This window comes from Triturus cristatus, chromosome 5_1, assembly GCF_964204655.1.
Source record: "Triturus cristatus chromosome 5_1, aTriCri1.1, whole genome shotgun sequence".
Taxonomy (NCBI): Eukaryota; Metazoa; Chordata; class Amphibia; order Caudata; family Salamandridae; genus Triturus; species Triturus cristatus.
The window spans coordinates 219,542,198-219,614,286 of NC_140587.1; the positions used below are offsets into that span (position 1 = coordinate 219,542,198).

The 72,089-nt window shown below is 43.6% G+C and overlaps 1 long non-coding RNA gene across 1 annotated transcript; it reads left to right on the forward strand.

The window, feature by feature from the left end:
• The first annotated feature begins 41,319 nt into the window (after positions 1-41,319).
• LOC146830665 (uncharacterized) lies at positions 41,320-48,563 on the forward strand. Its single transcript, XR_014961470.1, has 2 exons — positions 41,320-42,102; positions 45,086-48,563. It is a non-coding gene; the product is annotated as an uncharacterized LOC146830665 (long non-coding RNA).
• Positions 48,564-72,089: the final 23,526 nt, after the last annotated feature.

The window sequence follows — 72,089 nt, forward strand, 5'->3', positions numbered from 1 at the left end:
GGAAAACACCGAAGCTAGTCCTGCTGACCACAAGAACAGCCGTGAAAGTGGAGGGCCGCAAAGGATGGATACATTCCAGCCATGTTAAGAAATTTCATGGACTATCCTCGGATATAGACACTGTGCCCTGCACTCCCTCACAGACTGATTCAAAACTTCCCTTTGTTGAAAGGAATGACTCTCAGAACTATAAATTAAAACTTAGGCCCAAACAGTCGAGCAATTTGATTGTTTAAGTCCTCTCCAAGGTGAAGCGGTTGAATTGTCTCTGACATGTATCCCTTGGACCTGAGTAGAGAAAATACCAGAGAAATGTTGAAACGACAGGCGTATTGTAAATCACTGCGTAGCTACTGTGTGAGGACATTATTAATTCTGTTTTTTTTGAGTGTTTTAATAATCATTACGAGTGTGATTTTGCACATATATCATCCTATTTCTAGACATGTTTATAATATTACTGCTGAACATTCTTTTAGTGACCTACCGCCACATGAATTATCTTATAGACTTGCGCTGCGCAATAACACCTTCATTAGTATGTTACATCATTCCCATCAGACTAGTAATGCCACCAATTGTTGGGTGTGTGGCCGACTCCCTCCCTATCAGAATAACAAAGGAGTTCTGCCTTTCTTTCCACATCCGTTCACACACAATGGCTCCTGTGGAGCATGGTTTAGTTTACTAAATTCCATAGACCCAGACACAGCAGTTTATCAACAACATTGGATATGGGGAAATCTGAATCTAGTTTTATTCAAAGTCTGTCACCCTAATAAGGAGGGTCACCCCAGTAGAACAGGAACTGATTTAGAAAATGAAGTGTATAAATTAGGTAATTTTACGCCTAATCTCATGATTTTGAACGTCAAATCCGAAGTTGAATTAATTCTGCCCACTATGTCAGTATTTCTAGTTAAGGGTGAATTATGTGTGAGAAAAGTTGGTTCCATACACATGGGCCATAGCAAATGCGTTACTACAGTAGAATATAGTGATCAAGGGAAATCTTCATTTAGAGCTTCTCGCCATTCTTACTTTATATGTGGTCAGACGGCATATATGCGTCTGCCTCTAGATTGGGATGGTACCTGTTACATAGCATTCCTTTTGCCACCTGTTTTCCTAGCTCCCCCTGATTATTATCGAAATGTTCATTTAGTACACAAAAGAGAGCGTAGAGATCTCCCAGTTGTCGATTATACTGAGACGGCATGGGACAAGTATGTAGATTTCAATAAAGGTATCTTTCCCTATATAGGTACAATATCAAATAGTAAGCTGATACGCAGACTCACCAAGACTCTTGAAGCTGTAGTAAACGAGACTATAGCCGCCCTAGGCAATCTGACAGAGGAACAATCAGTGATGAGAATTGTTGTTCTCCAGAATCGTCTTGTCCTTGACGTCATCCTGGCCGATAGGGGCGGAGCTTGCAGGGTCATCGGATCCAGCTGCTGCATATTCATACCAGAAAATTCGCCATCTGTATATAAAGCTATAACACGCCTTCATAAGATTGTAAGCCAGATACACGAGAATCCAGGCACTTGGACGTGGTCCGGGTGGTTTTGGAGTGTGATATCAGCCTGGGGATGGAGAGTTCTATCTTTCCTAGGTATTGGCCTTTTTATGCTCTTCAGTTGTTGTTTATGCCTACAATGTGGACCAGCTATTTGTGGTCTGTGTGCCACATCATGCATTCCATATCAAAGTTCTCGTTCAAAATGCCGGAAAAAGAAGGAAGAAGAAATGATGCTCCATGAGCAAATCGATGGAATGATGAAGATTGATATCTCTTGAAGGGCAAGTAGGGGACAAGGAGGGAATGTGGAAATGTGGATTTTCCTGATCAGTTATGTCCCCTATCTTGGACCCCAACGATTCTATGTGCATGTCACAAGTACATGTATGTTCCCTCCAGTTCCAGTTTCCAAGACGCAAACATATGTGTGTCTACCGTCGACATGTTCTCTGTCAGATCCGCCATCAATGGGCTGGATATTCAATTCCTAAGTATGAAAAGCCACCGACTTTATATGGCTAAGGTACTCCATTTTTACAGTTCAGGCAAGTAGGCCCGATTCTTTCCTCAAAGCCTTTCCCTGCTCTCTGTCTCTGACAGTTTCAGCTTGAGCTCGCATCTGTATCCATGAACTTTGTCCTACTCCCTGTGCAGCTAACGGTGCCTGCCTCGGCCAGTTTTCGCCTGCCTGCCAAGAAGCTGTATTTCACCTTCGAATTATCTATTTTGCTCTTCAGCCGATGCATTCCTGTCTAGTGATTTAGGTAAACATTTCCTTTAGCTCACAGGCAAAGGACTCAGCCTTTCCGTCCTCCTGCAAGTGATTCATAGCCCTGTTGCCATGGAAAGTTTTCTGCCCCTCGCTTCTCATATAGACACTTAGACGCTTGTACACGCACATACAGTTAGTATAGAATAGATTCTGTCCGAGAGTCCTTCCTTGTGGATAACATAGTTCTCTAAACATAGGATGTTAGATATGATTTGGGATTAGGTTGACATGACCCCCTAGACTTCTCGTCTCCACATGTAGAGCTAAATGTCCAGTCCCCTTCACCCCCTAGTTGCACGTCAATCACACGTCATGCTGCTGCGCACGTATCTATGTTAAGTATTATCGTATAGATCCACCTATGTAAGATAATCAGAGCCAATCACGTTTCTTTTTGCTCCTTATTACGCCTAGTTTCAATTACGTATCACTATGTTAATTTATCTTATCAATTGTTACGCCTTTTTGCACTTGTTTCATTGTAAATGTATGACCTATAAAAGTTACTTCTTGTCAATAAAGTATTGTACTTCACTTCCTGAACCCTCGTGGTGACGGAACCTGAAGGCCGCGACTCGAGTCGGCCATTTTGGATGGAATAAAGCCCATTTAGAAAACCTCTTATACCACGGATTCTGCCTCTTGTTATTCTGAGCTATTTTACTTTATTTTAAAGATTCCGTATGAAATTCAGTTTCGGTAAAAAGAATATTTACCACACTTCAAAGAATTACGAGACGCCCTCTGCTCAGCCCCAGTCCTAGGAACCCCAGACTACACTAAACCTTTTTCCCTCTACACCCACGAAAGGGAGGGATGCGCGTTGTCTGTCCTAACCCAGTCCATAGGTCCTAAACAACGCCCTTGTGCCTACTTCTCTGCCACTCTTGACCCCGTAGCCAGAGCTTTGCCTGCCTGACTTCGAGCAGTGGCCGCCGCTGCTGTCTCTATCCGGCAAAGCGAGGGGATTGTGCTCTCGAACCCCCTCACTGTATTGGTACCCCATGCCGTTGACACCCTCCTGAACCAAACCAAGACTCAACACCTGACTAGCGCACGACTGACCGGTTACGAACTGACTCTGCTTGCACCCCACATCACATTGAAACGATGCACCACTCTGAATCCAGCTACTCTACTACCTCTCCCTGACACTGATCCCAATGCGTCCCCTATACACGACTGTGTGACCCTCACCGACGAACAGACCAAGAGTAGGGTCGACCTCCGAGATACTGCCTTCCCGGACCCTGACGGAGAACTGTGGGTGGATGGCTCATGTATCAAGCTCCCCGATGGCACCACCTCAGCTGCCTATGCAGTCACCACGGCCCGAACAGTTGTTGAGACAGCCCGCATCACACAGCGATCCGCACAGGCGGCGGAACTAATTGCTCTCACACGAGCATGCATTCTGGCAGCAGGGACAACCGCAAACATTTACACAGTATGCCTTCGGGGTAGTTCACCACTTTGGGCTCTTATGGAAAGAGAGGGGATTCCTGACCTCTCATGGCACACCCATCCTGCATGGAGATCTAGTCTCTGCCCTGACCGAAGCGGTCCTCCTCCCCACACGGCTGGCTGTGATCAAATGCCAAGCACACAAGAAGGTGACAGACATTATAGGACAGGGAAATGCACTAGCTGACATTACTGCCCGAACCACAGCCGAGAATAGGTCCACGACCCGTATGTACGTGACCAGGTCACAAGCTGAGAAATGGAAGGATGCTAGGGAAACGATTAGGGACATCCAATTAGCCAGTACACCACACGAGTTAGCTGAATGGGCACGGGTGGGATTGATAGACGATGATGGTTGCTGGCGGACTAAAGACTCGAACAAATGGTTGCTACCAGACTCATACTTGATCCCCATGCTGACCATGGCACGCTCCCCCGCACACATAGGGTCTGCCCCCATGATCGAACTCATCTCCAAAGTCTGGCACAACGACAAGATCCCAGACTCAGCCAAACGTCTGGTCCAACAATGCCTAGTATGCCTCCAACACAACCCTGGGAAAGGAACTGCTGTACCACGGGGAGGGTTCGGGGTCCCCAATCACCCTTTTGAAGTCCTACAAATGGACTATGTCCAGTTAGAAAGGTGCCAAGGTTTGAAGTACGTACTTGTCGTTGTGTGTGCCTTCAGCAAGTGGGTGGAAGCCTATCCAACCCACGACAACACCGCCATGACTACCGCAAAAGTACTACTGAAGGAATTCTTCCCCCGATACGGCCTTTGTCGAATTTTGTGGAGCAACAACGGCCCCCACTTCGTAGCCGAAGTTATCCAACTCATCTTAAAAGGGTTGGGTGTAAAACAGAAATTCCATGCGGTCTTCCATCCCCAATCTGCAGGCTTGGTTGAGCGACACAATGCCACATTGAAGCTTAAGATAGCAAAAATAGTCGCCACCACAGGACTAAGATGGCCAGACGCTCTCCCGCTAGCATTGCTATCAATGCGTTCCACCCCCACCAAACACCACTTAACCCCCTACAAGGTCGTCTTCGGGCGGCCCATGAACCTTTGGACTGCACCGAAACCAACATCCATCCACGACGTCCCGGACGTCCTTATGTCTGACTATCTGTACAATCTAACTAAAACGTTGTCTGTTATCCATCAGCAGGTGCTGCACGCCATTCCCGATGTTTCCAGGGGCCCCGGACACGACGTCCAACCCGGTGACTTCGTCTTAGTGCGTAACTTCCAGCGCACCAAGAGACTGGAGCCCCGGTGGACGGGCCCCCTGCAAGTCCTGATCACCACCCGAACAGCTCTTCGAGTGGAGGGGAAACGCAATTGGCTGCATGCACACCACTGCAAAAAGGTATCACCGACCCTGACAACCACGGACAACATCACCGCCCAAGAGGAACTTCTGGACAAAGACCGACCATCCCTGAGCCGCTGCCCGGATACAGAGACACTTGAATTGACTGAATATCCCGATCCCACTGTGCCATCCAAGGAAGGGTATAACTTGCGACGAAAGGAGAGAACTTCGGCTAAGCAGACCACAAACTAAGTTGAAATCTCAGAGCGGTTGCCTAGTCACCTCAAAGGCCATCAGGAGAGAAACTAAACAAAGTCTGTGGTTCTGCCCGCTACCGAGTTCCTTGAAGGTGATGGAAGCGCCCGACATGAAGATGATGGAAGCAATCGGACGTCCGAAGACCCACTACAAAAACCCAAAGACTGACAGAATGCACAGCTCAAAGACTATTATACTTTTCGTTACCCTTCTCTTTTGCCTTCTCCTCATGGTCACCTTCTGGATCATGGAGGAGAGCACCCCTGCTCATAGGACATTGCTGACCACCGTTCAACCTACCACCATGAAAGAACACCATCTGATCTCACTTTCACCCCAACTCCGAGAAAGACGTAAGGAGTTCTGGAATAACTCTTTTGTGCAGTTGCTCCACCAACACAATCTTGCCGCCAACGCCACTAACTGCTGGATCTGTGGATTGCTACCACATGCCACTGGACATTCAATCCCTTTCATCCCTTCACCTTTTTCTGTCCATGGTTCCTGCCTCGCCTGGCTAATCCTCCTGCAGGAGAGCTACAAGGACAATGCCACTTCCGGCAAAACTGTGTCACACTTCTACCATGGGTTCTGGCTGAACAAAACTGGAAAAACCTCTGCCCTCTTCTGCCCTCTGTAGTCAAACACTTCCTTCCACCTGGACATCCCTGCCAAAGAACGAGTTGAAATGCAAGTGTTCAACAACCCAGCCAGACCTACCTTCTCTTACCTCCGGAAACGAACGGCCGCCACCCTGACAGTGGCCCTAACCGTCATCAACATCACTGGATTTGTGTGCCTCGAGGGCCTGGGGACGCAGCTGGTGGGCCACAGCTCCTGCCTCATCACCCGAACATTGGACTCAGTTGACCCACCCTCCTTTGTTGCCTCCCCGAATATGTACTTCGTCTGTGGTACTAAGGCCTACACCTGGCTTCCGAAAGGTTGGGGAGGCACCTGCTACATCGCCTTTGTCCTTCCTCCGACATATGTGGCTCCAGCAAACCATCACCGACAGAAACGGGCCAAAGACATTGTGCAAGCCGACTCCGCCGGAGCACAGTTCATGGACGCAGTGAAAGGCCTTGTTCCACTCTGGGGTCCAATGGCAAACAGCCGTGCCATCCGCCACTTAACCCAGGCAGTCGAAACGGCGATGAACATTACGGCTGGCGCCCTTGCCAACAACACCGCCGAACTTCAGGCCGTCCGCCTGGTGGCTCTTCAGAACCGCCTTGTTCTAGATGTGGTTCTGGCTGATCGTGGAGGAGCATGCCGCATCATTGGGTCTAGCTGTTGTACCTACGTACCGGATAACTCACCCTCAGTCTACAAAGCAATTGAACACCTCCACAGACTGTCCGCAGAGGTCCATCAAGAGCAAGAAGAATGGTCACTTGGGAGCTGGTTTTGGGACACTATTAAAAGTTGGGGATGGAGGCTGTTTTCATTTATCCTAATACCGATTGTGATACTATGTGGATGTTGCTTGGGGATTCAGTGCCTGCCACCTTTATGTTCGCTTTTTATGAACTGCATCTGCCCTAAGACTTTGGACTTTGAAACAGAGCGAATGAAAGCTCTGTATGAGGTGGAAGTTCAAAGTATTATGGGGATAGATCCGAACTAGACAAGCTGGCGAGATATGTTAAAAGGGAGGACTGTGGAAATTTAGCTTATAACTGAACATTATCTGCGCCATCTTGCCTCTCCCCAGCGCCACGCACAGCGAATGCACGGCCGCCATTTTAGGCACCCCACTCTCTCCCCGCTCATTCTCGATCGCCAGCGCTTTCCCCTGGCGCTGCGAGCATCCCCCGCGCGCCGGCCACCCCCGCTCTCTCATACACGGGCCATAAACCCTCGCATTCTGCGCGACCCTGCCATGGAACCACATCCCACACCTGACCGACATCCCATACATGGTCATGCCCCTCTTTGATAAACCCCCTTCCTCTGCGCCCCATTGTCCGAACCGATCCCAGGCCATCACCTAGCCCTGCGGATGCAGTTTATTGCCCCTACTGTAAGGGAAACACCCCACATCAAAGGGATTACGGTGGATCAAAGCCCCTACCCCCTGAGACCCGGCCGGTTGCACACACCCCCGGGAATTGGCGGAATGTCCAGCTGCGTGATAGCTATCTCCTACTGTAGATGGGGTGGGGACTTCTACTGTAGATATGTGTGGGAACGAGCTTGAAGTGGGGGTTCCAAGGAATGTCTTTCCGTACATCAAAGTCTCAATAAGAATGTACCATGTGTAATAAAGCAATAAACCTGTGTATAAGAGGCCAGGCCTCAGAGATGCAGTTAGAGCACCTCGTGACGATACCTTGCTGTCTGATCTGATGTGTTCTGCTCCGACGGAATAAAACTTTGTTTCCTGCCTTCCAGTCTCCGGCGCCTGCCTCTTTCATTGGTAAATTATCGAGTGGTATGAGAGGCGATTACCGCCGGGCAATACTTGAAAGGTTATCGACTGAAACTGCCGCTACCATTTAACAATCAGAGGCAATTGTCATTTCAACTGACCCAGACTCTTGCCAGAAAGCAGGCAGTTAGAGGTCAGAGCTAAATTTCATAGAAAATAACCTATTATATATATGTTTTCTCTCAACACAAGTCAATGAAGCTTAATCGTGTGACAGGAAAGTGTGACTCTCAGCTTATTCATATCTAATATGTAGGTGACAGGATCGCTCCCCTCCCCCTTGAAGAAGCACAGAACTGCCTTTAGGCTAAAATATGTCATGTTTTATAGTTTTGTTTAGAGCACTAATCACCCATGAGGGTATCCAGGTGCTTGGGCAGGTGCGGAAGTGAGGAGGAGGTTCTGATGTGTTGAGGTAGGTTGTTTCATGTATTAGTTGAGATGTAGGAGAATGAGCAACTTTCTGCTTTGCTTATGCAGATGCAGGAGGTGTACAAGTGAGAGTAAGACAGAGAATAGGGGTCTGGTGAGCTGGTAATTGTGTAGGCGGCTGTTAAGGTACCCTGGTCCTGTGTTGTGTCAGGGCTTTGTATGTGTGCTTGAGAAGTTGAAATTGGCTGCACTTGTGAATGGGAAGCCAGTGAAGCTTCTTGAGGTGCCATATGATGTGGGTTCGGTGTGGGAGGTGACGGTCGAGTATGAGTCCTGAGTCGGCATTCTGGATGGTGTTCTATGACCGCAATTTGAAGATCTTTCACAGCATGTGAAGGATACGGAAGAAGGAGGTGCTCACTGCATTGACTTATGCTGTCACACTGAGCTTGTTGTTTAGGTTACTCCTTCGATTTGTTGCATGGTCGGTGGGTGTGGGTGTCGGTCCAAGCTCAGACGGCCACCAGGTGGAGTCCCAAGGGGAGGTCTTGTTGCCGAAGGCCAGTACTTCCGTCTTTTTGAAGTTGACCTTTACGCATGTGATGAACTCGGTGCTGTTGTTGGTTGTCTTGTCTGTCAGGGAGAGGATGAGCTGGGTGTCATCAGCCTAGAAGATGAAGGTACTCAATCAGAAACCACAAATCATGTGAGGGTGAAGTCACAAACAAATCCCAAATTAACATGTGCCCCAGGTAGATTGCCACAAAAGCAGTCAGGCTTAACTTAGAGGCAATGTGTAAAGTATTTATGCAGCACTCCAAACAGTAATAAATGAAAAACATTACTCAAGAAACATCTCACACCAATTTAGAAAACTAGAGTAAAACATTATACATTATTTGAGACCAAAACAACAAAAATCCAATCAGTAGAGCCGGAGATATGCAGTTTTAAAAATGTAAAGTGAAAATAGTGCTTGGAAGCACAAAGCGTCCCCTGTGATTATCTGATTGTGCTGGACCGGGACAAAGTCACAAGTTCAGATCAACTGCGAAGGAGCGCAGACCGGACACAGGGACTACGTTGGGCCCGCTGAACAAAGTACCTTAAATCGTGGTTGCAGGGTTGTTGTGAGATCCTGTGTTGAGGATGCGCTGCACTGTTGCAGTTCTGAGAAGCAATGGGCAGCGATGTGAGGTCCTACAATGAGGATGCGTTGCACAGCAACGGTTCTGATGGAGCCGGCGACAAGGTGTGCGATGCAAGGTCCTACATCGTCATTGAGGATGCTGTTGACGGAAGCTTATGATGCAAAGTTCTGCGTTGGGGATGCATCACACAGAGGTGGTTCTGATGTGGAACTGCCAGGAGATGCATTGCACTGATTCGGTTCTGCCCAAGAGACCACAGCTGAGCTAACAGTGCACCTTTAGGACCACTTCCAAGGGTCCAGGACTGTGGTGGTCCCACTTTGGGGGCAAAACTCGCAACAGACAGAGTACAGGTTCTGGGTTCAAGGTGGTTAGAGCCTTTTCTGTCCCTGAAACTCTGATCAGGAAGCCAGCCAACTAGCTCTTGGAGTCACTCTGATGGTTCTGGATTCAAGATGCAGGTCCAGTTCTTCTCATGCAGGCAGCAGAGTAGGAGTTCTTCCTGCATTAGAGCAGCATAGCAGTCCTTCTGAGTCTTCCACAGGTCCAGAGAGTCCAATTTATATAATTGATGCCAGCTTTGAAGTAGGAGAAGGTTCTGGAGGTTTCCACCTTCACAGGTGTTTGGAATGTCCTTCCTCCCTGTCCTGTCCCAGGCTTGTTTGGTGGGCACAATAGACTGGTGTGAAACCCTTTCTGAGTGTGCTGAGGCAGTGCCTTTGTGATGTGCAAGTATGATAGGTGACAGCTCCTCCCCCTCATCAAGTCAGAGATGGCGAATCCTTCCAACACCTAATACTCATTTGTCTCACATTTTGCGAGCAATACACAAAGACCAACTGCCAGCTAATATCTATTAATGTGACCCAGGATCTAGGCTGCAGGCACCAAATGGTTAGGACAAGAAAATGCCAACATTCTAAAAGTAGTAATTTCAGAATTGTGACTTAAAATCCGACTTTACCATTAAAGAGGATTTTAAATTGTTGGCATTCTTAACTGCTCCCAATTGACAGTTAGCACTTATTAAATGTAATAAGGTAACACAATGCAATTGTATGTGAGTGGTATGCCTTGCAGTAGTGAAAAACAAATTTCCAAAGTTTTTAATACACTGCACTCTCCTCCATGGGTGTCTTAGGGTGCACCCTAAGGGTGAGTCATTTGTCATATTTTAGGCCTGGCAAAAGGTTTTTTTTGCCAGGTCAAAATGGCTGTTTAAAACTTCACACACAGTCTGCACTGACAGGCCTGAGACATGTTTGAAATAGCTACTTTGGTGGGTGGCACACTTAGTGCTGCAGGCCCACCAATAGGATTTAATTTACAGGCCCTGAGTGCAAGCAGTACCACTGAACTAGTTAATTTAATGTGTCATAAGGTCAAGCAGGATGAGGGCCTCTGTTTTCCTCAGTCTAGGGTGGTCAGATGTCTTCGGTGGCTGCAATCAGTGCTGTGGTTCTTTCTAAATCCTGATTAGGTGTTGTCTAGGAGCTGGTGAAGTTTGAGGTGAGATGCTTGTTGATGGCCTTCTCAATCACTTTGGCTGGATAATAGAACAGGGGTCAGACGTTGCTCAGTTGATTTGGGGCAGCTGTAGGCTTCTTGAGGAGGGCGTTGATTTCTGAAGTTTTCCGTTCATCCGGGATAGTGGCGGATGTGATAGAGGTGTTGATGTGGGTCAGGGTGGTGCTGGTAATGTTCCCAGATTGTAGATGTGGTAGGGGCATGGATCCATTGGGGCACCGGAGTGGATGGTCCATATAATTGTGCTGTGTCATTTCTTGTGAGGGTTTTCCATTCGGTCAGGTGTCCGTCTTGGTTGGTGGTAGATAGGTTGGCGATAGTTCTCTAGGTTCGGGTTGGTGTAGGAAGTTGCTGTAGATATTTGTGATGTTGCTGTTGAAAAAGTTAGATAGGTCATCGAGGAGCTGTTGGTAGGTAGTGATGTTGTTGACGGTGATTGAGGGTGAGGTGAAGTCCTTGATGATCAAGAAGACCTTGCAGCTGTTGGAGCTTCCTTCGATGTGGTCCACTAGTGCTTTTTTTGTTGGCGTTTCTTATTTGCTGTTTATAGCGTCTGCCATGTAGGTGGTTCTGTTGATGGTTTCATGGCTGATTCTCCATTTTCTTTCTAGCTGTTAGCAGTCGTTTGGTGTTTCGTAGGTCTTCTGTGTACCAGCTAGCCTGCTTGTTGGATTTCTTTGCTTGCTGGGTGTCTGCCCAGTTCTTGATCCATTTGTTGAAGTTGTTGGTGTCCTTGCCAAAGTTGTCTGTGGGGTTAGGTTGAACTGTGCTGAGGGCGCTGGGTTAGTCAGTGTCTGAGATTTTGGCAGCTGTGGCTTGGAATGCATATTCTAGTTGGGGTGTTGACTTGTGGTGTGTTAATTTGGAAATGGATGATGGAGAGGTCAGTCCATATGAGAGGCGTGGTGGAGTTGTATTTGATGCTGTCGCTGGTGGTGAAGATGAGGTCCAGTGTGTATCCAGCAGTGTGTGTTAGTCCTGAAACGAGCCGGGTGAGTTCAATATTTCCCAGGCTTTTAATGAGTGCTGTGGAGCAGGGGTCGTTTCTGTCTTCCCGGTGGAAGTTTAGGTTGCTGAGGAGTATGCAGGCTCTGAAGTCAATAGTGAGAGGGGGGTAAAAAAGGTAAAGAGGTTGCTAAAGGTGGTACATGGCATAGGTGGTCAGTAGACGAGGGTTCTATTCATGTTGAAGTTTTCAGTTGGGCGGGTGAAAGTTCACACAAGCTGAGAAGGCACAACAGGCATAAAAAATGGTGAAAAGAATAGAGGGTAAAAAAGAGCGGATGAGAGGCAAGAGTTGAAAAGAGTAAAAGGAGCCTCATGGGGGCACAGAAAACAAGGAAAAGAAGTAGGTGAGCATCAAGAGTTGAAAAGAGTGAAAAATGACTTGGGCAGAGAAAATGGTGAAAAAGAGCAGATGAGAGACAAAAATTGAATAGAGGCTTAACTGGGGGCCAAAGCGAAAGTGAAAGGTGTGAAAAAAGCTTGAGAAGAGAAAAAGAGGCATGAGAAGTGGAAAGTGAAAAGAAGCTTAAGAAGTGAAAAAAGGTTTGAGGAGAAAGCAGACAGAAAGAGATATGGAAGGAGCAGAAGCTAAAAGTGGGAGAGAGAGAGTGAGTAGAAGAGGAGCTGAAGCAAGAGGTGCAGGCAGAAGAAGTCCGGTCCGAAAGGGCCTAGAATGTTTGGTGGACCAGTCACAGGTAAGTGGATGGGAGGCTGGGCTTAGGCTGATGTATAGGCATAATAATAGTCTCATTGTACTCACAAAATCCTGCTTTCATTTGACAGGTTTGAAAAGGAAGTTATGATGTTAGGACATATGCATGGGACAACCATGACCCCTTTGGCTTCTGGGCCTACAGGCGCCACAAAACTTAGCAAAGATGGTCAGTGTTACAGGAAGCCTCAAACTAATGTATACTAACATTTATATTTGGTTAAAAATGTTGACACCGTCTGGGTTATGTATGTCAATGTAATCTCTATATTATATAACAATACATGGACATTTTTCGGGTATGATTTAGGTTTTCCCAAGCTTCATAGTAAAACACATGGGCCTCAATTATGATTTGAGTGGAGTGGAATTCCCATGTCCACACATAGCTTTTGATAAAGGCATGTGTTGTGTTAAGCTCCACAGAAAATGCAATACCGCTTGGTAAATGCAAAAAAGGAATTCATTGCATTTTACTGCCCTGATTTCCTGTTACCAAGTCTGAAATCTGCATGTCTTTTTTGACATGTGTAGGTATTTACAGCGTTCACACCTAACTAAAAGGCACTAAAGCGCTGAGTTACAATCCAGGCTCATTTACAAGTAAGCAATATGGTCTTGGATGGTACATTGTATCTTGTAGAAATGTATTGTCAAGGCTGGAGTCTGCAGCTCCTTTCTGAATTTCAGAACGCTGTTGCAGTTCGCATCTTGATTGTGATGCTGTTCATGATTCTGGGTGTAAGTTCTGGTGGCCTTGTATGTGATGCAGATTTCTTTGAAGGTGATGCGGGCTTGGAAGGAGAACCATCAGAGTTGGGGTGAGTGTAGGGTCAGGGAGGCCCTACACTCTGACCCTTAGATAGAGACGTTGCCTCTATCTAAGTGCAAAAGAACCTGGAGTGTGATCAGAAGTCTATTTCAGGAAAACAGGGTTTCAATTTCTTGGGAACATGCTGTCTTGCAGGTTTTCTTTGCAATGCGTTCTTTGAAAAAGAGGTTGGTGTCAAGGGTGAAAAAAAAATGGGTTTGCATTGAGTGTCAGCTGTGGAAAGAGCCAGTATCAATTAATTTTAGAGAACCAGGCTTGAATTTGTAATTGTTGGTACCTAACAGGAAGAATTGTGTCTTGGTCGGGTTGAGTTTTAGGTAGGCGCAGAGCTTCCATCTCTGTATGAGCTGAAGGCAGATTTTGAGTCGATGATTATCTTGAGCGTGGAGGTTTGCAGTTAGAGTTGAATGTCCTTGGTGTATTGATGGATCTTGATACTGTGGTCCCATTGGCACTAGTCACCATCTGATCAAACTTCTGGAACTAACTACAAACACGTTGTTCCTGCTGGAGACTCTCTGCAACAAATAGGAAGCAAAGTTTTGGTAGGGTACAAATGACCCTGAATGGGATCGCTACATAGCTCTTCCCGCCACTGTATCCAGAAATGCCAAATTCAAACTTTACATTCTGCACCGAGCATACTTAACCCCAGTAAAGATCAGCAATTACTTCCTGGGAGAGAACGACTCTTGCCCGTGGTGCAGTTTTGAGACCGTGTATCTGTGCCAAACGCGTGGGAATGTACAGCACCGAGTCATTTCTGGCATCCCCAAGTTACACAGTTGGGAGGTATGTGCACTAGGACTATTTAATCACCCTAAAAGATGCAGAGCTTTGACTAATTTTATAGACTTAGCCCTGCTATTGGCCAAATGTTGCATTAGGCCTTGGTGGAAAGCCAGCACTCGCCCTGCAGTGGCCAGTTGGAGTCACTCGGTTGTCTTGTGGGCTAAATCTGAAAGCACAGCCCTCCAAAGCAAGGAAGCTAGAGGACTCTGCAGGCGTCCACTATCACAGGACTGGGATGTGCTATTTGCCCTATTGAAGGCCCTCTTCAAGGATGACACTTTACCTCCATAAGATGCACTTCTGTCTGCCCCGCCCTGGCTCTGCTCCACCATCTCCCATACCAACATTCCTTAGAAACCTATTGCCTGGGGCGTGGTCTGCCCACGAAGGAAGATGGCCGCCTGAATGAGAGGCTCCACTGCGAGAAGGACCCTTGACGGAGATGGCGCACTTTACACCTCAGCTATGATCACCCCTGTGACAGCTATGCCTTCCTACGCATTTACTTGTGGCTGAATTTCAGAGTAGAACAACCCTTTTTAGGGTTAATTCTTACTGAAATACTTTCAGCTCTGGCAAGCACGTCCTAGGCCTCAGAAGCCTTGGCTCTTGCGTAACCGGAGAGCTGAGAGGGTTTTATTACCGGGCAAAGTGGAAAAAGGCTCTCCTCGTTCAGTGCTTCAATATTTCTCAGCCGGTAAGAAGTATCTTTGCCTTCTGCGATTAATTCCTGCAATGACATGACCCTTTTCAAGGTTATCTCTGACTGGAACAATTATTCTTTCACCAAATACTTCTGAAGTATCAGAACTCAGCTGTTCTATTGAAACTTCACACAACCTTTTGCGCTTCCATTAATGTGTGAAATGTTAAAGTTCTTCACTGTTTTTTCTTTTTTTTATATTCTCCAACCTTCGTCTGCCAACACCTGCAGAGAGTAAAATTCAAGAATGGAGTTCAAAGGTCAACTAATACTTTTTTCTCTCCTGTGACATTCATTTCCAACATGCTTTCAGATAGACTGTTACTCTTCATTTCAAAGCGCCCTTTCATGTTGGTAATGCGCAATATCTTCACTTAATACCACCTCACTGTCCAGTGGAAATATCTTTCTGCCTATGAAGTATTATTTATGAGGAATTTCTATGGCATATTATGCGTTTTTTCGCTCAATGATGTGAACACACTGTCAGCTTTATATTGCATGTTATGAAGGTCTAATGATTTTATACACAATGCAGTAGAAGATTGAGCTCTTTTTTCTTATAATTTGTATCTTACTAGTTTCTTAGGCTGATGTTGTTTTTCAGTGACAAACAATAAATATTTTATGTCATAGGATGCCATACATTGTCATTTGTGACTGATTATTTTTGTCATTATTATCGGTAAGAGACTAAAATATTTATTTACGTGAGCCTACAGGATTAAGTGTGATACGTTTACTCTTTCACCCTCATATTAACCCCTACGTGCTCTATTGTTTGCATCTGATTGTTAATCGCTTCATTTGTGTCTGGTTTTTTCAACACTCTGCGGACACATTTTACAGATGTCTAATCACAAAAATTACAACAAAAATTCTAAATTGTCTCCTCTTGTAGACACACATAAGCAACTGCGCACTATGCCTACTAAAGGTTCACCCCCATCACCACCTACTTCATCTTTGGTCAGCTCAACCGCTGAGTCAGCAGCAACTATGAATCGTACTTTGCAGGAAATTTCAACTATTAGTTGCCGTCTGACAGAAATGGATAATAACATTTCCTCCCTCACGACAGAAACCAAATCCATTAGAGCGGATATTGCGCAATTTCATCAAAAAACTGATGGGCCGGATCGGCGATTACCTGTAGTGGAAAACAGGCTTGACTCAGTACAAAACAGGGACCAGGATTTTCTACTTCTTCGCAGTAAGCTTGTTGACTTGGAAGATCGCAATAGAAGAGACAATGTTCGCTTCTTTGGATTTCCGGAGAAAATTGAAGGCCAAAATGCTCGGTTATTTCTATGTAAAATTCTTCCCAAATTACTTGGTACTACTTTTGACCCACCATTGGAAATCCAATGTGCTCATCGTATTGGTCCTCCACGACCAAACCTGGATTCTCGACCACAGCCTCTAATTGCTTGTTTTCTGAGACATGAGCAAGTCAGACAGATACTAATATCAGCTCGCACACAAAGATCTTACATCTATGATGGTCATCAAATACATATGGCAGCTGACTTCTCGAAAGAAGGAAACTATTCTTAGCTATGCGACCACAACTGTGGAAGTTGGATATCAAGTATGGCCTGTTTGACCCAGCTCGCTTCCGCCTTACTAAAAATGGTGAATCACAAGACTTTTACAACCCTGAAGACTTACAGCAGTTTCTAGACAGTTTAACAGTTCAGGATATGGATGTACAAATCTTTTCTCATGAGCAGTCTGGTCAAAGTTCTACACAACCTCAACAGTCGACAGATAAAAGGTGTCGCAACCTCGGGGATGTGCGTCCTCTAGGTAGAGAAACAGAGCGACCTTTTCGTACACACGAGGATCAAGCGTCCGCCTTGCAGTCTGTAATTACTACCACACAAGATCAACGTAGAGATAAGTCCAGATCTCCATTAAAATCTGCTCCAGATGGAGAATGAGTTGAGTCCCTATTTATTATCCTCATAGTTATGGTCTTAGCTATTATGGTTTTATCAACTTACCTGACTCTTTAAGTTCAGTTAATGCTTACTCCTTGTGTTTACTTACATCTTACTCTTCAGCCAGAAAGATGAATAAGTTCTACTTAAATTTATTATAGATGATTGTAATATATTACTGAGTGTTTTTCCTTATGGATATACTTACTATGTATTTTAATATGTATCTTATTTTAGTCCCTTTATCAAAAGAATTTTATTCTAAACATTATTTATAATTTTATTTCACATTGGTCATATGTTATACGTTATGATATGTGCTTTTAATGTATTACTATCTCACTTTTTAAGAACAGGCTCTTTATCCATCTTTACAAAGCTGACATTCTTTCTGTCAAGAATTCCTGTCATGCGAGGGGAGGAAAACGGTAACCAGCGAAAACGGACTACATCTCCCAGGATGCTTAGCGGTTGAGAGGTTATGTAAACAGGAGAGCTGTTACATAACTCAAGGAAAACACGCCCTTATGTAAACAGGAGAGCTGTTACATAACTCAAGGAAAACACACCCTTATGTAAACAGGAGAGCTGTTACATAACTCAAGGAAAACACGCCCTTATGTAAACAGGAGAGCTGTTACATAACTCAAGGAAAACACGCCCTATAAAGGGAGGAACCGGGAGGTACAACGCTGTCGGATATTGTGTTTACACCGACGTACCTGCTTAGTGAAGAGCAGTGTTCCGGAGTGGTGCTCCAGTAAGGCAAGAACGGAGGTAGGTCGAGTCGTTACTCCCTGGGCCGTGTCTTGCCCCATCGTCACCTGTGAAGGACCCGGAAGCTCTACCGGATAACCATTGAGCTTCGCTTTTTGACTCGGCTGAGTCAAAGCGCAGTGGCGCTTTTGCTGGTTGGAGTCGTAACTCCCAGCCCGACCAGAGATACAGGGACTGCCAGCTGTAACGCACACCAGGAGGTGTTTGCCGCGTTACAGACTTGGAAGTCCACGGGATCAATCGAGCGGCTGCTCTCGGTTCAGTCTTCTTTGCTTGTGATTGGGGTATCGGTGACGCATCACCAGGAGGTGACTCCGCGTCCCGGTGCAGTCTGAGGAAGAGGTTGAGCGGCTGCTCCCTTCAGGTAGAGACCCCGGCTGGGTGTTTCCCTGACTCCTCGATTCTCCCCAACACTCTTCGTGCCCCTCACAGCCTACCGATTGGCATTGTCGGCCATTTCATTTCTGCCCTCTGTTGGCCTACGCCGGGATCGGCGTATATGCAGAGGACGGTTAGGACCATCCGTGCTGTGGGCTGGTAACGTACTTAGCCTGGAGGATTCCAGTGACTATAACCTTTGTTTATTCCTTGTATTATTTTTGCCTTCATTAAAATAACTAAACCTTCACAAGTGGTTGCGTTCTCATTATCGTGTCTGTTAAACGATCCTGAGACGTTCAGGGCGTTACAAAATATCCGACCTTAATAACACTAACTGTCTCCCGGTCGATAACAGACATGGCAACACTTGATGATGTGCTGGCTGCTTTAGCGACCGTGCAAATTGACTTGGCTGCCTCCAGGCAAGAAACAGCCGATGTAAAAGCCAGACTGGATGCTATCCAATTGGACCCGCTCACGCCCAGCACCTCCCTCACGAACCAGATCCCTGCGGTAGTAGTGGAAATGCCGGTAGCCGTCCCCTTGGCAACACCAGAGAGGTACAGTGGGGATCCTAACACAGTGCAGGTATTCCTCACACAAGTGGCGCTACATTTATCGTGCAAACCAAGGGCGTTCCCCACGAGTCAGGCTCGTGTGGCTTTCCTTATATCCTATTTGGCTGGAAACGCGGCACAATGGGCCGTACCTCTGGTGAGCAGGGACGACCCCATCTTATGTGATTGGGGTGCTTTTCGCGAGGAATTCCTGAAGGTCTTCGACAGAAGGGCTGACTCGTACACGGCGGACCGTGAAATGCTTGAGTTGAGACAGGGATCCAACGACCTGGTGCAGTATCTCAACGCGTTCCGAAGGCTGGTTGCGGAAACCAAGTGGCCTGTTGCTAAACAGACGGCGCTTTTCCATCACGGGCTGTGCGATGAACTCAAGGACGCCGTGGCTCATATTGACCCACAACCCAAGACATGTGAGGGCCTTATCAACCTGGTATTACGGCTGGAACATAGGCTAAGTGAAAGAAAGGGGGATCATGGGAGAAAAGGAAAATCCCTTCCATCCTATGTGACAGTGGGAAATCCTGAAACTGCCACCGCATCCAAGGGAGAACCCATGGACATCAGCGCAATACGAGCGAGCCTCACAGCCACGGAGAAAGAGTCACGCCGTAAACAAGGATTGTGCCTATATTGTGGCAAAAAAGGCCACTACGTACGTGAATGCCCTGCCAAACCGAAGACGTCACGTTATCGGGCCAACCGGTCGGTAACAGCCGTGGTGGACGTACCGGCGGAAAACTAGAGGACTCCCAGACCAAAGAAGGGGCATCTCGGAGTCACTCATCCATCCCTTCACTTTCCAACTCGGTCACTAAGGGACAACGACACCTGTTTCTCACGGTGCACGTGGGAGTGCATGACCAGTGGATACCCGTTGTGGCCATGGTGGATTCAGGGGCCACTGGCATGTTTATGGACCACAACGAGGCATGCAGGCTAGGGCTAGTGCTTCTTCCCAAAGCTGTACCCGAAGACGTCTATGCTGTAGACGGAAGGCGATTGGTGACGGGGCCCATCGGGCAGCACACGGGGGTCCTTCCGATGAGATGTGGGAGGAACCATTTGGAACAAATCGATTTTAACATCATCCGAGCGCCCCAATATGGCGTCATATTGGGATTGCCGTGGCTACAGAAACACAACCCCTCTGTGGATTGGCCAACACATCGCATCGAACTGACGTCACCGTATTGCATCCTGCATTGTGGAATAAGAACGGAATCCCTTGACGCAGATGAGAGCGGGAGTCAGACGGTGGCTACAGCGGCAGCAAAAGATGTGGCTCTCCCCCAGGCTTATCACAGTTTTGAGGATGTATTTGATGAGGTGAAGGCGGAAGTGCTACCACCACATAGACAGTTTGACTGCCAGATCGACCTGGTGCCAGGGGCCAGCGTTCCCAGCGGCAGGCTGTATGCCCTGACGGAGCCTGAAAACGTGCATCTCCGGGGGTACCTGGATAAACTCCTCAAGCTAGGATTCATCCGCCCGTCCAAGTCTCCGGCCGCCTCGCCACTCTTCTTCATCCCGAAGGCTAATGGGGAGCTGAGAGCCTGTGTGGACTTTAGGGCATTGAATGCGATAACCGTAAAGAATCGGTACCCCTTGCCTCTCATCAGTGTACTTCTGGAACAGGTCAAGAAAGCTCGTATCTACACCAAGTTGGATTTGAAAGGGGCATACCATCTGGTGCGCATGAGGGACGGAGACGAGTGGAAGACCGCCTTTAAGACCAGGTTCGGCCTTTTTGAGTACCTCATCATGCCGTTCGGTCTGTGCAACGCCCCGGCAGCCTTTCAGTACTTTTTGAATGAGGTATTCAGAGAGGAATTGGATATCTACGTGGTCGTATATATCGACGACATCCTCATCTATTCGTCCAGTGAGGAGGAGCACGTACACCACGTCAAAGCTGTGCTCCAAAAGCTGAGGGAAAACATGCTGTTTTGTAAACTCAGCAAGTGTGACTTCCACGTCACATCCGTGGAATTCCTCGGAGTGATGCTGAGTCCAGAGGGACAGGAGATGGCAGAACGAAAGATCAAGGCGGTGAAAGAATGGCCGGTGCCCCAAAGCGTGAAGGACGTCCAAAGTTTCATTGGCTTCGCCAACTTTTACAGGCGGTTTATAGATGGATTTTCAGGATTGGTGGCCCCAATCACACAGCTACTGAGGAAGTCCAAGGAGTTTGTCTGGTCCCCTGAAGCGAACACAGCCTTTGAGGCCCTGAAAAGCGCCTTTGGTAAGGCGCCGGTGTTGGCTCACCCCGATCCGGATCTCCCCTACGTGGTGGAAGCGGACGTATCGGATGTGGCGCTGGGGGCTATCTTGTCCCAACGCAACCACGACACAGGGGTGCTTCATCCCGTTGCGTACATGTACCGCAAACTCAACGACGCCGAACGCAACTACCATATTGCGGAGAAGGAGCTTCTCGCAATCAAGGACGCCTTCACCGAATGGAGGCATTGGTTGATGGGGGCAAGACATGTGGTATCGGTGTACACGGACCATCGGAACCTACAGTTCATGACGGCCACAAGACACCTTTCTCCCAGACAGCTGCGGTGGATGATCTTCTTTGCGGGGTTCAACTTCCGCATCACATATCGGCCGGGGACGGAAAACCGGAAGGCGGACGCCCTGTCCCGTCAATCTGCAGTTAAGGAACCATTGCCTGCGACCGAGCATTCCATCATTTCCCCGAGTATGGTATTGGGGGTTATCCAACCGGATACTTTCCTGAGGGGAATAAAGAGAGGGATCAGGTCATTCGCATGGCGGAGGTGGCTCCTCAGTCACAGAGAATGGCAGCTGAAGGACGGGATACCCCTGAAGGGCAGGTGCCTATTGATACCCACGCCTAGGCTAAGGAAACAAGCATTCATCTGGTGCCATGACTCTCCATGCGCAGGTCATTTGGGCTTTGAAAAAACGGTGGCTAGCATGGGACGGCATTTCTGGTGGCCAACCATGAGAGTGGACGTCAGGAGGTGGGGACAGGAGTGTCCTACGTGTGCTACCATGAAGGCCGACCATGGCCGAACCCAAGGGCTCTTACATCCACTTCCGACCCCGGTTAGACCATGGGATAGCATATCACTGGACTTCGTGGTGGGCCTACCGGTAGACCAGGGGATGACGGCAATACTGGTGGTGGTGGATTACTTGACGAAAATGGGGCACTTCATCCCCTGCAAGAGAGTCCCTACGGCCGGGGAATTGGCGTCACTACTCCTAAAGAATGTGGTACGACTGCATGGATTACCTGGGGTGATCGTGTCGGACCGGGGGTCGCAGTTTACTGCGCAATTCTGGAAGACTTGGTGCACTGCGCTGCATGTTAAGACCGCCCTGTCCACCAGCTACCACCCTCAAACGGACGGCCAAACCGAGCGCCTGAACCAAACGCTCAAACAGTATCTGCGATGTTTTGTGGACCAGGGCAGGGAAGAATGGGTCGACTTGCTATGGGTTGCAGAGATAGCCTATAACAACGCCACTCACAGCTCCACACAGTCATCTCCGTTCTATAGCAACTATGGCCAACATCCCAGGTTCTTGCCATTTCTACATCCGTTCAGAGAGGACAGGATTCCCGCCACAGCGGACAGGGTGGCACACATAAAAGACACGTTGATGCGCTCAAGGGCTGTCCTAATAGAGGCCAAGAGAAGATACAAGGCTGCGGCAGACAGGAAGAGAAGGCCCGGGCCACTGTACCGCACTGGAGACTACGTCTGGATATCCACAAGAAACATGAGGTTTCGAAAGAACAGTGTGTTCCATCCCAAGTACATGGGCCCCTATCGAATTACCAAGTGTATGGGTCCCGTGAACGTGAAGGTGTGCTTGCCCCAGTCATTGCGGATACACCCTGTCTTTCATGTATCATTGCTCAAACCAGCACCCTCCAAGCCGTCTGGGACACCTAGGCCGGTATGCGTGGAGTCGGAGGTGGAGTATGAAGTGTCGGGCATACGGGCGTCCAAATGGCGCAGGGGGAAGCTGTGGTACCTGGTTGCGTGGAAAGGCTATGGCCCGGAGGAGCAGTCATGGGAACCGGCTGAAGGGGTTCATGCTCCGCGCTTGGTCTCCTTGTTCCATCGGCGTTTTCCTGCCAGCGCTGGACCCGTGGGGAGCCGCTGAGAGGGAGGATGTACTGTCAAGAATTCCTGTCATGCGAGGGGAGGAAAACGGTAACCAGCGAAAACGGACTACATCTCCCAGGATGCTTAGCGGTTGAGAGGTTATGTAAACAGGAGAGCTGTTACATAACTCAAGGAAAACACGCCCTTATGTAAACAGGAGAGCTGTTACATAACTCAAGGAAAACACACCCTTATGTAAACAGGAGAGCTGTTACATAACTCAAGGAAAACACGCCCTTATGTAAACAGGAGAGCTGTTACATAACTCAAGGAAAACACGCCCTATAAAGGGAGGAACCGGGAGGTACAACGCTGTCGGATATTGTGTTTACACCGACGTACCTGCTTAGTGAAGAGCAGTGTTCCGGAGTGGTGCTCCAGTAAGGCAAGAACGGAGGTAGGTCGAGTCGTTACTCCCTGGGCCGTGTCTTGCCCCATCGTCACCTGTGAAGGACCCGGAAGCTCTACCGGATAACCATTGAGCTTCGCTTTTTGACTCGGCTGAGTCAAAGCGCAGTGGCGCTTTTGCTGGTTGGAGTCGTAACTCCCAGCCCGACCAGAGATACAGGGACTGCCAGCTGTAACGCACACCAGGAGGTGTTTGCCGCGTTACAGACTTGGAAGTCCACGGGATCGATCGAGCGGCTGCTCTCGGTTCAGTCTTCTTTGCTTGTGATTGGGGTATCGGTGACGCATCACCAGGAGGTGACTCCGCGTCCCGGTGCAGTCTGAGGAAGAGGTTGAGCGGCTGCTCCCTTCAGGTAGAGACCCCGGCTGGGTGTTTCCCTGACTCCTCGATTCTCCCCAACACTCTTCGTGCCCCTCACAGCCTACCGATTGGCATTGTCGGCCATTTCATTTCTGCCCTCTGTTGGCCTACGCCGGGATCGGCGTATATGCAGAGGACGGTTAGGACCATCCGTGCTGTGGGCTGGTAACGTACTTAGCCTGGAGGATTCCAGTGACTATAACCTTTGTTTATTCCTTGTATTATTTTTGCCTTCATTAAAATAACTAAACCTTCACAAGTGGTTGCGTTCTCATTATCGTGTCTGTTAAACGATCCTGAGACGTTCAGGGCGTTACACTTTCTTAAATAATACCAACGCTTTTTCTGATAGTTATTTATGAATTTAAGTTATCACATGTCGTTTATTATGTAAATATTATGAGAATTGTATCTATGAATGATAATTTTAATAGTTTACTTTAACTTCTGGTATTCATTCTCATTCATTTATTGCTTTTAGACTTATTTAATGCTTATCTATGTTTCTTAATGAAATGTGCTTATCCTCCTAACGCATACTATTATATGTATTTGGGTCACAGGAGTTTTCACTCTCTTTACAGCTTTTCTAATTTTTTGTCCTGGCTGATATTCATTTTAATTGTCCACCCTCCTTAAGGTGTCTGTACTCGTAGTGGTGCTCCAGTGAGCCCAGACCCGCGGTTAAAAGTTAAAAGTTGTAGGTAACAAATCTATATACATTTTTTTGATTCTCTTTTATATTTTAACAGCCAGAAATATACTGATTACATAGAACATTTTGATCTCTCTAATATATATCAATAAGAACCTTCTTTTACATTTTCTTATATCTTTCTCTATTGTTCTATACAATACTTTATTATATTCTTTATTTGCTTCTTTATCACGTTTGTCCTCCATAAGTCTTTTTCTTTTCTTCTCTTTTTCTTTTCATATACTAAACTTTCTTAACCTGTAAAAGTCTTATTTTCTTACACTTTTCTATTTCTGATCAACCAGAGTACTCTCCCTTCCCACACAGCCCTATTCCCTCCCATTGTATTCCTACCTCTTATTTTTCCCATTTTTGACTAATACATTGATTCGCAATCCCTTTTGATTGTATCCCATCATGGCTAATATTCATCCTTTATCTACCATTACTTGGAATGTCCATGGCCTCACTCATTACATTAAACGGAAGAAGGTACTTTCTTATTTATTTACAGTCCAAACATGTAGACATAGCTTTATTACAAGAAACGCACCTCGATGAAATTGAATCTGACAAACTTTGCAGAGATTGGGTGGGGAAGGTCCTTCACAGCAGCATTCACAAAAATGACCCCACAGATACTAATCCTGTCCGCAAATGTGGAGTTGCAATTCTTATCTGCAGATCACTTCCAGTCACGATCTCCAAGACTTGGTCAGATCCTGATGGTCGATATGTATTTGCTAAATTACGTATCGGGAATTCTTACATCTGTCTTGGGTCTATTTATTCTCCGATTGGCACTAAAAAGTCTTTTTTCCTTCAATTGAATCACCTCCTCACAGAAATTGATGCCTCGCAATACCTCATTGGTGGGGATTGGAAATTGGTACAAGATCCTATTTTGGATAAAACTGGTTCGTTTGATAAGGCCAATGCAGCGGATAGAGCGGTATTAAATGACATATTTTCGGATAACGATTTGGTTGATCATTGGCGTCTTATTCATCCACAAGACAAAGAATATACGTTCTTCTCATCCTCACATGGTACATTTTCCCGCTTAGACTATTTTATGATATCGCACAAAGCGGTTCAATTAGTCACAGAATCACGAATCCTAGAAGCAGCCTTGTCTGATCATTCTCCTGTCCTTTTATCTTTAGATTTAGGTCTATCCCGGGCCAGGGCGTAAACCATGGCGTATGAGCATTCAAAGAGACAGGACGCCCAAGGGTAAACTTCAGTTACAATCCCATCTACAGGACTATCTCTCTATTAACCAGGGTTCTGTCACCTCCAGCAGAACTGTTTGGGCGGCGGCTAAAGCCACTATTAGAGGGCAACTAATGCGCGATGCAGCGCTTGCCAATAAGAATAATATTGCAAAGCAGACAGAATTAGAACGAGATATTCAACTCTATTCCCGTTTATATACGTCGGATCCTACCTTACATAATCGCAAGTTATTGGAGCAAGCACGTATGTCTCTTAATAGTCTCTTTACATCCAAAGCTGAATTTGCTTTACAAAGGATGAAAGGAAGACATTACGAGCAAGGGGAGAAGGCCGGGGGGTTGTTAGCTGCACAATTACGTCAAAGGGAAGCAGCAATGGCTATTCCAGCTATTCGATCGACTCAAGGTGACATACTTACAAGGCCCCAAGAGATAGTTAATGAATTTGCCTCCTCTTATCAATCCTTATATTCTCCAGGTAGTCAAATAGACCTAGGTAAGATGTCCTCTTTTTTAGAGAAGGTGAGTCTTCCGCGTCTTTCTGATGATGGTAGAGCTCTGCTTGATGGTGAAATCACAAGAGATGAGATCTCTAAAGCCATTACTGCTCTGCCTTATCATAAAGCTCCTGGGGAAGATGGCTTCCCTGCTGAATTTTATAGATGGGCAGGTCATAGTATAATTGATAAGTTACATGCTGCATTTCTTGAGGCTGATAAAGAATCATCATTGGGCCCTCTCTCTAATAAAGCAGTTATAGCTGTACTACCTAAACCTGGCAAAGACCCTCTTTTGTGCGGTAGCTATCGTTCTATTTCTTTATTAAATTGTGATATTAAAATCTTGGCTAGCATCTTGGCATCTCGACTCCGCAAAGTACTGCCTTCTTTAATACATTTCACTCAAGTAGGCTTTGTAACAGGGCATTCTTCTCGGAACCATCTCCGCACCCTGGCCCACACCTTGTGGTCTGCTAAACATCTTTCAGAAGATACCTTGGCCCTTTCGCTTGATGCAGAAAAAGCGTTTGACCGCATTGAGTGGGAATATCTTTTTACCATTATGCATAGATTTGGTTTGGGTGATCAATTCATCAATAAAGTGCATTTATTATATGACAATCCCTCAGCTCAGGTTAATTGCGGTGGTTTTTTGTCCAATGCATTTCCAATACGGAGGGGAACACACCAGGGTTGCCCGTTGTCCCCCGTTCTTTTTCTTTTAGCTATGGAACCACTTGCTGCTGCTATCCGTCAATCTGATGATATTATAGGTGTGCCTCTCCCAATTGGAAATTCTAAAATCTATTTATATGCAGATGATATTCTTCTTACTCTTACTAATCTTCCTCGATCTCTTCCATCCCTTCTTCAAATTATTAAGGATTTCTCCTCCTTTTCGGGTTACAAAATAAATTGGGACAAAAGTGAAGCGTTACCCATTTCTAATGACACTACAAGGGCAGTGATTCATGGATTCCCTTTTCATTGGCAGTCCTCACATCTTAAATATCTAGGAATTTTGGTCAACAAAGGTTTGGAAGATATGGTTGCAGATAACTTAGCTCCTTTACTTTCTCAAATGCAGAGGGATTTTGATAAGTGGAAAGCTCTGGGTTTATCTCTTTGGGGTAGAGTACAAGCTATCTTGGAAATAGCTTTATTCGACAATATGTCATAAAAGCACAAACAATACATATATCACAAGACAATTAAATAGTACAAGACTTTACACAAGATAAAAGGTTATTAAATACTGTTCATAATTGTCGATTAGTTCATAATAAAATTCATATATGACCACTAAAAAATATTTCCTAAAAAGCCAGCGATATTAAAACCATCATACATTAGTTTAACTAGCAACTGGGAATTGTGCAAAACGTGTGCGTATAAACCAGGCCCCTCTTAAACAGTTTGCTACAGCAATAGCTATACAAGGGGTACAATCTGATTCCAATATCTTCATGGCTGCAATATACCGTCGTGTACCCATGTTTGAACAAATGGGTTTCAACCACTTACGTCTTGGGCCAATATAAAGGGGGCATACAAAAAATAAGTGAACAATTGTCTCAGCCATATCCAGACACTTGATACATTTATCATCTGGGGGTTGCACCCATTTACATGTAAAAGCTTTGACTGGCAGAGATCCTACCCTAAACTGAAAAAACAGTTTACGATCTAAGGGACTCTCAATAATATCCCAGTAAATTTCACACCATGGTCTAGACTTAAATTTGAAAAAACGGCCTGTGAGATTAGTGTTCATATTGCAAGATAAAATGTTGAAAAGACCATTTCCCAATATGTGGCTTTTAATTGCTTTTTTGATGGGAAAGATGATAAATCCGGTGCTTCCCATAGAGAAATAAGGTCTAATTTTATTATAAGCGACCTGATCTCTCTGAGCCAATAAATTTTGTGAAATCGGTCTGCCAAAATTACATCCTTCAAAGCATGAGCATAATGTGAGAGTTCAGGTGTAGTCCAAATTCACCTCCAGTATAAAAGAGGGCGCAACCTCACTGTATCAACCACATTTTTCCTACCTAAATCAAATAAAAGAGGGACGGTAGGAGTACTTTCGGGGACGCCAACTAAGCTACGTAAGATTTTATTCTCTGCTTTAGATAATTGGCTCAAGTTGTTAAACCTCCAGAATTTGGACCCATACAGGGTGGCACTCAACACTTTCATGTTATATACCTCCAATGCAGGGGTGATTGGTTTAGTGAAAGGAGATTTGTGTTTGGACAATAAAATGCCCACATGCTTGTGGAATTTTAAAATGGTCACCCTTCCTCGTTTCATCTATGTTTTAGGTATGCTTCCCCTCCAGATTCATTTAGCTACCCTTAGATTAATAGATTATAAGATTAAGATTTTTATATGGGGCTCAGCTAAACCATGTCTTGCTATAACAAAATTAAAAGCTCATCAGTTATGTGGAGGTATGGGTCTTCCATCCATTGAACACTATTCCCTTGCTCTACACATCTCCCAATTTTCTTATTTTTTGCCAGGAACTAAAGATGTCCCACAATGGGTTTCCATTGAGCTTCATCTTTTATCCAAGAACTCAGATCTTACTCTTTTATATGGTAGTGGCACTAGTTCTTCTGATCCCAAGAATCCGATCTTATCAGTCATGCACAAATCTTGGCAAAGGGCGCATCGTATACTAGGTTCAAACACGCGTATTCATGTTAAGGCTCCTCTTTGGAACAATTCAGCTATCCGTATCAATGGTCGCACTTTATCCTGGCCTTTATGGCAAGCAGCTGGTATTTACTCCCCAGATCAACTTCTTCATGATGGAAATTTTAAATCATTTTCTCAATTATGTGAGAAATGTAATCTTCCTATACAACACTCCTCTAGATACTCTCAACTTCAACAATGTCTGAGGAAACACTTGGGATCTCCCCCTTGGGTGTTGCAGGTGTCCCCAATACTATCTTACCTAAATCTGTGGGGAAGGTTTAGAGGAGTGACCTCTGGTCTTTATAAAACCATTTATGTCTCCTTTATTTTCACAATCTCTCTCGTATGCTCTCCAAAATAAATGGCAATCTCGTTTATCTATTTCATTTACGGCTTCTGAATGGGGCAAGATACTGGAGGGATTACATAAAGGCGTTTGTGAAGCAAGGCTTACATTTTGTATATTTAAAATCCTTCATGAATGGCACTGGTCACCAACTAAGTTACATTATCCTTCATCAATTTATTTCCCCCACTCCCGTCCTCCTTCTCCTCCCTCCCTTCCTCTGGCTCTATTATCTCTCACTGTTCTCTTATTATCTTCTTTTCAGTTTATATCTTTTCTCTTCTTTTCTTCTTTCTTCCACTTTTCATATCAATTTTCTCCTCCCTTTTTAATTTTTGTGCTCTGATCTAATTATTTAAATTTTCTTGTACGAAGTCATTCTCTTTTATATTTATATTAATTCATATTTTATATATTATAATATGTATAATATCCAGTTCTTATTCATGTTCTTTATACCATATATCTACTCACTGATTTATTCATTTTAATATTTATATATAATATGATTCATATTTATCATCAACATATGTATTTAATATTATCAATAATTCATTGTTTTAGTATTTCTGTGGTACTCTGTATTTCATGATAAAATTCAATAAAAAATTTCAACACAAAGAAACCTATTGCCCCCCTACAATTGCCGGCCCCTACCTCAGACATCCGCTGTGTACAATTTGAATGCAGAGCTACCGCGCCACAGATGTCACAGTATGCTCACATCAGACCTGCTGCTGGTTAAGATCTCATTAATATCGCTGTGCCTCGAGCGCGGGCACTAAATTTGCCATTATTCCTCTATGTTTTTTGCACTGGTACTTAGCAGTATTTTCTTTTCTCTTCCATTGTTTTGCTGCCATTGATCATATGCATGCCTACAATCTTGCTGTACACGCCACGAAGTCTATATGATTTACACAAGTGTAAACGCAAAGACCTACAAACCTAATATAAAGATTTAAAAACAAAAAATAACATAGAAAAGAAGACTGATAAGTAAAAATAAGATGTTTTATAATTAGACATTAGAAATAAACACAAAATTAAATCGAGTGAATACGACACATACCAATCTAAAATGACACATTGTAACTACACAAAAATACACATACATAACAAAATATAACACTTCCCACCCACAAGATAAATACCTAATATCAGACTTACCGATCTGTATCTGTAGATCTTCGTCCACATACATGGTCTCAAAATAGAATCCACCTAAAAATAAAGCCAAAGAACCAAAAAAAAATTCATTTTAAAAAGTGCAAAGTTAATCCATCAAAGTAATCCAAAGATATTAGGAACCATAAAAAACCTGAAAATTTAAAAAAAAAAGAACAGCTCCAGGAAACTTGAAAAATCAAGGAAATAAAAAAAAAGAATGGCGGCGGTCATCTGATCGTACTAAACCACTGGAAAGATACAAGTGCAGACTGACCACCATGGACTCATATACTAAGACCGGGTTAGTCCAGCTGAAAAAGTTCCCTTCTTAAAGTTCGGTGCAAAGAGTTCCATTCATGGTAGAGGAGGCTGTCAGGAGTAGAGAGAGTGTCAAAGATGGCCACTGCTGTAGCACGAAGAGCAGGCCGGATGTTGTGGGCTATTGTTGCTGTAGCACGAAGTTCCAGTCAGGCATTGTGGATGGTAGTTGCTGGACCTTCGTGTTGGCAGTCACAGTAGGTTGTTGTTGTAGCATGGTGCGTGGATCTCGCATTGCCGATCGTCGCAGTCACTGTAGGCCGAAGTAACGATCTCACCGGAGCTTCACGTTAGCGCTCATTCTGGTTGGCAGAGTGTCGGCACAGAAGGGCCAGTTTGTTGTTGTGAAGAACCAAAACTTAAAGAATCTCACCTATTTCTTGATAGGGAGTACATTCTGATGCTTGCCAAGGTTACCGGACCTGGGGAGGCACCTCTTGGTGCTCAGGGACTCACTCCAGCTGAGACCAGCATGGCGCGAGCAGGTCCAATTGCAAGAGGTCAGCTAGGCAGTTGCAGGGAGACCTCTGTAGCTCACACAGGCCGTAAGCCCACTTACCCTTAGAGTCACTCTGGGTTATTCTCTGATGAAGGTAAGCAGGTCCAGACTTTCTTCTCAGACAGCAAGACAGTCCTCAACAAGCGGGGTCGTCTTTCTTCTACTGTAATGCCCACAGGTCTATGAGTGTTTTGATGGGTGTTTCTGGAGGTCTAATATTTATACCTGGTACCAGCCTGTGTGTGGAAGCACTCCCTGTCCTTGTAGAGAGGTGTGGCTCACTGGTTAGAGGCGGCAGACCCGTAAGCAGAGAATTGGCCAGGGACCAGGGTTCAATTCCCGACACGGCAGGGTCGTGGACCAGGGTCAAAACGGGCTCGATAATTCTCGCCTCGGTACCTACTCTAACCAGGAACACACTCGGCAACTCTGGGCATTAAGCTTGCCTCATCTCTACAACAGCCCCCCACAGACACTGGGGATGCCTGGTTTCACCTTGGAGATACCCAGAAAGGGACCATCTCACAGGGATAGCCAGGACGGGTTCCCCAGCGATCTATAGCGCCGGGACACCTCCTCGTGAGGTAGCTGTTCGCGCTTTACAAATATCAGTATTATTATTATTATTATAGCTCTGTCTGCTCCCAATCCAAAGTTATCGCTTTTTAAATGTATTAAGGTAACAAAGTGTTAGTTAATTGGACAGATAGGCCTTAGAACAGTGAACAACGACTTTAGGAGTTTTTCACTGCTAGGACATGGGAAACCTAAGTACACATATCCTACTTTTTCAATACACTACACCCTACCCTATGAGCTTTTAGGGCCTACCTTGGGGTGACTTACATGTATTAAAATGAAGGTTTAGGCCCTGCAAATGGTTTATTTTGCCATGTCGAATTGGCAGTTTAAAACTGCGCTGCAGTGGAAGGCCAGAAAAGTATTTTATGGTTCAAATCAGTTTTATTATTCCAATGTTTTAAAGTGATACAAACAGACATCATGTAGTGGAGGCCCATCCCACAGGGTTCGGCTGGGCAAAAAGAGTCCCAAGGTTCAAATAAACAAAGGCGATTAAAACTTTATCCCACCTTTTCCGGAATGCGTACGGTGGAGCGGGGAATCCCCTCCACCGTATGCACTCTGGAATAATGCATTTAATCGTTGTTAGACCATTCTATGTCTCACGCCGTTTCGCCTTCCTGCCCCTTTTGCGTATCATCACTTGGTGCAGTCAGCCACAGTAGGAGCAGGTACTTAGGACATGTTGGTTTGTTAAATTCTGCAGAGATTAGCATTATGTACGGTTACCCCAACTCTTGATGGGCTGCTAGGTTATGTTCCATTCAATCCTTACCCTGTAAGCTCCATACTCTATGTAGCCAAGTGGTATGTGTCAGGAGTTTCTCCGTACCCCAATGTGAGAGAATTGCTTGAAACGCCACTCCCAGTAAGGGAGGGGGTAAAGAGGTATAATTATAAAAAAAATAGAGAAATTCACTTACCTCCTCGCCGCTCTGTCCCACGTCGTCTCTACTCTGCCAAATAGGAAACAGCCAGGCTACCCTGAGCAAATCACAATGCTGCTAAGCAGCGTTGTGATTGATTATCCAAGCCAATCACAACGCTGCAATGCAGCATTGTGATTGGTTCAAGCGCCGTGGTTCGGCGCTCAGACAGGGACTGGGGTCCTAGTCATGTTCTCCATGCAGGCTGTAATGCAGCCTGCATGGTGAACATGCTAAAGTACGCATGACTGTTTGGCCGGCCCAAGAGGGCCGGTCAAAACAACATGCGCACTTTATTATGCTCACCTCTCCTCCCCTACTCTGTGAGCAGAGCAGCCCTGCCCTCATGCTGCAGCAGCAGGGAAGAATAAAATGATAATAACATTGCGTTATTATCATTTTATTTTTCCTTTTTTTTTACTGCTGCACAGTAGCAGTGAGGTGACGCTCCTCCACCTTAGCCGAGGAGCCGCCACTGACGTTAACTCTGGTGCTTATAAGATTTCTCATAGAACAAAGCAGAAGCTCGAGCCCAAAGTGCACCTGGCAAGAAATGTAATTGCTGTGTGGAGCTTGGAGACTTGGCTGAGCCAAAATGCATCTATCATGCTGACTACCTAAGGAGCTAGTACTTAACCAAGTCAAATGCCTCTTGTGTATCACAGCTGTTCATCTCAAGGGACATATGCTAATGCTGAGACAGAGGTATAATAGCACATATTGCATGGGCCTGCTGACAGATCTGCTTTTTAAAGGCTTTATAGTCTGCATGGAGGTTGAACAAATCTTCCAATGTACCTTAAATAGATCTTAGTCCCTGTATGAATGCATCATTTCTCTGTAACTTAAAGATAAAATGGTAAAGGACTGTGTTGCCCTCTCCTCCATTGCTATTACCAATCTATTTGGAATCAATGGCTTTGTGGATTCATCGAAATCCCAACATTAAATGTTCCTCTTATGACATAGTTCTAGTTAGCAGTATACACAGATAATATGACCATATAACTCTTGGGACCACCTATTGTAAGGCAATTATTGCAGTGAGAAGATGTCAAGTTTAATATAATATCAGTATTCACATGGTAAGTCTGGGGAGCTGTAAACCGCTTGAGACCACCAAATGGAGGCAAGTATATATTATTTCAGAGCACTGCATTAGATTTCCTAGGGAGGTTTGGTGCTGAGAATATAGCCTTTAGCTATGACTCAAAGTCCTGTTCTCACAGTAAATCGCGGTGGGGTCACTTGAACACGAACACCTGCATATAGGCTGGAAGATAGACACAGGTATCTTCAAGGTGAACTGCCTGTTTGTTCATCATTCATTGTATCCTGTGTAGGGCATCAGTCCCACCAGACAGGCTTTCTAAGCCACACATCATCAGTGTAACATGAGATGCACATGACTCTCTCTCCCGCCTCTTGGACATTCCAGGGCCAGGAGGCTCCTCCCTTCCAAGAGCACAGGTGAAAGTTAGAGGTGTCCGAAATTGTTTTTTTAAACTAAATCATGGGAAATTAAATGAAAATTTAGCAAAGGGACACTTTTATAGCAAAATGTAGTTTGCCGATCCGTACTATGATTTTTTGTAATTGTACTCAGGGCCAAACCTTGCATAAAGTCCCACAACATACCGGCAAGAGACGTCCCGAGCAGAAAATCTCTCTCAGCAAGCGATATTTATTCCACATGAAAAAGTTAAGCAAAACTGGGCAATGTAAAATGTCAATGAATGTAGCATTACGCGAAAATCTGAAATTTCGCGAACGTCGCCACTATAATTAAAATTTGGCACAGGCCTGGCAAAAAACCACATAATTAGCTGCCTCCTGTTGACAGACTACGCAAAGTCATTCTGCAGTTTGTCTCCGATTCAGACAGAGTGTTTCATGATTTCCTTCAATTGCGGTGGTCTTATTGGTACTGTAACAACTGCTAACAAATGCCTGGTCTTACTACTAACCTTTAATTACACCCGGTTGCATTGTTGTTTCTATATTAGTTTAATCTCTGCTCTCACATGGCCTCACACACCACAAACCGTGTCCTACTTTGCAACTCTTGAGCTGAGTGTTGACTAATTTCAGAATCGAATTTAGCATTTTCTGTGTTGATCTGTGCCCCTCCCCTCATTTTACTGCTTTCACAAGCTGGTGTTTGACTGCTAGCCGATTACTCCGAAGGAACCCGTAAGAGTGAGAATGTACCAGGTAAAGGCATTTCCACTCAGGCAAGAAACCGAGAAGCGTTGCTTTTCAGTACAACTCTACAGAAACACATATGACTCGATCTCTGGTCCGTGCTTTTTACATGAAATTCTTAATGAACAGAGGCATGGATGCAATATTTCATCCACTTAGGTTGTAAACAAAGATTAGCCGAAGAGCAAAGCTATTCCAGGAATTACAGCCCAGGCATTACTGCTTGTGGACAGCGATGAATTAAGACATAATCACATTGGAATACAGTTCTTGGGAGAGGGTCACACATTTTTATCCCTAGTAGAAAATTGAGAAATAAATCAAAGGTTGATGAACCTAGTTATGGTGTGTGTCTTCTGCAAACATCCTTATAGATAACATTTTGGGCTCCTTCTCCCCTCATGTTGGTACCAACAGATTCTGTTATTGACGACTGGTCCACTCTCAATTAAGTGCACTTTTAATACTCTTTACCAAATTGCACTGAACAAGTGAGTAAAGCCAAATTCTGCCTTCCCCTTCAAGAGCATATATAAACAACGTTTGCAAAGCCAATAGGTCATGCCTTTGGCTCTGTCAATGCTTTTCAGCCATGGTGTACAGAATTTGCAACATTGGCAAGATGCTGTGTAGCATTTGGAAAAGCTAAAAAGATGAAAAAGGCACAGCAGCACTAGCACTAGCCTGCTTTCTTACGCATGCGCGTCTACAAAATGACATGGGTACCATTTTTTAAGGCAGACGAGCTGGCAGCAATTTGCTGCTTCGTCTGTGCAAAAAAAATAATGCATTTAAAAAAAGACTACAGTTGGATGAAGGGGCCAGTGACAGGGAATAAGAGGAGCAGCAATAGGGGAGCAGGAGGGTGTGAGGGGGCATATGAGCGAAGCACATGGGAAGAGAGACCAACACTGAGGTCTGGCGGATGTGTGAGAAGAGACTTACATGAGGTAGCTGGAAAACACATGAACTCTTGTTGAGTGCTTAATCAAAAAGAAGTTGTAGTTACTGAAAAGTAAGCATTGGAAGGACACAAGTACAGAGGTTATGCTGCAGAGGAGGGCCAAATACAGAAGAAGAAGGCAAGCCCACGCAATGCAAAGAATAAATAGCAAGCTAACGAGAGTGACAAAAAAAAACAACCAATGATAAATAATGGGCAGGCTCTAAGCCCACTGTTAGGTCACAATAGATCTTTCGCAACCAGACAGCTGTCTGATAGGTTTGCGGTAAAGATGGAGTCCTATTGAGCATTCAAATATTCTATCGAAATTTGTTAAAAACTATGGTTTTATTGGGATAACCGTGAGGCATTCAACACATACTCCTATAATTTTTATTTTTATATAAAGCACTTCATTCACTCCCCCCTTCCTCTTTATTCCATTAACCATCCTTCCCTTTTGAAATGTAGTTATGTTATGTTATAGAAAATATCTAAAGAGTACGTACACCATCAGGTCTCTGGGCGCTGGGTTAAGAAGTCACCATTTGTAGAAGTCAGTGTCTAACTGTAAGCTTGGGTAAAAAGCCATGTTTTGAGCTTTTTCCTAAGCGCATGTAGTGTGTTTCTTGTCTCGTAGTGGTGGGTAGAGAGTTCCAGAATTGAGGTCCCTATATTGAGAAGTGCGACCCTCCTGTCCGTTTGCGTCTGAATCTAGGGACCTCCAATAGATTCATATGCGTAGATCTTAGGGTACGCTGAGGGGAGTATCTGTGTATCCTAGAGGAGACATACTTGGGGCCTGTGCCATGGATAGCTTTGAACAGGATGCAGCCTGTTTTAAACATGGATCGCTGCATCAGTGGACTGAAATGACATTGTCTGCTTTATTGGTAAATTATTCTAGCTGCTTGAGTTTGTATCAGCTGCAGTCTGTATTTCTGATTGCATGGAAGGCCTAGATAAATTGCATTTGCATTGTCAATTTTTGACAAGATCGTTGCAATAATGATTTGAATGCTGGCCGCTCTGCTGAAAAACCTTCGAATTTTTCGTAATTTCCCTAATTGGAAAAACAGGCCAAAGTGACTGAACGTATCTGCAAGCTCATGGAAAGATCTGAGTCAAATTGTATACTTAGGCTCTTTATCGTGTTCTTAGGAATAGGTACAGAGCCTATCTCCAGGGCCAGTGGGCAGGAGTCCAGTACAGAAGTTTGGTGTTGAGGATAATAATCTCTGTTTTTTCGGAGTTAAGTTTTAATTGATTTTGATTTATCCAGTTTCTGATGAACAGCATGGTGTTCATGAAGAACTCCTTGGATTTAGTTGAGTCATCAGTGGTAAAGATCAGCTGCATGCCATCAGCATAGTTATAGTTTCTTACCTTCATTTGTTGAAGTGTGCGTATAAGGGGTCGAATATAAATATTGAAAAGGTATGGAGACAAAGAAGAGCCCTGCAGCACTCCACAGTTCGTGCAGGCAATGGCAGATCTGTGGGGCAGGAGCCATACTGATTGCTTTCGATCCTGTAAAAGGATTTAAACCAATTTAGGGCAGCACCTCTAAGACAAGCTGCCGCAATACGTACCATCAGAATGTCATGGTTGACGGTATCGAAAGCTGCAGATAGATCCAAGAGGATCAAGGCCTGAGTGCAGTCCTCATCAGCCTTATCTTTTAGATCGTCCATGACGGATAGTATAATGGATGCAGTGGAGTGGGATGGTTAAAATATAGTATGAAAATTATAAAGCTACACTGAAATCAGGCACTAGGGTGTGAGACTGTCTCCCGGCTTTAACAGATTGGACGACAGCTGGTAAATTTCACTGATCACTTTATTGAATTTATATTTTATTTGATCTTCTATATTTATGTCTAGTAAGTTTTTTTCCTTGTGGTTTAATTAGATTGGTCTTGGTACGGGTTGTTTTAGAGGTATCGATTCTATGGTATTTTAAACAAAAACACATTTTTGTAAATGATTTTTAAAAAAACTAATCTTACTTTCAAATGTATTTTGTCTATAAAGATAATCCTTTAATTTTTAGTAGGCACATATGTGTTGGTAATGACCGTTTCCTAGACTACAGTATTTATCATCATATGTACATGGGTCACAAAATATTTGTGCAAATTAGTGATTTTAATGATTTATATGGTCGTAACTGACAAACTAATGGTGTACTTGAAACAACTTGATTATTTTAATTAGAAGTTTGATTAATAATTGTTAGACATTAGGTTTCTGGTTGACAGAGTGTGCACCCTATCAAAGCAGGAACCACAATCCTTGTCAGGGTGAGTTAGATACACAGCAAAAATTAACCTGGGCTCACCGTCTGGTAGTTTGGAACGGAGCAGGCAAGCTTAATTTTAAGAGGCAATGTGTAACATATTTATTCAACCGATCAAACAGTAACACAGTGAAAACACCACAAAATGACTCCACACCAGTCTAGAAAATTTGGTTATTATATTCTGAACAAAATAAGACAAAAACGACAAAAATATCCAATAAGTAGAAGTCAATTTAGGTTGTTGAGCGTCAGTTTTCCTGCTATCCCTTTCTTTACTATGAGACAGTTTTTTTTTTTTTATTTCTTCTTTTTTCTTGCGGTGAAGGCTTCTGTGTAGCTGATTAAATTCCAGGAAATGTTTGCATGATTTGATGCTTTCTATTTATTTATTTGGCATAATTCTCCGCAAATATCATCTTTGCAAATTATTGTTTATAATGATGAGTTTTTATTTTGTTAGCCAACACGTTTTTTCACCTCATGTAATGCCTGTGAGGCCAGGGCTTTTTCAGGGCTAAAGAAATTAACATTGATATTTTGTTAAATTTCTGTATTCTTTTGAATACTCAATTTTTCACCTTTGTGAAAAATAATTAGAATAAGTTAGATCCGTGCTCTCATTCAAAAAAGAAGGAATAGATAGATAGCGCATAGGAAAAAATGGAGAGACATTCATTGTGGTTAGGGTAACCCATAGTTCCTCGGAAAAACAAGTTGTGTTTTTTAAATGTATTAAGTATGTGCTCAAATCAGGGTAAGGTGAAAATAGGGCGGGGCAGTGTTCACTCTTTAAAGTACAGTTTTTAAAAATTCTTAAACAGGTCAAAGGAACAATTCCTTGCAATACAGCTTAATTAAATTCACTGGCACAAAAAAAGATAGTTTACAAAGTTTTTGCTTTACCTTCTCATAAGGTTGTGATGCAAATATCCAGGAGCTGGGTTGAAGATGAAAGGTTAAGTCTTTGATATCCCTGAGACTTCAGCAAAGGTGTCAGCCAAAAAGCCCCTGGAGAAACTTAGGTTCAAGGATGTAGAGAGCAGGTGCAGTCTTCTCACTTCCAGGCAAGAGCCAGCAGGCCAACACAGCAAAGTAATTTAGCAAAGTAGTAGTCCTTCATACAGCACAGCAATCAGCAGGCCAACACCGCAAAGCAAATTAACGGAGTAGCAGTCCCTCCTATAGCACTTCAGGGCTTCTTCCTGGCAGAATGTCTTTAGTTCCAGCAGTTTTTTGTCTTGGTGGGGTCAGAGGCCCAGTACTTATACCCCATTTGGCCTTTGAAGTAGGGGGACTTTAATTATAATCAAGGTATTCCCTCGTATACCAATCAGTATTATGATGTGTCCTGGTATTTAATAATCCACCTCTTCATCATGCTCCCCTTTGGACACTTTTTTTTTTAGACTTCGGTAGTAGTTATGAAGTATAAAAACAAGACCCTTATTGTAGTCAATGGGCCACAAATATGCAGCTCATTTATTACCTACTTCCCATTAATGACTGAACATAAGGGCTGGGGAACTGTCTCAATTTCGGAACAATTAATAGAAGAACAACATGTAATACTACTGTAACAACTTAACGGAATTACAACAAACCAAGCAAAGACTATTCCTTGCATAAAGTTTTATTTTCATGCAAAGATTTCATGTAATTCAGATTAACCATTTTATTATGTAGAGAAGAGCAGAGAATTATATGTGAGATAAAATGGGAAAAGTCACTTTTTTGATCCCCCCCCTTAAAATCCTCTGTATTTAACAGAGCTGCATTAAACTTGCCATGCCAAACCTGAATCAAATCTACTTTTTATTTCGAACACCTTGTGCACATTGGTCGAACATCTTCAAAGTTATTAAGAAAACAAAAAACTGCTTTTCAAAGGAAACTCTCACCTATTCATAACTAAACATCAGCTATCTCCAGCACACACAATAACTTGCACATGGATTGTCAGCTCAGATTTTTTATTTCTGTGTCATTGGCAAATTGTTGTTTTGAGCATGGCGAATAGCTCAAGTTTTGGTTCATGTTGTGTGCTCTGCTAACCATAACAGGGGACTTTTGGTGGTATTGGGTGCTTGAACCAGAGCCATAACTCAGTTTTTACCTGTGTTTATTTCAGAGAATTATATATATATATATATTTATTTATAAAATGTACTTAAGTTCCAATCTCTGGTACGCACAGTCATTGGCAAAGAGTACTTGGGTTGACAGAAGGGCTTAGCCAGTGGCCAGGCCCTGCACACTACCTTCTGCGGCCGGCCTGCTGCCATGCCCTTCACACAACCCTCTGCAGTCAGCCAATGCCAGTTGTATATGCAGAAAGGAGTTTGCTATACGGCCTGGCCACCAAGTGTGGTCAACCTCGACTGTGCACAGCTGCTTTTTTCTCCCTTTTTTCTAAATTGGAAAATCATTTTCCACTGATTAGCATTTTTCTATTTTTAGTAAAAATGGCAATTTTTATAAAAATCATGATTTTCTACAAAAAATATGTAGTATGTAGGTTTTGCATGAGCAGTTGTGATAGTTCATATTTTATAGCACTGTTTAGTTTCAGCCTTACCCTTTTTATTTATGTGTCACATAATAGATTTTTACTGTGGAATTCCATTTGTTTGCAATCTAGGTAGCATGGAATGGTATGCTTTAAAAAGGAGCAGTTGTTAGTGTCCAGCAGAGAAGCTTGTACTGCGGTTCAACCGTGTGGCCTTTCTACATTAAAACTTGTGAAGTTATTTCTTCTCGCCTCTGAGTCCTTACTTCACATTTGTGGCGACGATCCGGCCACATGAAAAAACCTGCATGACTTGCCCTCGGAGCAGAGTTGCTGGCAATGCAGTGAGCTACGTGCCTGGTTCCTGGATTAGAGCTGCTGGCAAGGCGGTGAACTGTCTTGCTTTCTGGAGGGTCCCTTCATTGTTTCTTGCCACTGCAAAAGATCAGAAGCAAGGAGGAGGCTCACCGTGAATGCTTCTCTGTGCGCTACTGCAGCAACTTCATCCGACAAAGCCCAATGAGCTCTACCACTCAGTGTGAGGTGCGCTAGCCTACCACCATATTGGTAGTGCACGTTCACGCTATCCTCGGAATGTCGAACCACTTCACAGTGGGCTGGCCGTGAAATCAATGCCCTTACTTACGTCGCTCACCACACATTGGAATTTAACCCCAGTGTACCAGAGCAATGCCGTTTTATTGTAAGGTGCTGGTCGATGACTGGAGCTATGAGCAGTAGTCTTTATGGAGGTCCACTATACTCTAAAGTCGAGTGTCCCTTCATTCAGGTATTTAGAGCATACACAGTGATATGCACACCTACTAAACTTGATTGACTATTTTTTTCTTTGCTGTATTTTAGTGGTTTTATTTTACCTTTTCCTGTTGACTCACTGTACTGCTCGATTTTCCCGGCCTTCCGGTGTTGCAGGGCAGTCTATGTGACTTCAGTCTCTTTCCATTCAAGTCTAAGGGTTAGAGTAGTGTATAGAGCCTATTTATTAGGCACTTCAACATGACCCTGTGTTCTTCCCCATAGATCAGGGTTTGCATACATATCCTAGGGGATAGATTTGTTAGCATTAGGGGTAATATGTTCTGTAGTAAGGGTATCTAATGGAGCTGTGCTGCATTCAGGCCTGGTAGGCCTTAAATGGGAGAGACTCCATCTTTCCTCCTGCTCTAGCAGCTTGGGAAGTTTCTAGGTCATAGGCAGTGTTTTAGTTAGGAGGTGTTATTCGCTTGGAGAGAACCGGTTCAGGCCGGCCCTTATCGAAGGATTGTATTCTCCTTCATGCTGAAGACACTACAACAGGCCGGCCGGCTGGGAACGTGTCCTTGGCACGGGGAGGTACAGGAATTTGGTGGGCGGCAGGTTTCGAGCTGGAAATTTCCATGAGAGAATGCACATCTATATTAGTGAAAGTCTGAGGCAGAGACTGGCACTTGCTTCTAGACCATAGGCGGCATCTGGCCGTTAGCAGTAAAGCTACTACTTATTCCAGGGAAGACAGATGATGAACCTGAATCTAAAGAGGAGAGATCAGCTGATGAGGAGGAGGTTCCAGTGACTCGGAGGAAAAAGAGAAGGGAGTAAATCTGTGACTGCAGAGGTGTGACTTCCAGGCGAAGCCAAGGCGCAGACGGAAAGGGAACCTAGATGACCTTTGAGTATATAACCAGGTGACGTTAACCCTTTACTATTAGAGTATACAACTTGACCTTTTACTTTCCTTGCAGGTTGTCTATATATATAATGGATTACTATTAGAGTATACAACTTGACCTTTTACTTTTCTTTGTAGGTCGTGTGCTATGATGCAATGTTATGTGACTGCGTATGTAATGACTAATAAAGTGTCCCGATTGTAATGAACCAACATGTGCTGCGTGTTCTTGTATGAGAGGATGGCCTATTCTTCTAGTCAGTTGTAGTTTGATCTGTACAGAGGACGATCCTGGACAGGTAAGTGGTAACTGAACAAGGGAGAAGGGAGCTCCTCAAACTGGAGAACAGGTTGTGCTCAACTAACAGTCCTTGTGTGATCTGATACATAGTGGTACCGATTCCCCTGTTGCATGTCGTGGTAACCATAGGATGAGCACGTGTGAGGCTGCTGTCTAGGCAGGAGTATCTGGGTCCGTCTGGGACCGCGAGGACTTTGGAGCTGCCGTTGAGGTAGGAGTATCTGGGTTCGACAGGAACCGCGAGTACTTTGTAGCTGCGTTGAGGTAGGAGTATCTGGGTTCGACAGGAACCGCGAGTACTTTGTAGCTGCGTTGAGGTAGGAGTATCTGGGTTCGACAGGAACCGCGAGTACTTTGTAGCTGCGTTGAGGTAGGAGTATCTGGGTTCGACAGGAACCGCGAGTACTTTGTAGCTGCGTTGAGGTAGGAGTATCTGGGTTCGACAGGAACCGCGAGTACTTTGTAGCTGCGTTGAGGTAGGAGTATCTGGGTTCGACAGGAACCGCGAGTACTTTGTAGCTGCGTTGAGGTAGGAGTATCTGGGTTCGACAGGAACCGCGAGTACTTTGTAGCTGCGTTGAGGTAGGAGTATCTGGGTTCGACAGGAACCGCGAGTACTTTGTAGCTGCGTTGAGGTAGGAGTATCTGGGTTCGACAGGAACCGCGAGACCGCCACCAGTATATATATATATATCTCTATAGGAATTCCCTGTCCTTAGGTGGTACTTATATGTGGTTATTTAGGTGTAAAAAGGCCCTAAGGAGGGGGTAACGTTCTGGTTTGGGTTAAAAAGGCTCTGTGGAGCAGGTTCTATCAGGAGGAAAAACCCAAGCAGAACATTTGGCGTTGTGAACAGTTTACGTATTCTGTGTGCGTTGTGTGGTCCCGTGTTTGTTTTTAGTGTGTGCGTGACTTTGTTTGTATGTTCTTTGTGATATATTGCTGTGTCTAGCCTTCTTCTTTCTTTTCTTTCTCTTCTTCTCTCTTTTTTGCAATCTGTTCTTACCATTGTACATATGCTTTTAAGTTGCCCATTGATATTCCCGGTTGGGATTCAATGCCTTGTGAAGCCCTAGCCTGGGAGTGGGCTGAGTAATTGGAGACAGACTTTTGAACATCACTTGATTTATTTGAATGGGGGCGGACGGTATGATGTGCTGGCTCGTGAAGTGAGCTCATTGTGCTGCTTTAGAATTGGTATGTGTGTATTTCAGCGTGTCTTCTGAAGGGTGCTTGTAAATAGCTTGCTACGTGAGGCAGAGAGGGCTGGATCCCTTTCAAGTGTTAGTTAAGGAATGCATATCTACTGTTTTCAGTTGTAAAGTGCATGTAAGATCTCACATCGTGGCTCTGAAACGTGGAACTCCCTTGAAATTCCAGTCTCCGTAGTTGCAAGGCAGGGTGTTATTCAGCAGGTGATTGATGGCATCTTGGAGAGAGACAGCGGTGTTATTTTCATGTGTTGGTTACCATGCATTACACATGTGGGCATTTGCAATGAGAACGTAGTAAGTTGAACACAGAGCTGGTTGATGCCCAGTTTGCTAATATATCTTTGACGTCAAAATTAAACGTGTACCAGGCTGTGAAGTTGTTCACTTTTCCATGCCAGAATGATTCAGGTTTGATTAGTGTAACAAAGAATGCTGGCAGGCTATGAGCTACGCAGGCGGTTTTAATTAATTCCTCTAGGGAGCTTTCTCAGCCTGCATGGAATGTGCATAAAAGTAAACAGACTCATGTTGTAAGCTTCTCGATCACCGGTTGCGGACATAATTTACACTTGACTCTGTATGATATATTTTGCTTTACAAGATGATTGCAACAATGTGATTTTCGATGTGCACAGCTGATTTTGTACAATGAGTCTGATATGTGGTCTCTTCATTAACATGTACATTTATTTCCTAAGGTGCTTCTAGAGCAATGTGCCCCTTTATAGTCACAGGAAAGTGCAGGGAATTAATAGGTCCCTTTTAATTTCCGATGCTGGGCACATATTGTGCTTTTGCGCCCCAACAAATACTGAACAAAGCTGGGTTAGAGGCTATGTGATTTACCTATGGGAGAGCATTTTCAGATTGAGCTTGCTTGAGGTAAGCAGTAGTTACAGCTATTTTTCCTCTCAGACCTGTAAAATAGCTGTTCTGGCAGTGGGTCATTTGACAGCGTCTTTTAGATTGCTGTTTGGGAGCCTTGCGTTGAGTTCTGTGAAGTCCGGGAAGGAATTCCTACGGGAGGGGTCATCTCATCTCAGCTCCTCTCCTCCGTGGGTAGAGACAGCTTCCTGGGCATAACTGTCTGGGAGGCTTGCACAGGCGCAGGCCCCCCCCCCCATGAGCAGAGTCGCAGACAGTCCAAGTGAGTTGGCAGGCGTGCAATTCTCTCCAACCTTGAAGGCGGAGTAGTCCCTGCTTGTTATCTTTGGCAAGAGGCCATTTAGAGTCCGCGGAGATTTGTGAAGGGGGGCTGAACTTGTGAGGGGTGCACTGAGAGAAGTCAGAGAAGGAGACTGCCCCAGCCCTTCTTGCTGTGTATTGAAACAGAGGGATTTTATCAAGACTTTAGAGGCTAACGTGTTAGTGGTATTATTACACGATTCCCCAGAGCTGGAGGAGACCTATATAGACAGAAATTAAAATATTGTACTTTTGAAAATGTTCTTTGCAAGAATAGTGATTCTTGTTTCTTTTCCAGATTCGCCCAGTTCTCCGCGTGTGAGTGGGACTCCCTTCTCCCGTGTGAGTGGGGCCCTCCCTCTCCCCTCCCCTCCCCCCTTCCCTTCCCTCCCCCCCCCCAAGCCTGGAGTAATACGAGACGGTGGCGGCTGATGCCGGTGGCTATCCAGACTGCATGGGGTCCTCCCTTATCAAGAAGATACAGCTGCTGATGTGTACCGGAGAGCATGATGGCCTGCTTCTTTCCAAGCGACATGGGATCGTCGAAGTATGGAACTTTTTTCCTTCACGTGCGGCCAACGTTGTTTGCATGAAGGCGGTGTGTTTTTTTTTCATACTGCAGGACTGTTTTTTTTTTTTTTTTTTTTTTAGGGATGGACATGAATAGAGACGCTCTGCAGCACTCTGAGTAGATACTTTTTTTTTTTTTGGGTTAGTGAACGGTGATAACTTGTGGCTTTTGCTACTATATCTGAGTTTGACAGTGGAGTTTCCAGTTTAATCATTAGAAGCATTGGGACCGTTCAATAGCTTGCTTGATTTATTTTCTGTATCCATTCCACGTGTATCCGGATGTCTATGAGCTATTTCTAGCTGCTCCTGTAGTTGTGGCTCCTACATGTGTTTGGAGAATGCGAACTTTATTTGCTCTACAGTGATTATCACATACCTTTGATGAGTTTTTTTTTTTTTGCTGCTTTTCAAGTCATGCTTTGTGTTGAGCTATGTATTTTTGTGTGGCAGCTTCACAATATGAGTTGCTGTTTCGACATGTGCTTTTTAGTAGTTGTGACTTTTAATTTAGTTGCTTTCAACTGCGATATGCAGTACTTTCATGATCATTTTTCTTTTCACTTATGTAATACAGTTGCTATTTGCTAGATTTTGTTTTTGACATATGCGAATGGTGATGATCAAGGGTCATGGGGTGCAAGGTAGTGAATCAGCCACTTGTGGTCTGACACCCTATGGTGACCCTCAACCACCACCATTCTGTACTGACTTAAGTGTGCTCTGCCTTTTAGTGTAATAGTCTTTCCAAGAATAGAAGGGATGGTATGTTGAGGTGCAGTCTTGTGGGTGGTGGTGCACACATGTGCTCAATGTTGTATACTGAGGGATTTAGCGTATAATGTTATTTGGGTTAGGTGAATTATGATTTCGACCTATTGGCTTTGACGTGGTCTAATGTGATTCTGCCTTTTGACTCTACCTTGCTTCAAATTTCTCTGTGGGTGTAAAGTTGTGTGGATGAGAATTATTGGTGTTTCTGCTTTGGCAGTCTATAATGCCAAATCTATTTAGAAAATGGCCTGCTGGATGGTCAAATCTATTAATAATACTTCTACAGTCTTATCCGACTTACTATTAGACGCCCAGGGTGAACGTAGAGCCATTTTGCAAAATAGAGCAGCCATTGATTATCTTTTGCTTAAACATGGACACGATTGTTAGGTATTCTGATTATTATCGGCATTTTGATTTCTATCTGTTGCTTTATTCACGTGTATTCCTTCAATGCTTCAATTCTGCACACTTGGTACTAGACATAGATCAGTTCGTTTTTTTTTATAATAGACTGAAGTCAAGGGTGGAATGTACTGCTCGATTTTCCCGGCCTTCCGGTGTTGCAGGGCAATCCATATGACTTCAGTCTCTTTCCATCCGAGTCTAAGGACTGGAGTAGTGAATAGGGCCTAGCTATTAGACATTTGTGACACAATCCCGTGCTCCTACCCATAGCTCAGGGCCTACACACATAGCCTAGGGGATAGATTCGGTAGCCTTGAGGATAACTTGCCCTATAGTAAGGGTATTTCATGGAGCTGAATTCAGGCCTGGTAGGCCTTAAACGGGAAAGCATGTTTATTGAATGTATAATAGACTGAAGTCAAGGGTGGAATGTACTGCTCGATTTTCCCGGCCTTCCGGTGTTGCAGGGCAGTCTATGTGACTTCAGTCTCTTTCCATTCAAGTCTAAGGGTTAGAGTAGTGTATAGAGCCTATTTATTAGGCACTTCAACATGATCCTGTGTTCTTCCCCATAGATCAGGGTTTGCATACATAGCCTAGGGGATAGATTCGGTAGCCTTGAGGATAACTTGCCCTATAGTAAGGGTATTTCATGGAGCTGAATTCAGGCCTGGTAGGCCTTAAACGGGAAAGCATGTTTATTGAATGTATAATAGACTGAAGTCAAGGGTGGAATGTACTGCTCGATTTTCCCGGCCTTCCGGTGTTGCAGGGCAGTCTATGTGACTTCAGTCTCTTTCCATTCAAGTCTAAGGGTTAGAGTAGTGTATAGAGCCTATTTATTAGGCACTTCAACATGATCCTGTGTTCTTCCCCATAGATCAGGGTTTGCATACATATCCTAGGGGATAGATTCGGTAGCCTTGAGGATAACTTGCCCTATAGTGAGGGTATTTCATAGAGCTGTGTTGAATTCAGGCCTGGTAGGCCTTAAACGGGAAAGCATGTTTATTGAATGTATAATAGACTGAAGTCAAGGGTGGAATGTACTGCTCGATTTTCCCGGCCTTCCGGTGTTGCAGGGCAGTCTATGTGACTTCAGTCTCTTTCCATTCAAGTCTAAGGGTTAGAGTAGTGTATAGAGCCTATTTATTAGGCACTTCAACATGACCCTGTGTTCTTCCCCATAGATCAGGGTTTGCATACATATCCTAGGGGATAGATTTGTTAGCATTAGGGGTAATATGTTCTGTAGTAAGGGTATCTAATGGAGCTGTGCTGCATTCAGGCCTGGTAGGCCTTAAATGGGAGAGACTCCATCTTTCCTCCTGCTCTAGCAGCTTGGGAAGTTTCTAGGTCATAGGCAGTGTTTTAGTTAGGAGGTGTTATTCGCTTGGAGAGAACCGGTTCAGGCCGGCCCTTATCGAAGGATTGTATTCTCCTTCATGCTGAAGACACTACAACAGGCCGGCCGGCTGGGAACGTGTCCTTGGCACGGGGAGGTACAGGAATTTGGTGGGCGGCAGGTTTCGAGCTGGAAATTTCCATGAGAGAATGCACATCTATATTAGTGAAAGTCTGAGGCAGAGACTGGCACTTGCTTCTAGACCATAGGCGGCATCTGGCCGTTAGCAGTAAAGCTACTACTTATTCCAGGGAAGACAGATGATGAACCTGAATCTAAAGAGGAGAGATCAGCTGATGAGGAGGAGGTTCCAGTGACTCGGAGGAAAAAGAGAAGGGAGTAAATCTGTGACTGCAGAGGTGTGACTTCCAGGCGAAGCCAAGGCGCAGACGGAAAGGGAACCTAGATGACCTTTGAGTATATAACCAGGTGACGTTAACCCTTTACTATTAGAGTATACAACTTGACCTTTTACTTTCCTTGCAGGTTGTCTATATATATAATGGATTACTATTAGAGTATACAACTTGACCTTTTACTTTTCTTTGTAGGTCGTGTGCTATGATGCAATGTTATGTGACTGCGTATGTAATGACTAATAAAGTGTCCCGATTGTAATGAACCAACATGTGCTGCGTGTTCTTGTATGAGAGGATGGCCTATTCTTCTAGTCAGTTGTAGTTTGATCTGTACAGAGGACGATCCTGGACAGGTAAGTGGTAACTGAACAAGGGAGAAGGGAGCTCCTCAAACTGGAGAACAGGTTGTGCTCAACTAACAGTCCTTGTGTGATCTGATACATAGTGGTACCGATTCCCCTGTTGCATGTCGTGGTAACCATAGGATGAGCACGTGTGAGGCTGCTGTCTAGGCAGGAGTACCTGGGTCCGTCTGGGACCGCGAGGACTTTGGAGCTGCCGTTGAGGTAGGAGTATCTGGGTTCGACAGGAACCGCGAGTACTTTGTAGCTGCGTTGAGGTAGGAGTATCTGGGTTCGACAGGAACCGCGAGTACTTTGTAGCTGCGTTGAGGTAGGAGTATCTGGGTTCGACAGGAACCGCGAGTACTTTGTAGCTGCGTTGAGGTAGGAGTATCTGGGTTCGACAGGAACCGCGAGTACTTTGTAGCTGCGTTGAGGTAGGAGTATCTGGGTTCGACAGGAACCGCGAGTACTTTGTAGCTGCGTTGAGGTAGGAGTATCTGGGTTCGACAGGAACCGCGAGTACTTTGTAGCTGCGTTGAGGTAGGAGTATCTGGGTTCGACAGGAACCGCGAGTACTTTGTAGCTGCGTTGAGGTAGGAGTATCTGGGTTCGACAGGAACCGCGAGACCGCCACCAGTATATATATATATATCTCTATAGGAATTCCCTGTCCTTAGGTGGTACTTATATGTGGTTATTTAGGTGTAAAAAGGCCCTAAGGAGGGGGTAACGTTCTGGTTTGGGTTAAAAAGGCTCTGTGGAGCAGGTTCTATCAGGAGGAAAAACCCAAGCAGAACACTCACGGTGATGTGCACACCCATACTTTAGATCGTTATGTGTACATCTACGGACATGTACATGACAAGTCCATCCGGCATTCAGAGAATTTAGTGCATATACAGTGATATGCACACCTGCTCCAAAATATAGACACATTGTCTATTTTTTTCTTTTCTTCTCTTCCGTTTGGGTCTATGCATTTGTGGTGATTTGCACAACCATGGCTTAGAGTGTTAAGGTGCACGCCCACATACATTGACGTTTTTATCAGCTTTACTCATGGGAAAGTTCAAGAGCAATGGGGGCTCTCAGATTAGGAGCTGAAAGAAAGAAATGTTTACTTCTTCACTCACATGGATTCGAAGGCAGATACATCTTTAAACATTTACCAGATGTACCACAACAAGATGGTTGTGATGTCGATGAATATCACGAGACTGTCCTGAAATTGAAGAATAGATTTACAAGCAACCCAGCCTTATGGTCTTTAGACATAAATTCTTTAAAAGGAAGCAAAGTGATAGTGAAGATGTGGATGCTTACAAATCGGTGCCACGTAGATTGGCTGCCGATTGTCGTTTTGAGGCATTTACTGATCAAGTGAACAGAGACCAATTTGTGTGTCACTGCAAAGACAAACAGATCGGGCAAAAGCTGTTGAGTATGGGCAATCCCACTCTGGATGAGACCATCAAAGTTGCTAAAAGCATTGAGAATTCATTAGTATTATTAAAGGAGCTTGATGATCAACCCATAGAAAGTGTGAATGTGGTCGGGGCTATAGGTTTAAACTAAAGGCTGGATGCAACATTAATACAGGCAGTCCCAAACCCATCAAAACTGATAGTATTAGTTATGTGAGCTGGAACATGTGGATTTGTTGTGGCAACTTGCCTCACATTAAGGGTGGAAGGTGCCATGCAATCAGTGTTACACGCAATTACTGTAGAAAAGTAGGGAATTTCACTAAGGTTTGTTTAAAAAGAAATCTTACAAAATAAATGTCGCATGTGCGCGTGAGTCTGATTAAGAATCTGACTCTGAGGTGATCTCCGTTGTGGTGGATGAGAAGCTGGTTACTCCCCAAGAAGATTGTTATGGGCATACACCAGTTGAGGGTGATCCTACCTGTTGTGTGGGTCGCATTCTAGAAGTTGCTGTTGGGGGCCAAACTTTGAACCTGTTAGTAGATCCGGGAGCCAGAATCAGTATGATAACCCAAAAGCTCTTTGAGGAAACGTGGGGTGAGATACAATTGTTGCTTACTGATCGTTCTCCTGTGTTGTATGAAGGTCGTAAAATTGAACTGTTGGGATAGCTTGAGGATGAATTAGAATTCAAGGGCAGGAAGATCAAAGGTAAGGCCTATGTGGCTGTAAAAGGCCTCAACATCCTGGGGTGGTTCTACCAGGGGCTTTTGGGATAATCTTACTACCAGGGGCTAGAGAACAGGTAGTTGACTGTGATGATGACGGGCAGAGAAGGAGGAGCAAGTTCCGCTCCGTTTTTAGTGATGAATTAGTTAGAATTCACTGTTTAAAACATAAAATAATTATGAAAGAAGGTGCTCTCCCCATCAAACACAAACTTAGAGGGGTGCCTTTCAGTGTGAGAAAATATTTAGACAACAACTTGAAGAGTTTGTGTGCTAAGAAAGGGCATCATTAAGCCTACAGAGTCTTCTTTTTGTCTTTCTCCTATAGTTGTCGCGCATACGACAAGTGGGCAGTTACGTGTCTGTGTTGACTTAAGATCCCTCGAAAAAAGAAATTTGGGTGGATTCACATCCATTGTCAAAAATATTTGATTTGTTTGCTGGCATAAAAGGAGCAAAGTTTTTCAGCAAATTGGATTTGGCCAGTGCATATCATCAGATTGAACTCCATTCTGAATCACAGCATCTATCAGCGTTCACTTCTCACCAGGGTACTTTTAAGTACCATTACATGCCGTTTGGTTTGGCCTCGATCGCTTTGGTCTTCCGAAGAGCAATGTCCAACCTGCTTTGGATGTGGAAGGTGTCCTGATTTTTCAGGATGGCGTTTTGATCTTTGCTAAGAACAGTACGTCACATGATACGGTCCTACAGAAGGTTCTCAGTATTTTTGAGAAGAGAGGTGTTGTGCTCAAATCAGAGAAATTTAGGTTTTTCTGTCATGAAGTTGAGTACTTAGGTCATTTATTCTAGCAAGATGGTATCAGCCCCAGACCTGGACTGGTAGAGGCCAATGTGAATGCTCCACCCCCAACAGGCAAAAGTGGTGTAAAGTCTCTTTTTTATTTATAAACAAATTTTATTATGTCATTAATCACATACAGACCAGGGCCCTTGAACACAGAGAGCATCTGCCATATTGCACACCACAAAATACTGATATTGATATTTAGCTTACATTTTACCAAGAAAAAAATTATACAACACATAACAATGTGAATGTTTTGAAACCAAGCCCTTTGCGCTACTCTTCTGCTGCGTCTCTTCTGCCCCAACGTTGCTCACCTCAACAAAGTCTCTTTTGGCATTGTGTGAGCATTACTCTAGGGTTATCCCTGACTTCACCACCAAAGTATATCCCATCAGCAATTTGCTTAAGGGTGTCAAATTTGAGTGGTGGAAGGAGGGTAAAAGGGCATTTGATTTAGTCAAATCTATGTTGGTGAGCAGCAAGACCCTTAAACCCTTTGATCCCAATTTTCCATGTTGCATTACAGTTGATGCCAGTCAAGTGGGGTTAGGTGCAACTTTGGCACACAGGATTGAAGATGTAGAGCAAACTGTAGTGTTTGCTTTGAGAGTTTTGAGAGATGCTGAACTGCAGTATTCTGTGATCAAAAAGGAATTGTTGGCATGTTTGTGGGCCATTGAAAAATTTCACCCATTTGTATGGAGAAGGCATTGTTTGTTACAGACTGACCACAAGCCCTTAGTCATTATTCTTGGAGGTGGTGTGAACAAGTGCTGCACCCCTAGGATTTTAAGGATGATCACAAAACTCTCACAGTCTCAGTTTGAGGTAACCCATATTTCAGGGGGTAAGAATGGAAGAGCAGAGTTTCTGACCCGTTTCCCTTTTGGAATCAAGTTATCACGATAATTTCCAGTTGTGTGATCTTCTTGATGAAGATTGTGAGGATTGCTTGGTTGCAAGCCTGGAGATACCAGGATTCAAATTGGGTTCAGAAAAGGATTGGTTAGCTGCTTTCAACAAAGACCAGATTCTACAGGATGTTTATGAGTTAGTCAAGACTGGTTGGCCCAGAGAGAAGGTGCTCTCTCCTCTAATGCAGTCATACTGTAAGGTTAAGAGTGAGATTTCTTTAGAAGATGACTTGTTGCTTCGATTAGATAAACTCATACCACCTCATTGTTTCAGACATGTCATAATTAGGGCTCTAGGTTTTATGGTATTTATTTTTTTGACATTTCTAGCTGTATTTATCCATATTTATTTTTTGTCAACTTGATCTGTATTTATCCATATTTATTATGGGTTTTGTGAAAACAATTAAGCTGAAACTGGTATATTTCCACATTTATTTAACCAATAAATATGCAGTCATGCTTGAATGCCTGCCAGGTTTTAGTGATATGAACACCCGCAGATGATAAATCAATGCACTTATAGGAAAATATGCACACTTCAGTATCAGCCTTGTGCATATCTACTGCTGTTTAAGCCTCTTTACTAAAATTGTTTTCTTTTTTAACCTCCTTACCTATCAATCCACACAGGTATTGGAACAGCACTCATGTCAAAGTGTATTTAGAGTCACTCAAAAAACACCCAATTTCAGTGTTTATCCACATTTAAAAATCAAGACAGTCAAGAAAATAAATGGTTTTTTTTGTCTGTATTTATCTGTAAAAATCAGTAAAAACGGAAAACAGGGCGCCTTAGTCATAATCAATAAGGCCCATGATGGTCATTTGGGGGCCACCCTAACCAAACGTCATATCTTGGAGACATTCTGGTAGCCAGGCATGGGCTCTGAGATTGATGAGGTGGTAGCTAACTGCTGTGCGTGTTGCTCAGTCAACAAGAGTTTAAAGGTGATGACTCCTCCTCTCATACCTATCGAGTATCCTCAAGGGTCAGTGGGTTAAACTTGGCAGGGATGGAATGGAACCATACGACTCTGCCTGAAGGTTGCGGGTACATTCTTGTCCTGTTGCATAATGCCTAAAAATATCCTAATATCATGATTGTGAGGGAGCTGTCATGCGTGCCGGGTCCGATCCCGGCGAACTACAAAGATGACCGGTCCCGCTATCGTGCATGCGCGGTAACCGGCAACAAAGCATAACATTTCCCCGAGCTGAGATGATTTGCGTTACAGCTTCGGGATTCTGAGCAGTCCTTTTCCGGCCCCTTACCTGATCTTCCGGGTCACCTGCTGGTTGAATCCCTCATTGGGTTCCAGGCGTCCTGCTTCCTTCATCGTCGCAACTCAAGTTCTGGCGTCCTGCTTCCTTCGTCGTCACATTTCCAGCTCCGGCGTCCTGCCTCCTTGAGTCTCCGATTCTGCGCATTTTCCTGGGTCTTCAGGCCGTTTCTCTTGCTTGTGATGTCCTGCTCTCCACCCTGGCTCTCCTGGCTTCTCTCCGATCGCTCCTCATATAACTTCATGGTTTCCCCTGGCTCCCATGCGCCTGCATTTCTGTTGATACTCCTAGAAGGAAAGAAAGTAAACAGAAAAGCTGCATTATGGTAACAGCGCCTTTTAGCGCTGAATATGCTTTTTTTACATTAATGCTTATCTGATGTGGAACCCGTGTCCTTGGAGATCTGTCTTTTTCCTGCCTTTGATAACGCCAAGAATATTCCTGAAAGCAAAGGAATTTCCATTAGATATACCTGATGCTAAGAAGGATCTTAGCTAGTTTTATTTCATTTTATTAGTTTTAAATCTACCTTATGTTGACTTCACACTCAAATATGGTGTTTGGAATTACAAACCCAGTCATCGTGGGCCCATAGGTGGATTTCAGTGCACTCTTCTTCTATTTTCTTTTTTATTTCTGTTTTCTGAATTCTTTATTTACGCACTCTCTTTTTCTTTGTCTTTTAGGCTAAAACGCACCTCCCACTGGAACACTTTATCAGTATTAGTGTAAGAAGAGATCTTTCCAGGTAGTTAGAATTCCACACATGTTACCGTGTAGACTTATAGGACTAGCATTTCCTTATACACTTTCTATCTTTTGTTCAACAGATATTTTTCCTGGCTGCTTGGTTCTGTCCTAGAGTGGGGTGCATTGTGGGACATTTCTTCTCTCCCTATTTTTTTCCTTCTTCCCCTGGTCTCTGTTGGCACTTTGACATAGTTGGGTGCGATATGTGATCAGGAGAGGTTGGGACCTTTCAGATTTTGCATGCATTCCTGCGGAAACGAAATTACAGATTCTGACTGGAACCCAGTGCCAGTAATGTTATAAAATTCCTTAATGAGGTTTTCATGAGGGAAGGGTTTCCTGAGTTGATCATTACTGACCTTGACGCAGTGACTCTATCCCCTCCCCCAGCAATGGAGTCGCCTGATGTTCGTACTAGCTGCTCCGTATGAGGCTGGCCGCCGGACTTCTTCGGAGGATTCTTGTTCGCGGCTCCCGCGGGGCAACACGCTGCGGCCCGCGGCAGTGATCTTACTGTTACTTGCTACGCATGCCTGAAACTGACTGTAAACAGGCTGAACCACAGTAGCAGGGTAGTGCTACGAGCCGGGTCGGTTGCTGGGGAAGCCACTACGAGCTCTCAGGTGTGCGCTACACGTTGAGACCCTTCTGGGGAGCACTTCTGGAGCACTTCTGGTTGGTCTACTGCCGACCCAGCTGGAAAAACAAAAGCCTAGATCCGGAGGACGTATCTGGAATAAAGGTTTGCAGAACAGCGGGGGAGAAAAGTCTTCAATTTTATTTTTTCCTCTCTTCTCCTCTTGCCTGGATTTCTTCTCCCATTTGATCAGCTGAGACCTCTTGCTGTCGGAAGCAAGATGGCGGCTGGTTAACGGCCGGCTGGCCGAGGGCGAGATGGTGTTCACGGCGTCCTTGGTTAGGAGTAAGCCCCGCGGAAGTGCTGGAAGGCGGAGCCTAGGCAGAGCAGCGCGGAGCTGGGGGAGACGGAGTGGAGTCGAACGGAACGGAGAAGAGCGTGGGACGTACAGAGCAGATTCTCACCAGGAGCGGGGTGGTGATAGCGGTTTCGACATATCACATTGGCCCGCTGAAAGGCGAAGAAGCGTGATGGCTCCGAAAATAGCGGCTGGGGGGAAAACAGCGTCCCAAAGAAAGAAAGCGCTTCGGGAGGATGGTGGTGTCAAGATAGAGGGAAACGAGGCCCCTCTCGAAAGAGGAAGAAAACATCAGCAGAGTATGGTGAAGACCCGCCAGACCCCCACCTCAATCGCAGATATCTTCCCCAAGGCCGGTAAGGAGAAGGAGGCAGTAATGGAGGCGGAGGTGGAGGGGATGGGGGGTAGCACTACATCGGTGGACAGAGGCCCAATTGGGGGTTCGAAAATAGATTTCAACACCGAGGCATCACCCATCGTAATAAATCCGGATGAAGACATAGTAGTGGTCACCAACTCACCTTCCCAATTTAAAATAGGGGAAAAAGAGGCGCCACAAAATGTATTCCAGGCGGAAAATGAACAGCCACCCCAGAACTCAATGCTGCAAGACGCAAGCAAACCTGGGCCAGAAGCTATTTTGGTAGACACCGGAGAATCATCAACAACTCGAGCAGAAGATGTATCCGCTATGGGCCTTTTAAGAGCCGAGTCGGATCTTGATCTGGGAGATCTATGCAGCGAAAAAGAAAAGGTCCCAAGTGAGTGCTTCTTTTCAACTTCTGAAGGGGCTGGCTGGTCGGAAGACGATGAACATAGCTCTGAATCAGAATCAGAGTCAGAGGGGGACTCAGGAAGTAACTTAGAGGTAGATGTTCCAGTAATAGCTGCCAGGCCCCCTCTGGCGATAAGGAATCAGAGTCAGACTCAGATTCAGAGTCGGTGTGATATCAATCGTGCTCAATCCTCCGCTCCTCCTCTCCAGGGGATGCTAATTTATCTTTACTGGAGACGATCCATCAAGAAATTATCGCACACAGAGAAGAGACACGCCAGGACAATCGAAAGGTCCAGGCGGCGATGAGGAAGATGCAGGGTGTAGTGAGGAAACTTTCTAAGGCCTGTGCTAACACCGGGGATAGAGTCTCAAACTTAGAAGAGAGGGTAGTAACAATAGAGGCAGAGGTAGCTGAAGCTACCCTTAAGGTTGATGCTCACTGTGCCCAGGTGGTGGATCTCCAGTGGAAGACGGAGGAGTTGGAAAACAGGCTCTGTCGAAATAATTTGAGGGTTCTGGGGGTTCCGGAGGGGGCTGAGGGCCCTGATATAAAGGCCTATATCATTAAACTCTTCGAGCAGGGGTTTCCAGAGCTCTCCAGCTGGAACTGGGCTACTGAGATTCAGCGTGTTCACCGTACCCCCTTCAAAATCCGAAAAAATGTGAGAGGAGGAGATAAACCCAGAGCGGTATTGGTGTTTTTTGGAAACTTTATCCTGAGACAGTCTATTGCCGAAAAAGCGAGACCAGATGCTAGGAGAGCTGGTGAAGGAATCTCGTTTTTTGTCCGTCCAGATTATTGCCATTCAACCGTCGAGCGAAGATGGAGACTGAGGGAGATGATCAAGCCCTTTCGGGACAAAAAAATACAAGCCTTCCTGATAAACCCGGCACAGTTAAAAGTAATTAACGATGGCAAAACTCTATTCTTTAGCTCAGAAATTAAAGCTAAGGAGTATTTGGACTCTATTGATTCTCTCGGCAATTAGATTCTGAACTACTCTTCGGGTTGGGGAGCTAAAAAATCTGAATCTCATGTAGACATATATGTATGTTATGTAGTTTATTTTCCGGTGCATGTGGTATATGTTTGTTATAGGTTATAGGTCTAAGGGTTTATTTAGGTAATGGTTTATTTTTGCTGCCTTTTACCGCAAACACCGCTGACCATCACGTGCACAGACAAGGCCTGAGCGCTTCACAGTCAGGGGTAGGTCAGGGTTGGGTAGGTGGGGTGAGGGTTGTGGTGGGGGGGTGGGGGAGGGTCAGGGGTTGGAGGGGGAGGGTTGGGGAGGGGGTCTGAAATTAGGAAAAAGTTGCAGTTTGGAATATTATGGGTCTAATCGTCAGTGTAAAGATTTTGTAATTAATTATCAGTTAAGGCCTCAGGTAGTGTTAGTTTTTCAAGTAGATCCTCAGGATGGCGAACATTAGGATATGCTCAGTCAATATCAGAGGGCTGAATGATCGTAGGAAGCGTCAAAATTTAGTCCATTTTGTAAAATATAATAGATTGGATGTGTTATGTCTTCAAGAAACACACCTCCCATGGGCTAAAAGGAACCTATGAGTTAGTGGCCTGTTCAACACAATCCTCGATAAATAGGGGAGTAGCAGTCTTGGTTAGATCATCATTAGGAGGAGTTAGAAGGACCAAAGCGGATAGTAATGGGAGATGGGTTTTAGCGGAGCTGGAAAAGGGCTTCACATTATGTGTAGTGTATGGATCTAATAATGACGATCCCGAGATTTATGATTTTTTGGAAATAGAGTTAGCCACTTGGTTAACTCCTATAATTCTTTGTGGTGACCTAAATATCTCAGCAGACTGGGGTCCGAATGCAGTTTATTCTGGACGAAAGCCCAGAGTTTATAGGGCTGTCTCATCTCTTATAAGGTCACACGGGCTATTAGATGTATGGCGGATGAAGGAGCCTAAAGATCCAGGATACACATATTTTTCAAATCCATATCAGAGATATACTAAGTTGGATTACTTTTTTGTATCAGATTCAGAAAGAAGTAGAGTAGCAATATCTAAATTTCCAAAGTTATTATCGGATCACAATCCTCTGGTCTTAATATATGAATTGGAGAGATTAGAAAGGGCATGCACTAGGTGGACTTTTGAAAGGAGATTATTGCTAGATAAAAGATTTGTAGATCATATTCGGAAATGGGTTGGGGAGTTCTTTTCTGCTAATAGATACAGCGCCTCACGAAATGCTGTTTGGGAGACGTTCAAGGCAGCCTTAAGAGGTGAACTAATAAGCTGTGCCGCAAGACTGAGAAGAGAAGACAGGAGCGAGGTGGAAAGATTAATGAGGGAATTATCAGGGGCTGAGGAACAACATACCTCTGATATAGTACAAGGCAGAGAGAGTATGGAGAGCCAAAGGAAATTGTTAGTAGTCAAAGCTGATTTACAGAAGCTGGCTACGCTTAGGGCAGTAAGTGAATATCAAACCTCAAGGCTCCAACGCTATGAAACCGGCGAACAAGCTGGTAGAATTTTGGCACTACAAATTAAGCAGGAAAGAGTTAAAAATAATATCACTAAGATAGAAGATAATGGGATAGAGTATACAGAAGCTAAAGATATTCTCCAGGTGTTTAAGAACTTCTATCAAGGCCTTTATACTGAAGAAAATACAGGAGGTTATCAAGCCCAAGAGTATGTTGATAATGGTCCTCGGCTTGGTAATACAGCTAGGGAAGAGTTAGAATGGGATATTAGCGAGACTGAGATTGTAACAGCTTTGCAGGAACTACCCATGGGCAAGGCTTCGGGCCCTGACGGGATCCCATTGGAGATATATAAATCTATCGCGTCTGAGAGGTGTTTAGCCAAAATATCGAGTTTTAAATTTCGACCTACAATAATATCGTGTTTTTAATATCGTAGGTACAGAATATCGAAGTCAAGAATATCGATGGACAGAATATCGATCCCAAGGTAAGTAATATCGAAGTTAATAATATCGAAGTAATTCATATCGATGTAAGTAATATCGTAAGTAAAAATTTCGATGTCAATAATATCGATATTTATTTAGTGTAATGTCATTTAATATGTATTTTATTTGTATGTTAAAGATTATTGTAATGTATTTTAATATATTTAAAAATAAATGTTTAGAGATTAATAATTATTTTACATTTAATTTAGCGTTTTAGTATCAGAGCGGGTTGTGGGTTTATAGGGGAATAGGGTGGGAAGTAATTTAATTATAATTAATGAATTAATATGTATTGTTTAATTGGTATTTATGATTAATTAATTGGTAATTAATTAATAATTGGTAATTAATTGATTAATTAATTGTTAATTAATTATTAATTGTAAAATTATTTTATTAATTGGTTAATTATATACATTATAATTAGTTTATTATTAATATTTATTTATTGTTATTGTTAATTAATTAATTGGTGATTTAATTTTATTAAGTGATTAATTGATAATTAAATTAATTATGTGAATTTTTATGTGTAGTGGGTTGTGGGTTTATAGGGGAATAGGGTGGGAAGTAATGTAATTATAATTAATTAATTAATATGTATTGTTTAATTGGTATTTATGATTAATTAATTGGTAATTAATTAATAATTGGTAATTAATTTGATTAATAGATTAATTAATTTTTAATTAGTTATTAATTGTACAAATATTTTATTATTTGGTTAATTATATACATTATAATTAGTTTATTAATAATATTTATTTATTGTTATAGTTAATTAATTAATTGTTAATTAGTAATTAATTGGTGATTTAATTTTATTAATTGATTAATTCATAATTAAATTAATTATGTGAATTTTTATGTGTAGTGGGTTGTGGGTTTATAGGGGAATAGGGTGGGATGTAATTAAAATAAAATAAATAATGATATATTTTATTTATTTGTAATTATTATTAAATAATTGTTATTAGTTAGTTAAATATAGTAAATATAAATAATTGATTATTGTATTTTATTTGTTGTTATTGCTAATTAATGTATTGTTAATTAATAATTAATAGGTGAATATTTGTAATTTCGTAGTTAATATGTATGAATTAGTCAATTAATAACTATATTAATTATAAAGAATGTATTATTAATTGTAAATAAGAGATAAATTGATATTTAAATCTATTGTGTATTTTGTATGTGTAGTGTGTTGTGTGTTAAAGGGGGAATAGTGTGGGATGTAATTTAAATTTATTTATTTAAATATTTATTTTACATAATTGGTATTTAATAATAATTTTTTTTTTAAAACATTGTTAACATGCAATTTTTTTATAAGAAATTATTGAATTGGTTATAATGTTCATAGAATCACTATGCTATCTAGTGCTTTCCCAACTGTTTTACTATCTGGAGTGGGAATAGTAATTTTTACCCCTACGCTATCCAGCGCTTTCCCTACTGTTGCACTCTCTGGAGTTGGAATAGTAATTTTTACCCCTACGCTATCCAGCGCTTTCCCTACTGTTGCACTCTTTGGAGTTGGAATAGTAATTTTTACCCCTACGCTATCCAACCTTTTCTCTACTGTTGCACTGTCTGGAGTGGGAATAGTAAATTTTACCCTTACGCTATCCAACACTTTCCCTACTATTGCACTCTCTGGAGTTGGAATAGTAATTTTTACCCTTACACTATCCAACACTTTCCCTACTATTGCATTCTCTGGAGTGGGAATAGTAAATTTTACCCTTACGCTATCCAACACTTTCCCTACTATTGCACTCTCTGGAGTTGGAATAGTAATTTTTACCCCTACGCTATACAACGTTTTCCCTACTGTTGCACTCTTTGGAGTTGGAATAGTTATTTTTACCCCTACGCTATCCAACGTTTTCTCTACTGTTGCACTGTCTGGAGTGGGAATAGTAATTTTTACCCTTACGCTATCCAACACTTTCCCTACTATTGCACTCTCTGGAGTGGGAATAGTAAATGTTACCCTTACGCTACCCAACACTTTCCCTACTATTGCACTCTCTGGAGTGGGAATAGTAATTTTTACCCCTACGCTATCCAACGTTTTCCCTACTGTTGCACTCTTTGGAGTTGGAATAGTTATTTGTACCCCTACGCTATCCAACGTTTTCCCTACTGTTGCACTGTCTGGAGTGGGAATAGTAATTTTTACCCTTACGCTATCCAACACTTTCCCTACTATTGCACTCTCTGGAGTGGGAATAGTAATTTTTACCATTACGCTAACCAACACTTTCCCTACTGTTGCACTCTCTGGAGTTGGAATAGTAATTTTTACCCCTACGCTATCCAACGCTTTCCCTACTGTTGCACTCTTTGGAGTTGGAATAGTAATTTTTACCCCTACGCTATCCAATGTTTTCCCTACTGTTGCACCCTCGGGAGTTGGAATAGTTATTTTTACCCCTACGCTATCCAACATTTTCCTTACTGTTGTTTTTGTTGAAGTTGGACTAGTAGTTTTATTGTGTCTGATATTTAATATGTTTTGTAATATTTTAGCTATTGTAATATATAATTAATAATAAAAATTATTCAAATTAAAAATATTGATTATTATTTGCTATATGTAATTATTTAATATTTATTAATGTTATTGTTTTATGTGTATAGATGTACTGGTAATTTAAATAAATATTTAATAATGTATATGTTACAGAAATTATTATTAAAAGTAATTATTAAGTAAGTGTATATATTATATATTATATTTATATGTTTAATTAAAGTTTCATTTAATTATATATATTTATTATACATTTTACATATTATAAAATATATTTAATTATGTTTCTTTGATTTATAAGTATTATTTGGTTTATTTTACATATATTTTTAAACTAAAAAAAAAACGATATTTTTGAATTACGATATTTTTGACATCGATATTAAATTATCGATATTTTTGTACTTACCATGTTGTAGATAGGATGTCGATATTCTTGACCACGATATTTTTGTTGCGATATTTTTGTAGGTCGAATTTTTGTCTTTCGAAATTATGTCATACAACCGTCTGAGATTATTCCGCTCTTGATTGATTTATTTAATGGTATAGTGTGTACAGGGGTGGTTGGTTCCAGATTCATGGAGGGAAACAAATATAGTGGTCTTTCACAAGAAGGGCAAACCCAGGGAGAAACCGGGTTCTTATCGCCCTATATCACTAATTAATGTGGACACTAAACTCTATTCAAAAATCTTGGCTAAAAGGTTGGGCAGGGTCATTGGTTGCCTGGTCTCCCCGTGGCAACATGGGTTTGTACCAGGACGTGGCACCACGGATCATATCAGGAGGGCAATAACATTGTTTGATGCCCAGTCCACTGTGGGAGACGAGATGGCCATGATCCTGCTCGACGCAGAGAAGGCCTTCGATCGAGTGGTCTGGAATTTTCTTTGGGGGATTTTAGTAGGAAGAGGATTCGGAGAGAAATCTATAAGAGCACTCACGGCAATGTATGTTAATCCAGTTGCCCGAGTTGTGGTCATGGGTCAGATCTCTGATATTATAACAAAAAATCGCGGTACGCGTCAAGGATGTCCCTGTTCCCCAATTCTCTTTGCTCTATATATTGACCCGTTTATTCGAAAGATATTAGGCTGTCCAAGAATTAGTCCTGTGATACGCGAGGGGCATGAAACTAAGATTCTGGCATACGCGGATGACCTGGCTGTGATCACGACTGATCCTCACCAGGCATTTCCTGAGTTGGTACAAATGGCAAAGGACTTTGGTGAATATTCAGGTTACTTATTAAATGAATCCAAAACACAAATAATATGTACCAAAAACATCATTAAAACAGATGAAAGATTTGTTGAATCGGCGATCTATTTGGGGGTCAGAATTAATGCTTCAACAGCCAAAATTATAGCTGAGAACTTTGGCCTACTGAGTAAATCTGTAGAAATAGATCTAAAAAGAATTGATGCTTTACACCTTTCATTGATAGGAAGGGTCAATGTGTTAAAAATGACAATGTTTCCCAAGGTTCTCTATTTTTTTCGAGCCATACCTCTCTTAATAGATGAAAAAATAATTAAAAGTCTGGAATCCATTTTTATAAAATTTGTATGGCAGTATGGGAGAGTTAGGCGCTCTACCAATCTTTTGTCTCTCCCTAGGGATAGGGGCGGCTTGGCATTACCGAATCTGAGGCTGTATCATTGGTCATGTTTACAGTTACATATGTCCATCCTTTTTCGGTCAGAGCCACAACCTACCCAGGGAATTTATGGCAGTCAGACACTTCCCTCAATTTACGAGCTATTAGTCGGGAGAAAAGCAGTTGGTCTTTTAATGCGGGCGGTTGACCGTAGATATTATAGGAAGGCTCGCTTTAAGGTATTGGGAGGTGTATGGGGGTCTGGAGGGCTATTTCAAAGTTTTGTGGAATCCCTAAGGTAAATCGATATCTTCACCTATATAATTCTAGGCTATTCCCTCCGATGGTAGCAGATAGGAATTTGCAGGTATGGGAAGAGCTAGGAATTAAGACACTCGGCGATATAATGAGGGGAGGTCAGATTTTGGGATTTGAGGCCCTACAGCTCAGAGTTGGCATCTCCCTAAAACACTGGTTACTGTATATTAAATTGACCAGCTGGCTGAAGGCTGTAAGACCAAGGATCTTATTGGCAGATGAATTTCCTATTATTGACCAGTTGGTTAAAGGGAGCGAGAAGATCAAGGTTTTTTATACCCTACTATGTGGAGAAATACAAGATGATTTAGAAAAAACAGAATCTGCTCTGGCTATAAAACTGGGAAATCCTGATATAGACTTAGATCTTGCCCTTCTTTTAAATAAGAAAATATTTCGCTCTACTAACTTGAGGGCACAGCATTACAAAACGTTGTTTAATTTATATCATACGCCCGCAAAGTTATATGCCTGGGGTATAAGGGAAGATGATACGTGTCCTAGATGTAAGGTAGGCTAGTCAGATCTGTTTCATATGTTTTTTGAATGTGGGTCCTTGGTTGGAATTCAGAGGGAGATAGAAAAATTCTGGGAGGGGTTGTTAGGAAAAAAAATCCTTTTGTCATCCACCCTAATGATTTTAGGTATCGACAATAGATTAAAATTAGGAAAAACGGAGGAGGCTTTGGTGTTTATGTCTGTTGCTGTACTTCGGATATTAATTTCCGCAGGCTGGAAAGATACCGTAGCCCCCTCTTTTCAAATGTGGCTTTCTAGACTACTTGGTATGCATAATATAGAGATCTCTCTGTATGCACAGAAAGGGAAGAAAGTAGGGGACTTTGGGGAAAGTATTTGGGCTCCCATCACAAAGTGGAGGGAGGACAGAAGTGCATAGGAGGAGAGAAGGTAGAGGGTTTTTTTTTTTTTTTGTTTTGTTTTTTTGTTTTTTGTTATTGTGTTAATGGCACCTCTGCTCCTTCTCTCGATATAGTGTTCCTGAATAGATAAAGGACTTGTGTTATTTATCTATGTTTTAAATTGGAAGTTCGAACCTTTGCGCTGATATTTTGACTCAATGTGATATTATTATGTACATACTGCAAACTAAAATAAAATTAATAAAAAAAGAGACCTCTTGCTGTCAAATAAGCCATCAGAGACTAATGAGTGAATAAGGCTAAGCTGGTCTGTGGCTATCTCTGGGACTTTGAACCTACCTGTGTTCTTCTGTGGCCGTCCTGTTTGCTGTTGCCCTCTCTCCCTCCCGCCGCCGCATTTCCAAACACCGCGGCCGCCGTGCGGAGGGGACTCCATTTCCCAGGCTCCTAAGCGCCGGAAGGCGGAACCCGGAAACGTAGCTCACGCGCCTGGAGGTGCTTTAAATCCCAGCTCACCTCCGGTGGAGCGGGCGCCTAAGCTGGTCTGTGGCTATCTCTGGGACTTAGAACCTACCTGTGTTCTTCTGTGGCCGTCTTGTTTGCTGTTGCCCTCTCTCCCTCCCGCCGCCGCATTTCCAAACACCGCGGCCGCTGTGTGGAGGGGACTCCATTTCCCAGGCTCCTAAGCGCCGGAAGGCGGAACACGGAAACGTAGCTCACGCACCTGGAGGCGCTTTAAATCCCAGCTCACCTCCCGCGTCGCAGGAACAGCGCGCGGGCAGCGCCGGGCTAAGCCCGGGCAAAGGGCGGGCCCTCTGTGGCCGGAGTAGGCTGGGCTGGGCCACCCCCCTTGGATGTCGATCCAGGTACTGTAGAATAACCGTGTTCTACCTATCAAGTCACAACTTCTTAATTGCGAATTGTGGACAATGTACAATACACGTATACAGTGGACAATAGACTTCTCACGTAAGGGATTGTAATTGATCTAAACTGTGTTCGACAAAGTTAGGTTGACTAATATTACCTAGCCATCCCGTTGTGAGCGCACTAGGAGGTAGGGAATATTAATTGCACTATGGCTACTAAACCAAAAACGCGCTCTACCAAGAGGAAACCATGTACTCCACTTATTTCCACACAAATAGGACTTGACACTAATACCCCAGTAGGATACACAGCACCACCAACTGCAATAGATTTAATGTTAAGGAAGGTTATTGGGGCTGTCAATGGAGAGATTGAGCGCACACAGAGACGCTTATCGATGACACCCATAAATACTTCCCACACACCTATACAAACCATACCCTCACAAATTGCAGATATAAACCTCTGTGAAAGCTTATAAAATAACAGTCTTGATGCTTCATTTGAAGCTGTCCCCTGTGGCCAACGGGTAACAGACATTGGGCTACCCCCGATAGGGCTGGAAAAAGAACAGCCAGAATCCGAAATAGAACTAATAGACGGGGTGCAAAGAACATACATACCAGAAAACTGAAACCAACTAGTGGGGGTGGCAAGACACACACAATAGACGATGAGGTTGTGGAAGTAGAAGTACTAGGTCCCTTAATTCCGCCAGGGTGGCTGCATCCTATAATTGCTGACCTCCAAAAACATATTGAGACTTTCATTACTACCCAAATAAAATCATTAGTTAGTAAATTAGATAAAATTGCTAATGAATTACAAAAACAGGCTAAGATGAAGGAGTCTACAAATTGCAACCTCACTGGAAATCCTACACCATTAGTGACTACCTTATTACGGCCAATTCCTGCTAATTACAATTGTGCAAGTAATGAACCATGTACTATTGTACAAGTCCATGCATTACCTAAAGTCTCAGCTCATTCGGAGGATAGAAGTATCCAAAAAGGTGGGAATTATGATAGCCATAAAAGCCATGTGCAGCCCAATACTACTCAGACTTAGACAGGGAATTTGCCCATTCACAGTCAGAATGATAATCACCAGGCAGGACAGGAGCATATGGACAGAACCCACTCCCCCCTCCCATGGGTAAATTTACCTCCTCAAGCAAGTCCCTATGTTGTGGTATTTGCTGGGGTACCTGAATTTAGGATGAGTCAGAAAGAGTCATGCACGGAACTCAAAAACATGATTATCAACTGGTTGAACATACATAGACCATTACAAGGGCAGGAAACTGGAGAAATTATACATGTTAGGAGAGTAGCCTGGTTGGGAAGCAGAAGGAAAGATATTGAAGGGGATTGCTTTATTGCAAACTTTAGGAATCCGAACCTAGTGGAGTATATACTGGGTAACCATAACAGGAATGCAACCAGTACTATACGATCTATGTCACTAGGGTACTTCTATCCTAGAAACTGTGTCGCCTACCCCTCAACTTACATTCAGGGAAGAAAGGATAGAGGAGTAGACGGATATAGGACAAGGATATCTGAATACAGTGGCCTGCCATTAGTAAATCAGGGTGGCCTACAGTGGACGAATAGATTCAGTCCCCTTCAGTCTTTGGATGAAAATGATTGACTACCCAAATTAGAGGTACACCAGGAGGGGATGGAAAGAAGGATGTCCACAGATATTAGCGAACTACCATCTCGGGGAAGTCATAAGCTGAATGGGCTGGAAGTTACCCCGTTAAAGCAGGACAGGGAGAAACAGGAGCCCACGACAATGAGGAGGGATGTAGTTAGGCCAAATGCCCAGGGTCTAAATGTGGTGAGGGCGTCGGGGGGAAGGGTGAATATAGCCTCCTGGAACATAGCAGGCCTAGCTGGAAAATTTGAAAATGTAGATTGGAGGAATCAACTATGTGGCTTTCATATATTAGCTCTACAGGAGACCTGGGCGGTTAAGTCCGATCTTTATAATTTGGAGGGCTATAAGTGTTTTTTTGTCCCAGCCCAGGAGAGCAGGGCAGGAAGGGCAAGGGGAGGGTTAATACTGTATGTGGATATTAACCTTAAGGGAAAATGGATTTTGCCATCTTGGACATCACACACCCTTCAAGCAGTAACATTCCAAGGACAAGGGCTGAGAGTACAGTTTTTTAATATTTATAACTCAGGCTCTTTAAACGGTAGGAATGCTGCTCTGCAGGAATTAGATGCCAGACTGAACCAAGAAGCCGATCTAAGGAAAGGGGGGGGAGAACCATTTGTGTTACTAATGGGAGATTTAAATTGTCATCTCTGCCCAAATTTGTTACCGGTAACTGCAGACTGGGATCTCTGCCCGGTCACGAAGGGGCCACACTTTGAGCACAGCACTGAGGGCACAACATTAACTAAATTAATTGGTACTCATACATTAGTACACACTATTGATTTGGTAGTCCCAGGCGCAGAGGGCACTCTTGTGCCAACTTTTAAAGGAAGAGGATGCTCCTCTATTATAGATTATATACTGATATCTCCCTTTGCAAAACATTGGATCACAGAGGTTAGTACCAAATGGAGTACCTTTAGTGATCACAATCCCTTGGTTATAGAATTATTCTATAAGGGCCACCTAGAAATGAACAAACAAGTGGATATTATTCTACGGCCAACAGACCAGGCGAGGCGTTTAAGGTGGTCAAAAATCAATGACCAGGAATTTTATACCACACTGGTTGTAAAGGGTAAAAAGTGTGTTGAAGACTGTTTAGATCTTAAGATAGGGGGAGTTGACTTAGTTGTGGCCTTTGGGGAATTGACAAAATTGGCCGAAAAACTATTAGAAGCAAAAGGTCCAAGAAAGTTAGGCACACAGCCAAGATGGTTTGATACTAACTGTTCCCGAGCATTAAGAAACCTAAAATCAAGCCTCAAAGCTAACCCTAGGGATAAGACTGAAGTGGCCAAGTATAGACAAATTTACAAAATTAAGATAAAAGAAAGAAAGGCTACCCTGCAAGCAGAAGTCGGGGCTGATCTAAGAGAAGCAGGAGAAAACAGGGATTTTACAGAATTTTGGAGGATTATTAATAGGCCCTGTTTCCAGGATAGTAGTGCGCCGGTTCTTAGTTCAAATATCCTCCCTCAGCAATGGGTGACTCATTTTGAGGGTCTTTATAACCACTCTAAAGACACAAAACAAGAAGGGGGTTGGGATGGCATAAGGAGTTTGGAAATAGACTTCACACTAGCAGGGATCATGAAGGCAATTCAAGGGTTGACACAGAATAAAGCTCCAGGGCCCGATGGCACTCCCCCAGACTTATACCGAAGTAACATTGACCTGTGGGCGCCAATTTTAACGAGGGTGTTAAATGCGGCCATTAAATCAGGACTCCCGAGATCTTGGTCCACCGCATTAATTGTCCCTATCTTTAAGAAGGGGAATAGGGACAATCCTCAATGCTATAGACCGATATCGCTGATTGATGTATCAGCCAAAATACTTGGGCGGGTGGTTTTGAATCGTCTTATGACCTGGACTGAAGAGCATCACACAATAGCCGATACACAGTATGGGTTCAGAGCGGGAAAATCGACTAGTGACCAATGTCTAAATCTATATTTACTGGTTGCTAAGTACACTAAAGCAAGCAACGGCCCCATTTACATGGGTTTTATGGATCTGGCTGCGGCCTTTGATAATGTGAACAGAAACAAATTGTGGGCAATGATGAATAATTTGGGAATAGACCCGGGCCTTATAAACATTTTGAGAGAGTTGCATTGGAATACTACAGCCAGGGTTCGCTTTAGCACGGAGGGGGGGCGAACTGACTCATTCCCATGTACAAGTAGAGTAAGGCAGGGGTGTATTCTCGCTCCCTTTTTGTTCTCATTGTATATCAATGATTTAGAGACAAGCCTTATTGCTCAGACTGTAGATTGCCCCAAAGTAGGGAAGCGTCAAATTCCGGTACTTCTGTACGTGGATGACGCAGTCCTGCTTGCACGAACCCCACGAAGTCTCCAATCACTCATCAATGGATTTGTAAAATTCATGGACAATTTAGACCTGTCAGTGAATTTGAGCAAATCATTTGCGATGGTTGCAGGCAAAAAGCTCACTAAGAAATCTGTGTTTAAAATAGGGACCCACATAATGGGCACTGTAAGTACCTTTCCCTATTTAGGCCTTTTATTTGACGGCAAGATCCAGTTTGATTCACTGATTGAGGAACATTGCACTAAATTGGTCTCCTCAAATGGTGCAATATTAAATTTTGCTCATAGGTTGGGACGTTGTTCCCCAGAACAAATAATGAGCCTATATAGCTCAATAAGTACCGCTAAGGCATTGTATGGAGCCGAGGTGTGGGGCTTTAGGGATGCTAAACATTTACAGCAAGAGGAAGATAAATTTCTCCGTAGAATCCTAAAGATCCCACAGTCTATTCCAGCGGAAATTGCACATTCAGAACTTGGGATCCCATATATCACAGACAAGGTGAAGATTAGGCCGGTCATGGCTTGGCTCAGTATTTGGGCCAATCCTGCGGCGGAACTAAGCAGTGAAATTGTTACGGACTGTTTGCAAAGGGTTAAGGGGATGCAAATCCCATGGCTGAAATATGTTAAAACAACATTAGAGGCTATAGACCAGCATACCCTCTTTAGTAAGCCATGTACAATCTCCAGGACCAGCAAACCACAAATTAAAAAACTGCTGCTGGAAAAATTGGAAATGGTTAGAGCAACCAAAGCATTAACATTAAAACGTTCAGTAGCAGCTCATTGTCTGGTTAAAAATGGGGAGGGCATGGAACCCTACTTATTTCTGATGTATAACCAGCAGGACAGGTTTTTAATGTGTCGTTTTAGGCTCAATTTGTTACCTAATATTTTATCTTATCCATCTGGTTTTACTGTAACTATTGAGCAGAAGGGTGCCTGCGGCTGCAACAATAAGTCTCCGCAGGACACCCTTCATTTTGTATTATTGTGTCCATTTTATCGTACCCCTCGGCGCATGTTCTTGGTTGACATTTTAAGAAATGGAAAATTTCGTCATGCTAAATCCGCATTACTGTTCCTCCAAAGAGCAAATAATATGCGCGCTTTATGTTCAGTAATAAGCTTTTTAAAAGTAGTAGTAAGATTAAGGAACACAAGAGACTAAGCAACTATGTATGTAATACTACAGCTTTATTATATGAATTGTACCAGCTTGTTTGGTGGTTGCTTTTATGTTAATCTATATCAGAAATGTAAAAATTATGTGTTCTGTTTTTTATATAATATGGATTTTTATGATGATTTTTAACCATCGAAATAAAGATTAACTGAACTGAACATTACTGATAATGGTACAATTTGTGAGCAGTGAGATGCGGGTTTTCCTTGAGAGTTGTGGGATCACTCATCTTAAGAGCGCTTTATATCATGCTCAAACGAATGGCCTTTTAGAAAGAATGATGAGAGTTGTGGGTGAGTGTGTGAAGTGGGCAAAGGCGTGTAATCATGATGTGCGCAATGTTTTGAATCGCATGGTGTGGTTCTACAGAACTACTCCTCATTCGGCTACTAAGGTGTCTCCTTTCGAGCTGCTTAGGGGACAAAAGGCGAACACCACTATTAGGCCAGGTTGGAGGTCCACGTGGCTTAAAACTGAATCTGATGTCAAACAGCTGATGTCCATCATGAGGGAAAACATGGCTCGGTTACAAAAGAACCCAAAAAAGTGGTATGATAAGAAAGTGGGTGCCAAATTAGTTCCATTGGTCCCTGGAGACATGATCAGGATCAAGTCTCCTTCTCATGTAAAGAAAGGTAAAAACAATTTAGGGAAACCCATCTGTGTTCTGAACATCAAGGGTAATGCTGTACAAGTGGATGGAGGCCATTTGTGGAATCTTTCTAAAGTTGTCAAACTGAAACCCAGTTCTGACCACGTGGTGGCCAGGGACAGTGTTGATATGCAACAATGTAGGGGTACGAAGAATGAGGGGTCAGTGGTACCCGGATGTGTAATTCCACGAAGAAGTGCCAGAGTCAGGGTTATTCCAAGTCATTTCTGTGTGTAGTTATGTTTTCTTTTGTTTTTGTTTTGTAAAGAAGGAGAGATATGTAGTATGTAGGTTTTGCATGTAGACTTATGATAGATGGTTCATGTTTTATAGCACTGTTTAGTTTCAGCTTTATCCTTTCTATTTGTGTGTGATGTAATAGATTTCTACTGTGGAATTCCATTTGTTTGTAAGCTAGGTAGCATGGAATGTTATGCTTTAAAAAGGAGACATTTTTAGTGTCCCGGAGGAGCTTGTATTGATGCTCCTCAACCGTGTGGCCTTTCTACATTAAAACTTGTAAAGTTATTCCTGCCCCCCCCTGAGTCCTTACTTCAAAATATCACCTTTTTTGCTGCAGACAAAATGACAGCCAAAGGCTCACTTTTCTGTCCTGTGTGCAACCAACCACAAGCTGACAACCCTTGCTACACATGGTCCAAGGGGGTCTGGTCTCAGGACCTGGCCCGCCCAGTCCATTTTGGACACAGAGCCCCTGCTGCACATGGCCTTCGTACAGCACCCAATTCACCTTGAGCGGGTACCCCCACTGTGCATGGCCTGCAAC